This window comes from Vigna unguiculata, chromosome 6 (genome assembly GCF_037176805.1).
Source record: "Vigna unguiculata cultivar grain cowpea cultivar isolate G323 ecotype 2 chromosome 6, ASM3717680v1, whole genome shotgun sequence".
Lineage (NCBI taxonomy): Eukaryota > Viridiplantae > Streptophyta > Magnoliopsida > Fabales > Fabaceae > Vigna > Vigna unguiculata.
The window spans coordinates 33,803,927-33,876,015 of record NC_140797.1 but is presented as its reverse complement, the minus strand read 5'-3'; the positions used below and the strand labels follow the sequence as shown (position 1 = coordinate 33,876,015).

At 29.3% G+C, this 72,089-nt stretch overlaps 4 protein-coding genes and 1 non-coding gene across 12 annotated transcripts; 4 read left to right on the top strand and 1 right to left on the bottom strand.

Moving 5' to 3' along the window:
- Positions 1-20,729: 20,729 nt before the first annotated feature.
- On the top strand, positions 20,730-24,966 carry LOC114189242 (heterogeneous nuclear ribonucleoprotein 1-like). 5 transcript variants are annotated; one of them, XR_003605585.2, is made up of 7 exons: positions 20,730-21,014; positions 21,129-21,250; positions 21,549-21,770; positions 22,033-23,230; positions 23,522-23,594; positions 24,323-24,401; positions 24,498-24,966. XR_003605585.2 is itself a non-coding variant. In XM_028077962.2 (5 exons), the coding sequence occupies exons 3-5, from the start codon at positions 21,549-21,551 to the stop codon at positions 24,334-24,336; spliced, it is 1,434 nt and encodes a 477-aa protein (XP_027933763.1). In that variant the 5' UTR covers positions 20,730-21,014; positions 21,129-21,250; the 3' UTR covers positions 24,337-24,966. The 5 variants fall into 5 exon arrangements, 2 of the variants coding, with proteins under 2 accessions (XP_027933763.1, XP_027933764.1); XR_003605583.2 differs by lacking the exon at positions 23,522-23,594; XR_003605584.2 differs by having other exon boundaries at positions 24,323-24,966.
- A 6,042-nt stretch (positions 24,967-31,008) lies between these two features.
- Positions 31,009-36,670, top strand: LOC114189241 (tornado 1). 4 transcript variants are annotated; one of them, XM_085674417.1, is made up of 4 exons: positions 31,009-31,146; positions 31,263-33,252; positions 33,527-34,767; positions 35,087-36,670. In XM_085674417.1, the coding sequence occupies exons 2-4, from the start codon at positions 31,749-31,751 to the stop codon at positions 36,473-36,475; spliced, it is 4,134 nt and encodes a 1,377-aa protein (XP_085530543.1). In that variant the 5' UTR covers positions 31,009-31,146; positions 31,263-31,748; the 3' UTR covers positions 36,476-36,670. The 4 variants fall into 4 exon arrangements, with proteins under 4 accessions (XP_085530543.1, XP_027933762.1, XP_027933761.1 ...); XM_028077961.2 differs by lacking the exon at positions 31,009-31,146 and having other exon boundaries at positions 31,173-31,857; positions 31,948-33,252; XM_085674418.1 differs by lacking the exon at positions 31,009-31,146 and having other exon boundaries at positions 31,896-32,015; positions 32,222-33,252.
- A 941-nt stretch (positions 36,671-37,611) lies between these two features.
- Positions 37,612-40,127, bottom strand: LOC114187877 (uncharacterized). Its single transcript, XM_028076266.2, has 2 exons — positions 39,871-40,127; positions 37,612-39,132 (listed from the first exon to the last, which is right to left on the bottom strand). Exon 2 carries the CDS (start codon positions 39,104-39,106, stop codon positions 37,820-37,822), a length of 1,287 nt encoding a protein of 428 aa, XP_027932067.1. The 5' UTR covers positions 39,107-39,132; positions 39,871-40,127; the 3' UTR covers positions 37,612-37,819.
- A 14,335-nt stretch (positions 40,128-54,462) lies between these two features.
- Positions 54,463-60,567, top strand: LOC114186849 (kinesin-like protein KIN-12F). Its single transcript, XM_028074893.2, has 16 exons — positions 54,463-54,789; positions 54,918-55,052; positions 55,248-55,331; positions 55,449-55,574; positions 55,762-55,821; positions 55,932-55,985; positions 56,101-56,193; positions 56,370-56,465; positions 56,603-56,751; positions 57,242-57,391; positions 57,492-57,618; positions 57,705-58,535; positions 58,625-58,723; positions 58,799-58,870; positions 58,970-59,755; positions 60,008-60,567. Exons 1-16 carry the CDS (start codon positions 54,553-54,555, stop codon positions 60,257-60,259), a joined length of 3,351 nt encoding a protein of 1,116 aa, XP_027930694.1. The 5' UTR covers positions 54,463-54,552; the 3' UTR covers positions 60,260-60,567.
- Positions 60,568-69,442: 8,875 nt separating this feature from the next.
- Positions 69,443-69,514, top strand: TRNAW-CCA (transfer RNA tryptophan (anticodon CCA)). Its single transcript has one exon. It is a non-coding gene; the product is annotated as a tRNA-Trp (tRNA).
- The last annotated feature ends 2,575 nt before the right edge of the window (positions 69,515-72,089 follow it).

The window sequence follows — 72,089 nt, the reverse complement described above, 5'->3', positions numbered from 1 at the left end:
GCATATCATGGTGTACAAAAATTTATCCTTGAGGTTCTCACCAGTAAAGTTAAGAGATCTTTGTTGCAACATATGTGTCAATACTTAATATTGAAATCAAACAATGATTCACATATCACATATCATTTCAGATACATGACCACAAAGAATAATGATAAGTTCATTACAACCTAAACCGCATATCACAATATATAAAAACTCCTCCTTCATCTCCTTTTAATACATGCACATTTCATCACATCTCATCAATCAGATTCGTACATATTTCTTTATCGCAATTTATTTTCAAATATCGTCATTCACACTACATACAAAAATATTCAATCTAAAATATACATATTCAAAAGAACAATATCATGAAAAATTAATAATTTTAACATTTAAAGCATTTAAAAATATCTTTTTTTTAATTTTTAGAAAATTATTTGGTGTAGCCAGAAACCTTGCTTGCCTAGCCAAAGGGCCTACTTATCCAGCGAGCTTACATACTTGTCTAGTAAGCAACCTCTAGAAGTTCTTAAGAAATCAGTTCGTCCAATAAAAAAATGGTCTTAAGAATTTATTCGATAAGTGACCAAATTTTGAAATAAATGAAGTATATAGAAAAGAAAAATTAGAGAGAAAGGAAAGAAATTAGGGAAAGACGGTAGAAGAAAGAAAATGGAGATGTGAGAGACCATGTATTGGTTTTGATTATGATAATTTGCTCCAATATTCAATTAATTTTTTTGTAACAAATTTTGAATAAACTTTCGAAAATAGGATAATTAAACATGATTTTGTAGCTTATAGATTGTTTGGTATTAAGCTAGATTGCTTCTTTCAGAAAGTTTACGTCTACAAGGAACTGCATTTGCTTATTCTGGGAGCAAAATGGATCTATAAAGGGTCTTATCATATATTGGTAGCATAATAATCTAGGGCATGCAATTTTGGTCATTAAATTCCTTTTGGTTTTTTGGTTGATTTTGGAAAGTTCGAATAGAAACTCGAACCAATACATTATTACTTGATAGATGACACATATAAATATAAAAGCTGAAAGCTCAACTTCATCAATTTGTGATTAATCAATAAAACCTTCATCATTAATTTAAACATTATATTTTGGATTTAAGTATCTATATTTTTAGTAAAAACTAAAATGGTGGCTAGTTCTTAAATTATAAATATATTACGAAATTATCAGTTAAAGTAATTTATAAATGTAAATGAACATGTTTGAAAGATATGTTTATTAGAAATATGTTTTATTGATAAAATATATTTTAAGGTATTTCTAATTTTAGAATATACCTAATTAATTTTAAGCTCTTAAATTGTTTTATTTAGAGATAAAATATTTAGTTTACTTTCAGTTGTTATATATTTCTTCATGCTGTATAATTTTTATTAATCATATATTATACTTTCCAATATTTTTATTCAATTTTAAAATAACTTAAAAATAGCATACTTTTATATAAACATAAGATATTTAAAATAGAGTTATAATACACCATATATGTAAGTATAATTCTGAAATACTAAAATAAATATGGTAAATAATATAATAGCTAAAATAAATGATGTAATATAAAAGTATTTGAATAAACAAATAACAATAAACTTAATTTCAATCATTTCAATGTATATTTAGTAATAGATTAAAATAAAAAATTTAATCATATAAAAAATAAAGTAGTGAGGCAATAAAAAAATCAAATAAAAAAATTATATCGCAGAAAAGAGTACATTTTTTTAATAAATTATTTAAAAATAGAATAAGAATAAATATAATGAGATTAGAAGTTAATATTTAATAAAATATACCATGTCTATTAGTGTTTAAAATTATGAAAAACTTGTCTGATAAATACTAGTAATAAAATCACACAAGTTTTATGTGTAAGATTAATTTTAAGAGAAACTTTAAATAGATAAATATTTGAAAAATTATAAATAAAAAGTTAGATATATCATTTTTTTTATTTTAAAATTGTATCTCTTGAAATCTTTTTAAATTCAGATAAAATTATGATTACAATTGTTCTTTTAGAATGTAAGGATTTTTTCAGATAATTTAGACTTTAAGCAGTAAATTATTTCTTATTATGATTTCAATTTTTCTCTTTAGGTTGTTACTGGATGTTGTTGATTTAGAAATTGATAGGGATGAAATAATTAGGTTACCAATGACCATTAGGAATTTGATTGATACCCATCAATCTCTTTTACTGATCATTTATATTAGTAAATTATTCTTCATTCTGATCAGTATTTATAAATTCCAATTTTATTTTAAAATTTTACACTAATATATTACATTAAAAATAATACTTTTATGGTTAAATTAGGTCTTTTGTCCCATTTTCATAGAAAGATATCAATTTGTTTGTGTTTTTTTTTATTTGTCTTAATTTGTTTCCTATTTTGAAAAATTTAATGTAATCATGTTCTTAATGTTAAAGAAGTATCACATGTGTGAGAACCTCATTATCCATTCCCCTATACTCTCTTTCTCTCTGCCACCAGTGTCACATAACAATACACTCCACCCTCACTCTATAATTTTCCCTCTTTGTTTTCATGGCCTTCTCTCTAAAATAGAAAGCTTGAACTTCCATTCTGACCATCCTCCATTTTTGTTACAACAATTGAACATGGAACCAGAACATAAATCCCTCCCCTAGTTGAATCTTCTTCTCCTCCAAGTAAGTAAATTCGGTTTCCTCAATTTTCTTCAAATTTTGGAATTTCTCGAGCTCCATTCTTACCAAATCGAATTAGGGTCCTATCCTCACTCTGAGTTATTGCATTTAAGTTCCTTAGGTTGCGTAATTGAGGTGTCCCCTTGTTGAAAGAGTCCTTGCTAGTGGTAATTGCAAAGGTAAGGGAAGTTAATTATCTTTCTTCTAATTTCAGTCCGTGAACCATGTTTGATGAGTTTGATCGAAGCATTGTGTGCTAAATTGATGTTTGAAATGCATGTTTGATTGCTTGATTGAGTTTTCCATGAATTCTGGGTAAATGCATGCGAGAACAGATTGGGAATCTGGTATTTTCACCCAAGCGAGTGGCTCTCGCCTGAGCGAAAACACCAGAAAACCCACCCCTGTTCCTGCGCGAAGCCTCGCCTAGGCGAGTTGAGGTCGCTTGAGCGAGAGACACTCTCGTCTAAGCGAACCAACTTAGCCTGAGCGAGGGTTCGCCCAGATTTTTATTTTTGCCACTGTTAGAGCCTCGCTCAGGTGAGACTGACTCGCCTAAGCGAGATGGCCTCTCGCCTGGGCTAGATCGTCTAGCTTGAGTGAGAACCACTACAGTGGGGTGTTTGATGTTCTGATTTAAGGGATTAATTTATATGTTTAAATGCGATTTTGTGCAAATAGTCTCTTATATGCTTCGAATGTTGTGTTAATATTTTGTGTGGTGAAATTGGAAGAATATGAATTAAGAGAGGTTGTGGTTGAAATAGAATTTCAAGGGAAATTTAGATGAGTTTGTTAGTGTGTGTAAGGACGTGAGGAATGTAAGACCCGTGAAAATTAATTAATTAAATAATTAATAAATTAATAAATGCGGGAGAAAGGGGACTTTAATGACATTAAATGTTAATTGGTGGTATGATGTGGAAAAGTACTACCTCAAGTGGTTGAGAGTACTTGATTGTGTGTAAGAGGACTTGGGTTCGATTGTATGTGGTGGTTATTATTGAATAACTTGTTATTAGGGACACTGTTTCCTCATTCTCAATTTAGTTGGTCCATGTATTTTTACTTTGTTTCAATCTAGTCACAATTTTAAAAATATTTTTAACAAAATTATGATTATTTAAATTTATATTAAATAAAATAAAATAATTGTATTAATATTTTACTACATCATACTTCAATATTGTTTTTTATTTGAATTTATATTTCAAATAATTGTATATTTTAAAATGTGTAAAGTAATTTATATACAAATGTTTGACTTGGTTTAAATATAACAATTATATAAATTCAAATATAAAATTTGAAAATAATTTTAAACAATTTTATAACAATTTAAAATAAATAAATTTAATTTAAAAATAATTTTAAATAAAATTGAATGTGAAATACAAATTTAAATAGTTTCGTTAAAAATATATAATAGAAATATCAATTTGAATAAAAATATCATATTTAATACAAATATTTGTATAATATTTATTTAAGTATTAATTTTTGTTTCAATTTGGAGGGAAAGAATTGCAAAAATTTTAAAAGATTGGGACTAAATTGAAACCAGATAAAAATACAAAAAACAAATTGAGACTAAGCAATGGTACATGATGTGCAGTGGCGGAACATAACTGTGACAGGGGGTCTTCCCCAACGATTTTTTATATATTACAAAAATATTTATATATTATTATTTTATTTATATTAATTTAGTTTGAAAAAGATTTTTTAAAATTTAAAAGTCATGTTTTCTCTCTCTATTATAATTTCTTATACTTCTTTATTTGATTTTTCTCTTCCGTGCCTCCATCTCTTTCTCTATCTTATTTTCATCTCAATTTTCACCATCAATTCCTTATTATTTTCAAAATCTAATTGCACTATAGCAAAATTGAGGAGTTAAGAAACATTTTGGACCGAACAATTTATTCTTTTGAGTAAGTTCATTTTTTACCCTTTTTTTTAAGCAATATGTTTTTCTCTTGTATGTAGCTTTTTTATGCTCTAGGCATATCTCTATCGGTTAGAGATCATAAAATCATGCTCTAATTATTGATCAAACTCTTCTTTGTGTAGATAGAGATATTTTAGACTTTGAAGTTATGTAAGGAAAAAGCAAGATTAAGAATCTACTCTAAGGTAAGGGAAGCTAATCATTTAGAAGTTATTAGTTTTATTAAAATATTGAGTCTTGTATTTAAGATTTAATTTGGAGTATTCATAATTTTATCTTTTTGTAAATAGGTGAAATGTGACAAATTTATATTAGAAAAATTATGGTAAAGAGTAAAAGAATTGATTCTTTTTTTCAAGAGGAAGGGTTGTGATGAAGATGAAAGAAATTCATTTACGTCATCTAAAATTGAGAAACTTCATGAGAATCCAAAAATGAAAAACAACTTTCTAAGGTTCCTAAAATTACATATAATGAATTTGAAAATGTTTTAGAACGTGGCATGGGGAATCGTACTCAAATTTGGCAATACCCACCAAATCAAATTGATGTGGTACGAAGAGCTTATCTAAAATGGGGTTCATATCAAATGCATCTAGAAAATTATCCGTTGTCTGGTAAAGATGATCATCCAAGAAGATTTTAGTATACATGGTTTAGCTTATTTCTTTTATGGTTAGAATATTCGTTGTTAAAAAAAAGTTGCATATTACTTATCGTGCTATCTTTCTAGTAAAAAACCAAACGGACGACCTAGCTCATATCTTTTCATTGTTACAAGTAATTGAGTTGATTTTCATAGAAATGAATATATCAACTAGCTTCAGTTCTGATTCAATTATTGAAGATTTGGAGTCATTGAAAGAACATAAAGGAATACTCTGACTAAAGGTAACTTTAATTTTTTTTAATATATTATTGTTGATGATAAAATTTATGTTACTCTTTCATATATATTATTATCATATTGTTTTGGATTCTATTACTATGAGTTATTGTTTTGAATAGAGAAAATGATGTAAAAAAATGATTTTTTTTAATTAAAAAAAATAATTTATACATAACAAATATAATTTGACTCTCTTAAAACTTTTTGGTTCAAATTCCGTCACTGATGACTTGATAGTGACACGTGACACTAATGTTGTCACATCATACTATCACTATAACGTAGCACAAACTAAGTTTGAGACATGAAAATTTTTTATTTTTTAAAAATAAAAAATAAAAAACCTATAAATAAGTAAATAAAATAAAAATATGAACTGACATACTTTATTAACATTGTTAAACATTGTTATTACAGTACAATGAAAATGACATTATTACATAAAAAATTTTAAAATAAAAATTAAATTTAAATAAATAAAAAGTAAAGACATAATTTAACCTCGTATAAATGTGTTTTAGAAGTATTTTTAATATATAAATATGATAATTAATATTCTTTCAATTGACATAAACTAAATCAAATAAAGTATATTTTTTTCAGTTCCATTTATTTTACCAAAGTCATTAATTGCATTGTGACGGTGTTGTAAAGTAACAGATGCCCAGCTCAATTTTGTTATGATGTGTGTAACGTGTTCAAAATGTATTGCGTGGTTCAGATTTTCGATATATTCAGTTTTTGTCTATCTCGATACCTTAGTGCATTATTAAGTACTTGTTTTCATTATTTCAACTTAGTTATCTCTTTGTTAATGGAATCTTATTTATGTAATGGAAAAATATTCCAGTTATCAATCGATTTGAATAACTAAAAATTGTTGGTTATTATTTGGAGAAAGATATTTATTTATAAAATAAAAAAATATGATTATTAAAATAATTATTATTATGAATACAAGTTATGATTAATAGTTAAATTTATTTTTAATTAATTAAAATTTAATCTAAAAATTAGTTCGATTGATAATAAAAATTTTGGTAATTAATACTGAATGATAATTTTTTTTAGTTTCTAAAACATTAAAACATTTATTAAAAAAAATTTCAGAGATCAATTATAATTTTTTATTTATAATATTAATTATTTTAACAATCAATAATTTTTATTTTGTATATTGATGTTTAAATTAATCGTAATAACTAATAATTTTTAATTATTAAATTAACTATTAATGAAATATTTTTTTAGTATCTTAATTATATTCTTTGATGTCATATTTTAATTTATACACAAATTTGATTCATTTTGATGGTCGGCATCTGGTCTTTATATCTTCAACTTTGTTAAATTAAATTTCTCGTTGTAAAATTCTTTATTAAAAAAAATAATGATGAATAAAACTGCGATGAAGTTGACAATAACCTACATAGATTTATAAAGACACAGTATAGAATGCACAAAACTTAATTTCGCACTGATTAAACAATTTCTTTTCTTTTATTTTGTTCGTTTCCTTTATCCTCTCTTAACCACATTGTATAGATTTATTTATTATCATTTCTTTATTGTAAGAACAGACTTTTTTTGAAGTTTGACATGAATGTTAAAATTTTAAACTATCTTTACGGATAAAATTTAAAATTTTAATTATATAAGTTATTTATTTTTCAAAATTTACAATTTTTAAATTTCTTTTTTTCTATTTTCTCTTTTTTTCTTTTTCTAACTTTCTGGAATTATTTTTTATTCTTGTTTTTTACTTAATAGGTAGTCATCACTCCTAGACTACTTTAATTCAACCATGTTGTAACTTTTTTCTTTAATTTAAGTATTTTATACCTTTTTCTCTTTGATTATATTTGTAAATATCATAGGATTCATAAGCTTAATGAATTGAGAATGTTTTCTCTTCCTTATCATAATATTGTTTGGTTAGTGTACTTTTGTAATTTTTCAAATAAAACAAACATGTTATATATATATATATATATATATATATATATATATATATATATATATATATATATATATATATATATATATATTAACACAAAAATCCAAATGTAACTATAAGCCATCACTTTTCATACTTACAAGAAATTTTCTTTTTATGTATAAAACTTTGTGCAACTCGAACTATTAATCATCAATATAATTTTTTAATGACAAGCACCTAGAGATGGCAAATAAACCCGTCTCCGTGAGTATTGCCCGAACCCGTCCCCGTTTTGACGGAGAATCCCCGCATTGACTGGGTATGGGTATGGGTATGGGGAATCCCCGACTTTTTCAGTTGGGTATGGGGATGGGTATGGGGATATACATATACCCGCCATAATACCCGTCCCCGTCATATCTCTATTCTCGTTTAAATTATTAAAATATTCACAATTAATCAACTCACCCCTATATATATATATATATATATATATATATATATATATATATATATATATATATTTCTTTTAATTATTTCATTTGTCATGAACCTCATTCTCATCTCCAATATATTTTTTATCTTATCATAACCTTTATGTAATTATGTTAAAATGATGTATGTTAATAAAAAAAAATTATGCCTCACATTTGAATATTTATATTACTTTTAATATTTTTATTTATTATAAATTTTCCTTTCACATGAGAATGTTTATACTCTCAATTTAAGGTAATATAAAAAAAATTCTTTACTTATTATTATTATTAATTTTTGTTTAATTTGAAGAACTCTTTTGTTTCATTAAAATAATTATCGTTATTTTTCAACCATTAGGTATATATGTTGATATTTGAAAAGTTTTCTTAGTTCTCTAAGATATTTTTCGTCTTATCATACCTTAGCTATACATTTGATTTCCTTTGTGTGATTTTTTTCGATAGTCTATCAAATTATTTCTAAAACACACATTTGTTAGTTTTTTAATATTTTTATTTATTGTTTTTATTTTCATCATGTAGAATAATATTTCGTTATATTCTATCTAATTATTTTTTATTTTATAACTCATTATTAATCATAATGTAATTTTTTCACTTTAAATTCTATTTGAAGTGGTTAAAATTATATATATATATAATGATATTTAGGAATAATATATGATAATTCACTACAAGAAAAACATGAAATGGTGACTGATTTAGTCAGTAACTCATATCAGTCACTATTTTTCGTCGTTGGTGGTAGTAGTTGATTTATTATCTGAATCAATGACTAAATTAGTGACCGATTCAATGATCGAAACGGTACTTGATTTAGTGACCAATTTAATTACTAATTTATTTGTAATTTAATGACAAATTTTTTGGTCACTAATGATATTTCTATTTAATTTTAACCACTTCAAACATAATTTAATAATTAGTTCTCTAAGGTATTTTTCATTTTATCATACCTTAATTATACATTTGATTTCTCTTGTGCGATTTCTTTCGATAGTCTCTCAAATTATTTCTAAAACACACATTTGTTAGTTTTTTAATATTTTTATTTATTGTTTATTTTCATCATGTAGAATAATATTTCGATATATTCTATCTAATTATTTGTTATTTTATAACTCACTATTAATCATACTGTAATTTTTTCCACTTTAATTGTATAAATAACTTTTATTTACTACAATATAAAAATTTAATGTAATTTCTATGAATATTTTTTGTCACTATCCAACATATAATGAAGTTCAAAAGATACAAAATCTATGTCAAAATTTTATTATTATGTTTATTATTTGTTCTTTGTGTCATTTTGATCAAGTGATGTATTATAACTTTTATTAGTGTATAAAAAAGAGATTCATTATAATTTAAAAAATTGAAGTAAACAAACATTTAAAATATATTTTAATTTGAATATTTGTTTTCCTTTTATTATTATGTTTATTATTTGTTTTTTGTGTCATTTTGATCAAGTGATATATTATAACTTTTATTAGTGTATAAAAAATAGATTCATTAGAATTTAAAAAATTGAAGTAAACAAACATTTAAAATATATTTTAATTTGAATATTTGTTTTCCTTTTATATTTTTTTGAAATATTTTTTAATTTTATCAACTAAGTCCATCAATGTTGTAGTTTGCAAATTTAATAAATGTTTTGGTTCACATGAAATTTTATTTGGTATTCTAATATAAAATGTAAACAATTATAATTTATTTTAAGGTATTTGACATCGAAGAAAATCCTCCTAATATTGAATATTTCATAATATTATGTTTTCTTTACCGTAATTTTTTTTCTTTTATAAAAATTAATATTGAAGTAGTTAGAACGCGGGTACGGATATGGGTACGAGATTATACCCGTTACCCGGTGGGGATGGGGATGGGAAAAAAGTTTGATACCCGTTGGGTTTGGGTATGGGGATGGGGATGAGTTTTTTATGCGGGAATGGGTATGGGATAGCGAAACCCGTCCCCGCCCCGCCCCGTTGCCATCCCTACAAGCACCACAAATCAAAGGTATTCTCAATTGCATCGCCCATATGCCTTGTAACAGAAAAAATATTACTTGTCTTAATGAAATTCTAGTAGTTTTAAAGTAAAACAACTCTTGTTTTTTCACTTTTTTTTTTTGCCTCCTTGAATTGAAGGTCAAATTCCTAATAGATACACGATTTGAAGTTGACTTATGAAGATGGACAAAGATTTCAGATTCCTCCACGAACATTCATTATATTAGGTTGTTGTTTATCATAAATTATTTCAAACATGTTTAATTTCATTTGTTTTGTTATATATTTTTCACCATCCATTTTATAATGGGTTAAATATGTTTTTTTTTCCTTAACTTTCAGTGAATTTTTAATTAGTCTATTTTGAAATTTTATACTAATTTAGTTTTTCATCTTTCAAAATACGTAAATTTAGTCATTTTAATCAAATTTTGTTAAGTTTATTTGATATTTCGTACGCATTTCAGGACTGTATTTGAGTTGTTTATACTGTTTGACATATTTTTACTGTCAAATATTATTATGAAACGCGCTTGAAATGTGAAATAAACTTAATAAATTTGATTGAGAGGATTAAATCCATATATTTCAAAAGATAAAAGACTAAATTAGTTCAAAATTTCAAAATAAACCGATTCTAACCTTCACTAAAAGTTAAGGATCAAACACACATGTAACACTTTTATAATCACTTAAAATTATTAAGAAGGAATATCCATAGTGTGTGGGGGTAGTCTTGTGCTTATCTTCCTTGTAGTTTCTTCTCTAATTCATGTCACTTCATTCTTATTTGTGTCTTTTATTAATGCAGCTTCAACGAATATGTATTTTCATGTATAAATAAAAAAGTTAATCATTTCACTTTATTACTAGTAAGAGACATTTTCTTTTACCGTTATAATTAGGTCTTTGACTTTGGGTGGGACCTCAAGGCATTCACCCAAAATTCAATTCTTTAAATTATTGTTATAGATTATTTGGTATGCTACTAAATTTAAAAATTTATTTTAATATTAAACTATATTTAATTTTTCAAAAATACTACTTTGTAATATTTTTACATTAATGTTGATTGATTTCATTTCTTAACTAAAGTTTGGCAAAGAAAAAAAAAGAAGAAGAAGAAAGTTTACATTGATTTTTTTTTTCGAATAGCCTGAGGCAAAGTTAATTTAGTTTATATTAACTATAATTATTTTAAGTAATGTTAATCAATATTTTTTAAGTAGTTACTTAGGCTTTATCTTTAACTTTTTTTTATCAATGTGCTTAAAATATTTTCCTAATTCGCATTGGAAAAAACAATTTAGTGTAAGTTTTGACGAAAATTTTCGAAGTTAATATTAGAAAAAACTAATACTAAATTTAGATAAAGCAAGTAACATTGTTAACGTGGATTGAAAAATAATGTCTACGTGTATATTCATAGAAAAACTACAAAAGTCATTAATTAAAAATTAAAAAATTTATCTGACATTCACCGAAAAATATTTTTTTCTCGATCATCGAGAAAAAAATCATTTTCACCAACATTGATGAAAAAGTAATTTCCCAATAAACTTACGTTAGGCATGGTATGAAGATTTTATAAAAAAGAAAATATAAGAGGATTACATTAAATTCGTAATAAAATTATATTGTTTACATAGCTAAAAAAACTTTATAAAAAAAACTCATAAATTTCTTTCACGAAAATCATGTCATACTTTATATTAGGAGAAAGACAAATTCCTTATCATATTAAAAAAAAATTTTGATTAATTAATCCTTTCACATTTCAAAATAATATTTAATTTTTAGAAATTTTTATTTTGGAGAATTTAGTATTTACGTTCTTTGGCCTACCTCGACCAAGTTTTCTTATAGTTTGTCTGAACTCGTCCCCATTTTGACGGAGAATCCTTGCATTGATTGTGTATGGAGAATCCCCAACTTATTCAATTAGGTATGGGGATGGGTATGGAGATGTACATATCCTCATCATAATACCCGTCCCCACCATTTTTATGTCTCACATTTAAATATTTCTATTCTTTTTTAATATTTTTATTTATTGTATATTTTCCTTTCACATGAGAATGTTTAATACTTTCAATTTAAGTGTTTAATATCAATTTAAGTGTTTAATAGCATAAACTTGTTATTTACTTGGTAATATAAAAAAAATATTCTTTACTTATTATTATTCATTTTTGTTTCATTTGAAGAACTCTTTTGTTTCGCTAAAACAATTTTCGTTATTTCTCAACCATTGAATATATATGTTGATATTTGAAAAGTTTTCTTAGATCTCTAAGGTATTTTTCATTTTATCATACCCTTAATTATACATTGTTTTTCTTTGTGCAATTTCTTTCAATGGTCTCTCAAATTGTTTTTAAGACACACATTTGTTAATTTTTTAATATATTTATTTGTTGATTATTTTCACCATGTAGAATACTATTTTGATATATTTTATCTAATTTTTTTTTACTTTCTAACTCATTATCAATCATACTGTAATTTTTTTTCACTATAATTGTATAAATAATTTTTATTTACTACAATATAAAAATTTAATGTAATTGCCATGAATATTTTTTTATCACCATCCAACATATATTGGAGTTCAAAAGATACAAGATTTATGTTAAAATTTTATTATTATGTTTATTATTATTTTTTGCGTCATTTTGATCAAGTGACGTATTAGAATTTTTATTAGTGTATAAAAAAGAGATTCATTAGAATTTAAAAAATTGAATTAAACAAACATTTAAAATATATTTTAATTTGAATATTTTTTTCCTTTCATAATTTTTTAAAAATAGTTTTAAATTTTATCAACTAGCTTTCATTAATGTTTGCAAATTTAATAAATGTTTTGGTTCTCATGAAATTTTATTTGGTATTTTAATATAAAATGTAAACAATTACAATTTATTTCAATATATTTGATATTGAAGAAACAAACATCCTCCAAATATTGAATATTTAATAGTATTATATTTCATTTACCGTAATTTTTTTATTATTTTATAAAAATTAATTAAAATTAATATTGAAGTAGTAAAATAACGGGTATGGGTATGGGTACGAGATTATACCCGTTGGGGATGGGGATGAGACAAAAGTTTAAAACCTGTTGGATTTGGGTATGGGGATAAGGATGAATTTTTTCTACGTCGATAGGTATGAGATAGCAAAACCCATCCCCGCCCCTCCCCGTTGCCATCCCTAGATTCATCATCCTTAGGAATGACAGCGGGGCGAAAACGGGTTTCATTATCCTATATCCATTACAAAAAAATAAAATTCATCCTCATTCCCATATGTTAGGATCGAGCGCTTACCACTAGGCTAAAAGTTATAGCTATTAGTAAGGACGCAACTCTTTTTACTTAACAGTGTAACAGCCCAAGCGCCACAATTTGATTGTGATTCAGCCCACTTGGTCTCCACCACGGGACAATTGATGCCACATGCAACACCATACACGACGGTATCAATTCCACCTATTGTGTACCCTATATCAAGGACATGTATCTGGATAATTGAGTCTAGAAGAGTATAGTGATATTTATGATTTTTTGTAATGATTGTATATATATATATATATATATATATATATATATATATATATATATATATATATATATATATATATATTATGATAATATAATTTAGTATAGTATGTTGTGAATACAAAGACATGTACCTCTTTTTAGCTAGCTTACCCTTTCAGTTGATGGTTGTTGTATTTTGTCTTTTCCTTTTGCGATGATCATCTATTTGGTGGGAGCATGTGAAGTTGCAAGTTTAAAGATACCTCTTGATATTGAGGAGTTAGTTGTCTCGACGGTGAGCGACTTTAGATCATGTTAGGTATAGTATTGTAGTAGGATCTTAGTATAGTAACTTCAGAATGTATAAGTGATATTACTATAGTCTTCACTTGTAAAACTATACTAATTTACGATATACATTGATTTATATGTCTTCTTAATATTCTAAATGAAATATTTTATTTTAATAATATTTAGCTATTAAAATATTAAAATGAGATGTTATGACATGATTTCCCTGTGTCATATAAATTATTTGCCTCTAATATCCGGTATGCATGATTTAACCAAAATAGATTTAATAATTTCCACGTACATGTTATGAATGTGATTTATAACCTTCAGAAAAAATATTATATTTAAGATATATAATTTATTTATACTCAAATTTGTTTATGAATATATGAAATTGATATATTAATTAAGATCACATTTTGATGAATGATATAAAATTGATTAACTATATAAAATATATAATTTTCATTTTCTTTATCGTAAGGTAATATAATTTGGTTTTCAACACTTCTAACTAATAACAAGATGAATAAAACCTCAATATATTTGTAAGTTAAATTCAATAAAAAATAATATCCGTTATTTTGAAAATAGATACAAATAAGTTTAGAGAAAAAATTAAATTAAATTTTGTTTACTAAAAAACATGACATTAACCCTCATAGTTGTCTGCTCTCATAAAAGAAGTTATAATTTTTTTAGTTATGTGAATAACGCATTAAATGAAATATATTTTATTTACTTTTACATACACTTATTATGATAGACAAACTCACTTTAAAAAATAAAGAATTATTGAGTTGCAATATGTAGACTGATAACTCTAATAATGATGAGTATAATAAATTTCTTAATTTGAATAAAAATTAATTACGTTTAAAGTAACACTAATTGCAACTTTTTAGTGTGTAAAATATTTTATGCAGTATTTGAATAAATATTTTATACCATTATCTAATTAAAAAACACAATTTATACAAAAAAAAAATATTTAAAGTACCTTAAAATGCGCATTTATAATAACTTTGTTCTCTTTTACAGGTAAAACATTTTACGCTATAATTCAGAGTAGGGATGGCAACGGGGCGGGGCGGGGCGAGGACGGGTTTCGCTATCCCATACCCATCCCCGCATAAAAAACTCATCCCCATTCCCATACCCAAACCCAACGGGTATCAAACTTTTTTCCCATCCCCATCCCCACCGGGTAACGGGTATAATCTCGTACCCATATCCGTACCCGCGTTCTAACTACTTCAATATTAATTTTTATAAAAGAAAAAAAATTACGGTAAAGAAAACATAATATTATGAAATATTCAATATTAGGAGGATTTTCTTCGATGTCAAATACCTTAAAATAAATTATAATTGTTTACATTTTATATTAGAATACCAAATAAAATTTCATGTGAACCAAAACATTTATTAAATTTGCAAACTACAACATTGATGGACTTAGTTGATAAAATTAAAAAATATTTCAAAAAAATATAAAAGGAAAACAAATATTCAAATTAAAATATATTTTAAATGTTTGTTTACTTCAATTTTTTAAATTCTAATGAATCTATTTTTTATACACTAATAAAAGTTATAATATATCACTTGATCAAAATGACACAAAGAACAAATAATAAACATAATAATAAAAGGAAAACAAATATTCAAATTAAAATATATTTTAAATGTTTGTTTACTTCAATTTTTTAAATTATAATGAATCTCTTTTTTATACACTAATAAAAGTTATAATACATCACTTGATCAAAATGACACAAAGAACAAATAATAAACATAATAATAAAATTTTGACATAGATTTTGTATCTTTTGAACTTCATTATATGTTGGATAGTGACAAAAAATATTCATAGAAATTACATTAAATTTTTATATTGTAGTAAATAAAAGTTATTTATACAATTAAAGTGGAAAAAATTACAGTATGATTAATAGTGAGTTATAAAATAACAAATAATTAGATAGAATATATCGAAATATTATTCTACATGATGAAAATAAACAATAAATAAAAATATTAAAAAACTAACAAATGTGTGTTTTAGAAATAATTTGAGAGACTATCGAAAGAAATCGCACAAGAGAAATCAAATGTATAATTAAGGTATGATAAAATGAAAAATACCTTAGAGAACTAATTATTAAATTATGTTTGAAGTGGTTAAAATTAAATAGAAATATCATTAGTGACCAAAAAATTTGTCATTAAATTACAAATAAATTAGTAATTAAATTGGTCACTAAATCAAGTACCGTTTCGATCATTGAATCGGTCACTAATTTAGTCATTGATTCAGATAATAAATCAACTACTACCACCAACGACGAAAAATAGTGACTGATATGGGTTACTGACTAAATCAGTCACCATTTCATGTTTTTCTTGTAGTGAATTATCATATATTATTCCTAAATATCATTATATATATATATATATATATATATATATATATAATTTTAACCACTTCAAATAGAATTTAAAGTGAAAAAATTACATTATGATTAATAATGAGTTATAAAATAAAAAATAATTAGATAGAATATAACGAAATATTATTCTACATGATGAAAATAAAAACAATAAATAAAAATATTAAAAAACTAACAAATGTGTGTTTTAGAAATAATTTGATAGACTATCGAAAAAAATCACACAAAGGAAATCAAATGTATAGCTAAGGTATGATAAGACGAAAAATATTTTAGAGAACTAAGAAAACTTTTCAAATATCAACATATATACCTAATGGTTGAAAAATAACGATAATTATTTTAATGAAACAAAAGAGTTCTTCAAATTAAACAAAAATTAATAATAATAATAAGTAAAGAATTTTTTTTATATTACCTTAAATTGAGAGTATAAACATTCTCTTGTGAAAGGAAAATTTATAATAAATAAAAATATTAAAAGTAATATAAATATTCAAATGTGAGGTATAATTTTTTTTTATTAACATACATCATTTTAACATAATTACATAAAGGTTATGATAAGATAAAAAATATATTGGAGATGAGAATGAGGTTCATGACAAATGAAATAATTAAAAGAAATATATATATATATATATATATATATATATATATATATATATATATAGGGGTGAGTTGATTAATTGTGAATATTTTAATAATTTAAACGAGAATAGAGATATGACGGGGACGAGTATTATGGCGGGTATATGTATATCCCCATACCCATCCCCATACCCAACTGAAAAAGTCGGGGATTCCCCATACCCATACCCATACCCAGTCAATGCGGGGATTCTCCGTCAAAACGGGGACGGGTTCGGACAATACCCACGGAGACGGGTTTATTTGCCATCTCTAATTCAGAGTAATCTGTACAGGTATATACTCCATATACTCTAATTTTTCAACTCATTATTTTAATTTCTTTCAATCATTTCATTTATTTTTTTCTACATATGTATTTGGAGGAAATATTAAAGAGATTTTCAATACATTAATGTAAAAGACAAAATTTAAATAATGTCACAATATGCACGAAATGACATCATCTCATTACATATATGTAAGTTAGGTCAGCACATTAAAATAAGATAAAAAAATAATTAAGTAGTAATGAAGGGACATGTCATTAGATTAAAATACTTTAAGTAAGGCTTTACATCTTTAGTCTAGGCTTAATCGGGAAAGATTCATATTTAAATTAATTATAAAATTATATTTAAAAAATGTCTCAAAATTTATTTTATTATAAAATGATATTTTGAGAGTGATAATGTTTAAAAATAATGAGACTTAATTATTTTAATATTAAAAAATTGTAGTATAAATAGAATTGTTATAAAAGAATTTCGTTATTTTTAAAACACATCATCTTTCTTATTTCTCTCTAATTGAAGAATCGATAACGTATGATTGATCTTCTCGCCGAGACCTTCAAATTGGATCGATCAATTCCTTCGTTTGCGTAACTTAAGTTTCTGTCTTCTTTTTGATCTATTTCCATTTTCTGTTGCATGTAAACCCTCTTCAACTTGCTTGCGTATTTTTAATCATTAGTACGAGTCTATGCTGATCAATTATCATAACGATATGTCATGATTATTCTTTTGATGTTTTTTTGTGTGTAGATAGAGCATCATGTGAAGTTAGATACATTTAACGTTTATAAAGCTGTTTAGTAAGGGAAGCTAATTGCACTATTTTAAGTTATATACATGTTTGAAATTACTCGTTACATTGTTGTACTATGAATCGCTGACATGATTGAGTTGTATGATGAATTTTATCTGTTGAATTGGGGGACAAATCCTCAAATTTACATGAATTGAGTTATAACTGAGTGGTGGTATGATATGCGATATGTGAAATTATGGTATGTGGTTGAATTTTGTTTGTCTAGAATTGTTGATGTTTGTATTGCAAATAAGATCAATTAATATGAATGGTTGTGATAGACTTGAGTTCGATCTGTGCTTGCTTGGTATCTGTGAAGGTCCAGAGAAAGTTTAGAAATTTCCTTGGAACTGCAGAATTATGTAAAGATCCGATTTTACAAAATTATGCAGACTTGTTGAACGAGTATTTACTCGCTAGATAAGTATTAAGACATGATTCACTGATTTTTAATTCGTTAGGCAAAGAAATACTCACTAGGTGAAGAAACTCATTCATATATATATATATATATATATTAGTTTTATCAAAATTAATAATTTAAAGTTTTTTATGCGTAATATTCAATTATGCGTAATATTCAATTATTCACAAGTAAAATACAATTTTAGTTTTAAAATAATGATATTAAAAGTCTTATCTAAGGTGTTTTGTTATTAATTAATATTGCAACTTTACTTGAATTATATAATAAATGAAGGTTTTTTTTTTTCATTTCTCACTTAAGAGTTTAATAGATATGTCATGTTAGTGTAAATTTTATATACTTTTATAATAATTGTATTGTGTGATGGAAGAGATTAAGTTTTACAAGGTGAAAATACATTTGTGCTAAGTGGAACCCACATCCATGTTGACATGTGATGTGTTTTTTTTCTTTCAAATTTTAAAACGTAATTCATTTTATATAAAACTAAAATTAATATAAATATTAATTTTAACTTATCAAAATAAAATAACATAATAAAAACTACACAAAAGGTAAATGATGCGATATTATTTTGTGTGTTTGTTATTGTTCCTTAATCGTATCATGAGAAATTCGAACTCTATTTTTATGAATAAAATAAATTCATCTAAAAATGGTAAAAGTGCATTTTAGAATATATATTTGCAGGCACATTTTTTTAGTTAATTGAAGTTTTTCAAAATTACATAAAAAATTTTGGTAGTTGCATTTAGTAAAATAATTTGACTTAAATATGTTTTAGCCTCTCATTTTCAAACGTGGCAAACAATGTTCTATTTGAACATCTGCGGTGCTTATACCTAGAGTAACAAGTATTTGCTACATGTTGATTTTTACTTTTTTGAATAAAAATTGTTTTCTTTTGAAATGCAGCACCATTTTTTAACGTTTTAATGTTTTAATTAAAACGAAACATTTTAAGCAAATCAAATCAACGATGAAATCGAAAGCTTGTACTGAAATATTTTTAGAAACATTTTCCTAGATAATTGAAGTTTTCGAAAATTACATAAAAAATTTTGGACTCCCCATTTAGTAAAAAAATTAAATAAATGCAAAATATAAACTAAGTTCATATGATTAAATAAAAACAAATATTATAAGAAATATAACAAAATAATAATAATTATTATTAGTCAAAAAGCATGTCATATATATATATATATTCCTTTTCTTTTACAAAAAAAAATATAATTATTATTATTGTAGGTAATTTTTATTTTATAGATAATTTGTTATCATAATAGTTATTTTTGTTTAAAAAATAGTTCAATTTTATAAAATATGAAATTGAAAAAGAATAATTAAATATAAAAGAAATTACCTAAAAACTAAATTGATAAAATAATTATTTTGATTTTAAAAAAATACGATAAAATTAGAAACCAAATACGTAGGATATAGTATAAATTATTATTTCAGATTCTTAATCAATAGTGAATTATAAGTAAACTTAATATTGACAAAAATATATGTTGAATACTTTCGACATCAATGTATATATCAAATATATCATTTTAAACTTGTGAAACATTAGTGTATGTTTAAGAATAAAATATCTCACACTAAACATAATTTAATGATACTTTAAAATCTAATCATGATCAAAATCTATTTTCATAATTTCCAACTTTATAAAATAAACATTACTACATTGAGAAAAATTATAAAAACAAAATATTAATCACGTTTACTATTCAAGATAAGCTAACATATCCCTGTTTTATAACTCTTTATTTAAGTATTTTTTTCATGGTTTTCAATAAATATTATGTACAAAAAAGAGTTTTCTTCCCTATTTTTTTTGTATCGACAAAATGTTAGTTCTTCTTTCCTATTATAGTTTCAATACGAATGTTGTTGCATTTGAATTTCTTTAAATGCATCATTAACATTTTTTCCTGGAAAAATATTCGATCTTAGTCAAATATGGTATTTCAAGAGATATTACCATCAAATATTTTTTTTTTTAAAGTAACGGTTTACAATTAAATGAAAAAAAAAATCTTCAAACTCTTAATACATGTATATATTAACTTTAACCGCTTATATTATTTATTCTTCTCTTAATTATAAAAATAGTTATAAAGAATAGAACTTCTCTGAGAAGTAAAAAAAAAAAAAAAAAAAACTTCTCTTGATTTATAAAAACGGATTTAATCATTATTCATCACACTTTTCAAATAATAATAATAAAAAATAAAAAATAAAACATCTGCTGTCATCTCTTGGCTCCTCCAAATTTTCTTGCACCAGAGGATTTGCAGTCTCTCTCTCTATTTATATATAATGTCTCTTCACATCTTAGCTACAAATTCCTTTTCCTTTCATCTAGATTAAGGAAGTGGAATAACCAAGAACAAGAGATTTAAAAAAAGAAAAAGAAAAAAATAAAAAAAAGCAAGAGAGAGAGAGAGAATAGATAGAGGATGATGATGAGCACATCCTCTGTTTCCATTCCCAGTTTTCTTCCATCCTCTTCCTCCCATTGAAGCATTTTTCACATGCCTATCATTTTTCCACCGTCATCAACGCATGGTAAATTTTTCTCATCTGGGTCGCTCCAACTTTCACCGATCTCTGTAAAGTTTTTGAATTTCCTTTTCTGATCCAGTTACTTGTTCTTTTTCCTTGATGGGGCGGTGAGATTAGATTTTCTGGTTCGGGTTTTGATTGATGCTCGGAAGATCCGATGCTCCTAGATCGAATTTGACAAAACCCACTTCGTCTCTGATCGAAGCAACAACTGGGTTCTGTCTGAATTTTGAGATAAGGTGAATCTATTCTTCTCATCTGCATTTCTGATCGGTTTTTGCTTTGGTGGAAAGGTTGGATTTATCTGTTAATATGGAAAATTGTGCGTTTAGATTGGTTCCTTGGCTTGAATTTAGGCCATCATTGAGTGATTTGGATATGAATTATTGAATTGTGGGTTTTTGTTCTTTGGTGTGGCTTTTGAGATGAGAATTTTGACTCAGAATGTGTCTTTGTTTTAAATTTTGTTCAATCGCAAAATTGGAAATTTGGAATCAGTGATTGATTGTTAACTAGTCATGGTTGGTGTTGGAACAGATGGAATCGGATCTTGGCAAGCTCTTCATTGGGGGAATATCTTGGGACACTGATGAGGAACGGCTTAAGGAATATTTTGGGAAATATGGGGAGGTGATAGAGGCTGTGATCATGAGGGATCGCGTAACAGGTCGTGCTCGTGGCTTTGGTTTTGTTGTCTTTGCTGATCCTTCTGTTGCAGAAAGAGTAATCATGGATAAACACATAATTGATGGGCGAACAGTGAGTGTTGTTTCTTTGTAGATGTACTTGGCATTGTGTCAATACGTTGTGTTTAGCTGTGCTGCTAAATTTGGGTTCATAAAGGAGATCATTGCCTCCTATGCTTTCATTTTTGACTTCATTGATGATTAAAAAATCATTTTTGCACTCATCTGTGTTCTCTTTTGTATGCACATTGGATCAAACTTGACCCTTTTTAGTTTATAAGTCAATAAAGTGAAAATGACAATTTTGATCTCTGTAATGTTATCTTGAATTTCAGGTTGAAGCAAAGAAAGCTGTTCCTAGGGATGATCAACTTAATAGGCAGTCTGGCAGTGCACATGCTTCTCCTGGTCCTGGACGCACTAAAAAAATCTTTGTTGGAGGTTTACCATCAACCATCACTGAAAGTGATTTTAAGAAGTATTTTGATCAGTTTGGTACAATTACAGATGTTGTAGTTATGTATGATCATAATACCCAGAGGCCAAGAGGGTTTGGCTTCATTACCTATGATTCTGAGGAAGCTGTGGATAGAGTTCTCTATAAAACTTTTCATGAACTCAATGGTAAGATGGTTGAAGTCAAGAGGGCAGTTCCCAAAGAGCTTTCTCCGGGTCCCAGCCGTAGCCCATTGATAGGATATAACTATGGTTTGAATAGGGCCAGTAACTACTTAAACAGTTATGCTCAGGGTTATAGTATGAGTCCAATAGGAGGATATGGAGTGAGGATGGATGGTAGGTTTAGTCCTCTTACCGGTGGTAGAAGTGGATTTACTCCCTTTGGCAATACTGGTTATGGAATGGGAGTGAATTTGGATTCAGGATTGAGCCCAACCTTTGGAGGGACTTCCAATTATGGGAGCAATCTAGGATATGGTCGACTATTGAATCCTTTCTACAGTGGCAACTCTGGGAGATATACCACTCCTATAGGCTATAGTGGGGTTAATGGAAGAAGCGATACTGTTATGAACTCACCATCTCGTAATTTATGGGGAAATGGGGGCCTTAATAATGCCAATAATCCTGTCAGCCCCAACCCTTTCTTAGGATCTGGAAGTGGAGCTTTTGGTGTTTCCATTGGAAATAGTGGCACAGGCTGGGGTCCATCCATTCCAGCCCAGGGTGGAGGTGCTGCTTCTGGTTATGGTACTGGGAATAATGTTTATGAAGGTGGAGATAGCAGCTTTGGTCTAGGTGGAGCAGGGTATGGAAGAAACAGCAGTTCAGGTGTGACTCCAGCCTCTGCATTTAATGTGTCAACCGGTGGTTATGAAGGATCATACGGGGACTTGTACCGTACTGGCAGTGGTTCGGTTTACAACGACTCTGCTTGGCGTTCTGCTGTGTCTGAGATTGATGGTTCTGGTTCATTTGGTTATGGTCTTGGTGGTATAGCTTCAGATGATCCAGTAAAGAATTCTGAGGGTTATATTGGAAACTACAATGTTACTAGTAGACAACCTAATAGAGGTAAGACTTTAAGCTACAGTCTTGTCTCCAAAAGAAAATCAGATATTGTTTATAATTTTGGCTTTTGTTTTCCAATTATGTGTTTCTATACTTCAGAAGATGAAATTTTTCTCAAGGAGTTTGGAAATGAAATTTTCTTATACGCCCGTCTTTAATTAAGCTCAAGACAAATGGATTTTTAACTGTGATAGAGATATCACGGTCGCTTTGTTAGTGTCTTCTTTTAGTTATGCTGAATACTTCTTGGTTTCTGACTTTTGCTATGCATGTCTTCTAATTTTATATCTTCAGATTCATGAGCGTTCTCACAAGTGTTTACTGCAATCCAAGTAGAATTATTCCTTGCAACTTCCTGTACTTATGTGTAGGTTTCGTTATCATTTTCATTTAAATTTGATTCTATTTGTAAGTTATATTGGATCAATTTTCAATAAGCACTTGTAGTAAAAGAAGAAAATAGAATCAAACTTCTTTCAAAAGTTAAAAAGTCAACTTATGCATCCTAACTTTTGGGGAATTTAGTTAAGAGCACCCATAAACTTTTTCTTCTCCTCTAAAGTACATAATGAGAAATTTATCCAAAGTAGACAATTAAATCCAAAATTTCTTACCTAGTGCTTAATAAGATGTTTATCCAATCCGGATATTAACTTGGAAGATGCTTAAATGTGAATAAAGACCACACTCAAACCTTCTATAAAAGTCAAAATCCGTAAACTAATTTTAACTTCGAAAACGAATTTCATTTTACTTTCTTATTTTCTTTTTCTTCAAGTATTTGTTGAGATGTTTTTCCAAACTAGACCATTATCTTAAAGATGCTTATATGTGGACAGACCACACTAAGTTGAATGTTGATGGTTTTATTGTCATGAAATAGGCACAGGAAAGATTGCATTTCTGTGTTGCTTATTCTGTTGAAGTAGTTCAATTTATAATGATAATAGAAGACCAAAAACTCAAACCTTTCTACTCATTTACATTCATTCTCATCTAGAATCAGCACACATTTATTATTATGAAGAACAAATTTGTCCATTATTATTGTTAAATTTAGCAGCAGGTTCTTACATATACATGATGTATTTTCAGGAATCGCTGCCTAGGAGATATGATAGTTGGATTTGTCATGGTAGCAGTAGATGAAGGAAAACTGGTTAAAGTTAATGAGGTATTGTGAATTCATACATCTCCATCACCTAAGAGATACAGCTCATAAGGAAACGTCATATATAGCTAACGGTGTTCTTTCTTCTTTCATTTGAAGTATACATATTCAAAGACAAAGCAGTTTACAAGTGATTTTGTGTAAGGCTTGTTTTTCTTTTTTCTTTTTCATCCTTGTTTTGGTCCTCTTTTTCATCTTTCAAGACTTAGGTTCCTTTCTTGGAATTGGATTGAGGTGTAAAATGAGATTTGCGGGATATACTGAGGAAAGATTTGTTCCATGATAGTGTAATAGTACATCTCCAGAGAGGCACGTTGTGGTTAGTCGGTTTAATGATAGAGTATTAATTTTTGAATTTCTTCTTTCTTTTGCCACTGTAATGCCTGGCATGCAAAAGTGTTGGTTCAATGGTTCTTGTCACCATCTTTTTTTCCCCCTCCTTTTTTCTTATGGTATATGTAACTCTGATCAAATTGTAAGTGAGGTTTGATTTATCAAGTGTGAAACATGAGTGGGATACCTATGTAGGATCCCCATCAAATAATCAAGTTTCTGAACAGTTTCATTAGTCTTTGTTACACTTTTGTTATACAACTTTGCATTTGGTCTATTATTGAAGTGCTCCTGATTTTCAAGACTGGTCAATTCCTGTGCATGATGTGCTGGTGTGGCTACTGTTTGATGAAAATAACATAACCCAAGTTGAATTGCTTGGAACAGAGTTTATTGGTTGCATTGCATGCAACTAGTGGGTATGCATCACCCAATATAGAAACTTTTATGCTTATATAATTGCTTATTTTTGTGTAGCTTATGCTTATCAGTATCAACTTTTATGGCTATTTACCATTCTGCTTGTTCCTTTCATGGGATTCCATCCTAATAACAATTCATATTTGGATCTTCAATTCAAACTTGCGTGTGGCCACGCTTTTATCTTATCCTCATAAATGGATTAGGATTTGTCTTAAAGCTTTTATCTTCAATTCAATTTTGGACATCATAATCACAACTTACACATAATCTTACTTTTTGTGGAGTTGAAGTCTACGGAAAATGATATTAGTTTAGGTTTGGTTTCTTGTTCTTGATTAAATACGCACAAATAGTTCTGTTCTAAAAAGCCCAAGTCAAGCTTTATTCTTGTCTTTAAAAGTGGTCATCAAAACTTATTCTTTAGGTCTGTTTTAGGGTTCATAATTTTCCCAAAAGAAGAATGAGCGAAATTTTAGGTGATAATAATTTTTTTTTTGTTTTTTTGGGATTGGTTGAAATAAAAAAACAAACATTTTATTCAACGGAGATCAAAGTAACAAGTTAATGCAACATGGTTGTTTTATCTAAAAAACTCTGAAATGAAGTGTATAATAATTATTTCCAAAAAAGGCAGTTTTTTCTTTTAATATATTTTCTGTACAATAAATGCATCTGATTAGTTTTCTCCTTTTTCAACCTCGATAGCCTTTTCTTGATAAATAAATAACGTAATAGTGTTATGATATATGATAATTCAATTTGTGTTATGAATTTGCGTTTAATATATATATATATATATATATATATATATATATAAATGATATTTTAAGATACTTTAATAATATTTATCAATGAATTTAATATATAAATTAATAATATTTTTATGATAATAATAATTTATAAATTTTTATGTTGAATATATTTAATATATTTAATTTTAATTTAGATTAATAAAAGAAGAATTATATATTTTACACATTTTTTAAAAGATTTAGATATTTTTTCGATATACATATATTATATATCGTGTTTTATTATTTTTAAAACGAACGTATCGGTGTACGAGATATCATGGTATCCGATATACTTATATCATAGTAATAGTCTAATAGTATATCATTGTATAACATCTCCTTTAAAATCCAACTACATCCTAATTAAATTCTAAAACTAAAACCCTAATTAAAATCTGACTCATTCTGCGGATGAGATTTTTTTTCCTATATCGTGGTAGTCTGCAAATGTAACAAATTTGAAATCGGAGATGGCAAATCGCCCAGAAAAAGAAATCATTTGTAACTTCAAAGGTTGACTTGTTAGGTTTAAAAACAAAGGTTTATTACAAGAAAGTTGAAAAGCAGATAAAGTTGAAATAACTTTTTTTATTTAAATTTTGGCTTTATTTATTCGTTCTTAAGTGTGGTCCACAATGTTGATTAGAACTAATTCTGGGTTTTATTCGAATTATGGTACAAGTATATAATAATTGTATAATGTTTATGGCACAAACTTAAGAATTCAATTGGGATGGGACCATATCAATATGACACGTGGAGATAACATATAGATACCAGAATTAATTAATTAAATAAAAATGAACTTCACTCACTACTTGTATTTGTGGTATCAATCTTTTGCTCAATCAAATTGCAGATTGAGATGCCTTTGATTGTGACTCTTTGAAAAACACATAAAATCATCTTTTAATTCTAACACATGTTTTAATGTCAAATTATGTTATTGTAACTAATTTAGACGAAAAAAAGGCTCAATTCAATTAATTTTTTTCCTGCTTTTTCTTGTATGTTTCATTTTGTTCTAAAATATCTATATTTTTATTTTTTATTTTATTTATGAGTGTTTATAGACCTTTTTTGTTTTAAAAAAATGGCTGGTTCGTCCTTTGATCGTATTTTTAGTTGTTTTAGTAATAATATTCCTGAATGTTTGATGATTTTTATCTATTTTTATTTATCGTTTCGATCACAAATAATTATAAAAGGTATGAGAATCCATTTTATCTATAAATGAATTTGATTCTGATTATGAAATGACAGTTAAATGTTATTAATATTGAAATTTTTAAGTTTGTATATTGATACGTTGGATTGATTTTGGATAAAGAAATTATAACAAGAAATATTATTTGCAGAATTATATGATGATGGAATTTAAATATTCAAGTAGAAAGAGATTTGGAAATGTGAGTAGAATTTATGTAAATTTTTGGAATAGATATTATATATGTGATTTATTTTGATTTGATTAAGTATTGAATAATAGCAAAATATATTTTTATTGTTTTATTTTTCTTTTTTAATATTGTATTTGAATGTTATGAGTGTAGGTTATATTACAAATAAGTAAGATGGACGGAGTGTAAACTTCTACAACTTAATTTTGATATGTAATTTATTTTGTGCATATTAAATAATACATTTGATTGAGTTATGAGGATGTTCATCCACGAACAATTTTTGAAATTAATATTGTGATCGTAATTATCCAAATTAGCATATATTATACTATCAATTTGTTCGACACATGATTAATATCAGTGAGTAGTATGATGAAATATGTATATATTTAATATATTTATAGTTCTCCAAAAATTTGTTTCAAATATTTTTCAAAAAATAGTAATAATTATTACGTCCATAGGAGATATTATCAAAATTTAATAATATATCTATAAATATTCTACTATATAACATTTTAAGAGTTTTGTAGTTTCATTTCTATTCCCTCTACCACCTAGATGATATTATGCTCACATATAACATATGTATATGTGAAAATCATAAACAAAACGATAAGTCAGTGAAAATTAACAAATATTATGTATGTCAATTTCATTGAATGTACATAATAATTTTTTAAATAAGTTATATGTCTTGTCACTTATCACACTCTTCCCATCTAGATCCTAAATATGGTTAATCAATCACATTTGCATCATGAATATAATTCATCATCTAATTTGAAGTCAATAATTAATGGCAAGAAATCTATTATGTATCATAATATATCTTGAAGTCTTAATCATCACAATACAACCTTCATGGCTCGATGGTCATGGACAAATCACAATACTTAGATCGTATAATTCAAAATATTATTTTTTGTATTTTGAAATATAAAATTTTATATTTCATAGCATTCTAAAATATTAATTTTGTATTTTAACCGTACATTTACATTCTGAAACTAAAAACAAAAACCCTAAACTAAAAGATAAATTTGGAATTTTCAAACCCATACGGGGTACAGGATAAAATTATGGAGGTGTAGAAAGAAGCAACCCTATAATTGCCGTGCCAAAAATAGAACCGCAACAAAATCGAGAGGGTTGCAACATAATTCAAAGAACCAACAGCAATATAAAAGGTTACAAATGAGTCATTTCTTCCTGCACCAGATATTTTTCTTTCTTCTGCACTCTTATAAATTCAAAATTTTTACTTTACCTTTAAATTTTTTTTACTTTGCCTCTCAAATTGATTGAACAACATATAAGTAAAAGTAACTTTTGAATCGTGTAATATGTAAGCTCTTTTAACTTTTGATTGTGTAGTCACGAAGTATCTTCTACAATATATAATTCAAAAGTTTTTTGGATTATACGATCCAAAAACATTTATATAAAAGATAACTTTTAAATAATATAATTTGAAACAGTTTCTTTTTAAAGTTCATCCGGCTGTGTAACTTCTTTATGTTGGAGGAGACCTTGATTCTCCAAATTTTTTTAAATATATAAATATATATTTTTTATATATTTGAAATACTCAAATTTTTATTCACATATAAAAAATTAATATTTTTTCATGACAATGATGAAAAAGGAATGATGGCAGTAAGAGGGTTTTTTAACACCCTATAAAAATAAAGATGGAAACTATAGAAGTAAAAATAAATTACCATACAAATGTAGGAGACGCGAAACTAGATCACAAACGTCACGAATGGAATCGCAAATGGGTCTCGAATTGGGTAAAATAGAACTACAATTATTCTCAGTTTTGATACAAAGTTTCAGTACCATATTAATATTAAGTATTTGGGGTGTAGAGACCTAATGTATAGTTAAATAATTTTCAAGTCTTTTAAATCTTCTTTGTTGCACCTGTAAAATTAGTTGTGATGATAAAGTTAAAATAATTTATTGTTAAATAATAAATATTATAATTAATACGAAATAAAAGTCTCGATAACTATACTTTTGATTGCATTTATAGTTTTTTTTATGGACTTATAATTAGGATCACAGTTTAATCATGGTGCAATAACTCTTTAATCATGATTATTAATCTGTTTATGTTGATCAACTTACTAATTAATTGTCAAGAGTATCATCCAATCGACCAGGACGATACATAATTGTATGAGTGTCTGAGTCGGTTAAACATGTGTTCTTGCAAGCAAATAACACTGAAAACCTTTTTCGAAACAGTCTTCTCAATCAACTTTTTAAAATTTAATTATATAGTTAAATATTAAAACAAATAAATTTATTTTTTAAAAATGAATATTTACGATAAAGTATACATTAATATAAAATTGATTTCTTCAAAAATAATTTTAGTTTCATAAATCCAAACAAAAAATATATTTATAAAATCAAATTTTAAACTATTTTTTCAGTAAATCACCTTATTTTCTTCAATTTATTTAAAAAAAAATTGCAACAAAAGTAGTGACAATAAATAATAAATTTAATATGTTAGTTTAACGGATTAGGCTTGTAAGATATACGAAATAATGAGCCCAAGTCATGCACATTACACCAGTATTTACAAAGAAGGCCTTTTTCTTCCGGCACCCCTATAATTATTAATGCACCCTATAATTTTTAAAAAGACCCTTCTGTCTTTCATAATGGCAACTTTCTGATTACATGACATGGAAATCTTTTAAAATAAGCTTTCTAGAATCTTTAAAATAGGAATTTAAGAAAAAAAAAAAACTCAGGATCAGATTTTTGGAATATAACTTTAGAACAAATTTTATAGAAAATATGAAATGTAGTCTAGAATAAGTTTTATAGAACAATATTCCCCCAGAATCAGTTTTTTTGTAACATATATAAGGTGCTTTTCAAAATACGCTTTCTAGAATATACAAGATGTATTCTGAAACATGATTTCCAAATAAGATTTCTAAAAACGGCTTTTCAGAATAGAGATAGTTTTGGAAATGAGTTTTCTGAAACAAATTTCATAAGTCGTCCTCTCAAATGAGTGTATGATAAAGAAGCATGTAACTACAAAAATATTATTAAATAACAACTAACTTTAAAGATAAAAAACAATAATGCTTAATCAAATGAAACAACTTGTTTCCATTCAACATCTCAACCGTTAAATAAAATATAAAAATATCCAACGGTAATGAATAAGGATCCACCGGTGCACTACTTTTCTAAGACATCATGCTACTCATTCCCACCACTCTCATTGTCATCAACTTAAATTTGTTTTATTAACTTAGTTTTTTGTATTTAGGACAAAAGTCACGAAATTTCTGATAAAGTTTTTACAACTATAACACAAACAATTAGTTCTTGCGGTCCACCATCACAAAAACAATTTCTCACACAAAGGCACATTACTCCACAAATATCCGTTGATAACATAACCAAAATAGTTCATTTTTGTTTTTTTTTTCCTCACTGCATGATTACCAACTTTGAATTACTGATTACTTTACATTTATGAAAGCCCCAATGGATAATCCAAAAGCAAGTTTAATGTAAAAAAAGGTAAACACAGGATTTCTTAACCGTTAGGACCCTTGAAAAGAGCTTAACTTGCCCTCTAACCTCATAGGATTCTGTATTTATTCTAATGGGAATGAGCAAGAAAGGAAGAAAAAGATCAAATTTACACTTTGTCTAAAAGGTCAAAAAGCAGATACCCCACAAATTATCAATGGGTCCTACATTCACTCAGGGCAGAGTCATGGCAGATTTCAATCAACAGAAACCTTTTAGGTAAAGTTCTCATCTTTTTGGTAAAGTTCTCATTTTTTTCATGTTGGGATGACAAATTATGTTAAGGGTGTGACTTATTCGCTAACATGACCATGTTTTTGTACAAACACGCTTAGAGAGGCTTTTCACATTGGCAATGTTGAAATCTTGAGTGGGATGTGATGCGCCATGGTACAAAGGAAATAACCAGCAGATACGTGAAGAATTAATTCCAGTGGGAACATTTTTAGCTAAAGCAACACCATCAAGACAAGTTAAGAATCAGTTTTCTACAAGCATTCTTGCACAAGGAGTCTTTTCCATATATATATATATATATATATATATATATATATATATATTATTTTCTAGAGTAAACAAAAAAATTGAATATTTTCCAAATAAAAAATTGGTCAGATCATAGTCCTAAACTGTCTGATACCTTTTCCTCTTGGTTAAAATTTATTGAAAACGTATTTGATCTAAAGAATGTGTTATAGTATTGTGCTGTTGTATAATATTGTGAAATGTATGTACATTGTCTTCCAAAGAAGCGTTTGAGATTACTGTAGATGTTCTGGTAAGGGCACAGGTTCATTAAACTTTGAAGAGTTTCTGAAGTGATGGCAACAAACCAGATCCTAAGAGAACTACAATGGGCTCAGCAAGCCATCAAATCAGAGGGCCTGAATCTGCACAGTATTTCCTTCTACCTCTCTCAACCAACTTCAGGTTGTTATCAAGAAACAGACAACTCCATAAGCATAAACATTTCCAAGGAAAACCTTTCATTCTTTTCCCCTCTCTTGACAACTCTTGCAGCACCTGGGAGACACAACTCCTCCTTGAGAAACTTGGAGTTCCACAGAGTTGAATGGGACTCACAACAGGTAAGACATCTTGGCACCTTGCTAGGGAATAACCAAAATGTACAGCATTTGGTTTTTAGAAGGAACAGGTTCAATGGAAAAAGCCTATCAGACCTTTCTGACATTGTGAAGGCAAATAAAGTGATCAAAGAGATCATGCTTTCAGAATCAGGCATAGGGTCTGTTGGAGCTGCACTTATTGCTTCTGCTCTTATGGTGAATGACAGTTTGGAGGAGCTTCAGATATGGGAAGACTCAATAGGTTCAAGAGGTGCTGAGGAGCTTTCGAAGATGATTGAAGTTAACTCAACTCTTAAACTGTTGACAATTTTTGACTCAAATGCCATCACAGCTACACCTCTTATTTCTGCAGTTTTGGCAAGGAACAGAAGAATGGAAGTTCATGTTTGGAGTGGGGAGAATAGGGAAAAGAGTTCCAAGGTGGTTGAGTTTGAACCGGAGAACAGCACACTTAGAATTTACAAGCTTAACCTCTCAGGGACTTGTAGAGTTACCTGCTCTTTAGGCATGAACTTCACTGTGAAGTCCCTTGACATGACAGGAGTAAGGCTAAAATCGCGGTGTGCCAAGGAGTTTAGGTTGGTTTTGGAACAAAACCAGACCCTCAAAGAGGTAAATTTGTCTAGAACATGCCTTAAAGATAAGGGCATTGTGTATATTGCAGCAGGCCTCTTCAAGAACAAAACTCTGCAAACCTTACACCTGAGTGGAAATTGGTTCAGTGGAATGGGTGTGGAGCATCTATTATGCCCTTTGAGTAGATTTTCAGCACTTCAAAGGCAAGCCAACATTACTTTGACGTGTATTACTTTTGGAGGAGAAAGAACAAGAATAGGAAGGGATGGTCTAGCTGCTGTTATACAGTTTCTTACAACAAATGAAACAGTGAGGAAGTTGGGAATTCACGATGATGAGAGTTTGAGATCAGATGACTTTGTTAAAATCTTCAAGAGTTTGGAGAAGAATGCTAGCTTGAAATGCTTGTCTCTTCAAGGATGCAAACGTGTGGAGGGAGAGCTACTGCTGCAGACAATTATGGAGACACTGCAGATAAATCCTTGGATTGAAGATATTGATCTCTCCAGAACACCTTTACAAAACTCTGAAAAGACTCAGCGGATTTATCAGAGATTAGGCCAGAATGAGAAGACTGAACCAGATATGGATTCTGTCAAGGATATGCCTCTAACAGAACCCAAGAGTTGCAGAGTTTTCTTTTGTGGCCAAGAATGTGCAGGTAAGGTTTAGTATAACTTTTCATCTTTAAATAGTTATATGCATAGTAAAACTGTATAATTCTAGATACTAAAAGATTAATTTATTAAAAGTGAAAATCATTTCATATATATGAATGTTAAAACTATTGATTAATTTCATGGCACAGCATCTCAAAACTATCTAAGAAAAATAAGTTCATGCAACCAATTTAAAATGCATTCTTTTCATATCAGCATAAGCTAATAACGAGTGAACTTGATGCGTAGTTGATAGTTTAAATTCATACTTTTCAGGCAAAACCTCACTTTGTCATTCAATATCACAAAATTTCTCTGCTTCGGCGCTTCCCTACTTGGATCAAGTCAGAACAATAGTGAACCCAGTGGAGCAGGCTGTCAAATCAATAGGAATGAAGATAAAAACTTTCAAGGATGAGGATACAAGGATTTCAATATGGAATCTTGCTGGTCATCACGAGTTCTTATCTCTCCATGATCTTATGTTCCCAGGGCATGGGAGTGCATCATTTTTCATCATCATATCAAGTTTATTCCGGAAACCAAGTAACAAAGAACCAAAAAGCTCAACAGAAATTGAGGAGGACCTGCAGTATTGGCTCAGGTTCATAGTTTCCAACTCTAAAAGAGCAATACAACAATGCATGCTACCAAGTGTTGCTGTTGTTCTCACACACTCTGACAAAATCAACCAACCATCACAAAATTTGCAGCTCACAGTAGAGTCAATTCAGAGACTTAGAGACAAGTTTCAAGGCTTTGTTGATTTTTACCCAACTGTATTCACAGTTGATGCAAGATCATCAGCATCAGTCAGTAAACTCACTCAGCATATCCGAAAGACGAGCAAGACAATTCTCCAAAGAGTGCCACGGGTTTATCAACTTTGCAATGATCTGATACAGATTTTATCAGACTGGAGATCTGAGAACTACAACAAGCCAGCCATGAAGTGGAAGGAATTTGGTGAGCTATGCCAAGTGAAAGTTCCACCTTTGAGGATTCGATCAAGACATGACAACAAAGAGAAGGTAGAGATGAAGAGAAGAGCTATTGCTACCTGTCTTCATCACATTGGTGAAGTGATTTATTTTGATGAGTTGGATTTTCTAATTTTAGATTTTGAGTGGTTCTGTGGTGAAGTCCTTGGTCAGCTCATAAAGTTGAATGTTAAGAAGCAACACTCTGAAAACAATGGATTTATTAGCAGGATGGAATTAGAAAAAATCTTAAGAGGAAGTTTGCAGAGCCCTATTCCTGGTATGGGTTCAAAGGTGTTTGAGAATTTAGACGCCAGCGACCTTGTGAGGATGATGCTAAAACTTGAACTTTGTTATGAGGAAGATCCATCAGATCCAAATTCTCTGCTATTGATTCCTTCTATTCTTGAAGAAGGCAGAGGAAAGCCTCAGAGGTGGCAGCTAAGCATGCCAGACTGCGTTTACGCAGGACGTCATCTTGAGTGTGATGATTCAAGCCACATGTTCCTAACTCCAGGTTTCTTCCCTCGTTTGCAGGCAAGAGTTGCTCTACCACACTTCTTTTCCTATGTTAAACTGTTTCCAATTGTTTCTTGCAACTTTTTCTTTTTTTGAAACTATTCCATTCACTTAATATATCTAGTGTAGTTTACTTTCTGATGGTGGATGATCTCACTCGAATGGGTTCATAGAATGCAAAAGCGTATAAAAATTAGTTTGGAAAGACATAGATATATGGAAACTATTTACTGTGACTTCAAACTGCTTATTTTTTTTTAATCTTCACTCCCAAATCTCTAAAGCTACAAAAACTAGGATTTTGGATTCTCTTGATTTCTCTCCTTTGGTGTTGCAGGTGCACCTTCACAACAGAATAAAGGCTGTTAAGGATCAGCATGGTGCAACTTACAGTCTTGAGAAGTACCTTATTTCAATCAGCATTAATGGAATCTACATAAGAGTAGAACTTGGAGGAGAATTGGGTTACTATATTGATGTCCTTGCATGCTCCACCAAAAACTTGACAGAAACTTTAAGAGTCATTCATCAGATTGTAATCCCCGCAATCCAAAGTGTTTGCCAAGGGATCACCTTGACTGAGAATGTCTTAAGACCTGAATGTGTGAGAAAACTGACACCTCCTAGATACAGAAAAACTCAATTTGCTCCTCTGCAGCAACTGAAACAAGCACTACTTTCACTTCCAGCAGAAAGCATGTATGACTATCAACACACATGGAGTGCAGTCCTAGACTCTGGTAAACCTATTCTCCAAGATGGATTTGATTTTGCACGAGACCTTTTATCTGATGATGACTTCCGGGAAGTTCTGCATCGACGGTATAACGACCTTTACAATCTTGCACAAGAGCTGCAAGTTCCACCTGAAAATAATAACCCTGAAGAGCAAGGTCAATCTATAACCTTAAGAGATGAAGCTGCAAGGGTTGAACCAACCTTTGGTGGCATTGCAAAAGGGGTTGAAGAAGTTCTGCAAAGACTCAAGATTATTGAGCAAGAAATCAGAGACTTGAAGCAGGAAATCCAGGGGCTGAGATATTATGAACATAGACTTCTCCTTGAGCTTCATCGCAAAGTAAACCACCTTGCAACCTTTAATGTGCAGGTTGAGGAGAGGAAAGTCCCCAACATGATATATTTTGTAAGGACAGAAAACTACACAAGGAGACTGGTCACCACCATGCTTTCTGGCATGAATGCTCTCCGGCTTCACATGTTATGCGAGTTCCGGGGACAAATGCATGTTGTTGAAGATCAGATGGGGTGTGAAATCATGCAAGTTGATAATGCTGCTGTGAAGTCTTTGGCTCCATACATGAAGAAGTTCATGACATTGGTAACTTTGGCTCTTAAAATAGGAGCTCATCTTGCTGCTGGAATGGGGCAAATGATACCTGACTTGGGTAAGGAGGTGGCTCACTTGGCTGGCTCTTCAGTTCTCTGTGGTGCAGCTGGGGCAAGTGCAGCTGGAGTTTTAGGTGCTGCCGCTATGGGTCGTCGAAACAGGTCCATGGAAGGTTCAAGCGACATTCAACAAGACTTAAGAGCAGCACAACAATGGGTGGTTGATTTCTTAAGGGAGAGGAAGTGTTCCTCAGGGAAGGATATTGCAGAAAAGTTTGGACTGTGGCGAGTCAGGTACAGAGACAACGGTCAAATTGCATGGATATGCAGGAGGCACATATATGCAAGATCTGCAGAGATAATTGAAGTACCAATTTGAAACAGTTGAAATCCTTATGTAACTAACACTAGGAAATTAGAACCTCAGCTTCCAAGTTTCTTCTCTTCATTGTTTTTGTGTGTTTAAACTTCCATTATAAATATGGCATGTAATGATGTTCTCCTCTACATTTAATGTGGCATATTTGTTGATCTTGTAAATTTTAATTTCTGAATGATATAAGCTCATTCATCACCCTTGCTTATATGTTTCTTAAGTAACATGTTATTCATACTGAGTATGAACCTATCTGGCCATTTTTAGTAGACTTTTTTTCTTCCAACCACATATTTTCTGTCGAAAGTCCTAATTACTACCATTGCTAATATATTTGATTGCAAGGGCGTACTTCGATGCAGATATTTATCCAGTGTAAACGAAATAAAATGTTTAATTGGTCTTTTGATGTTTGTTTTTATTTAAAAATATCTTCGATTTTTTTCAATCTCAATTTGATCTTGATTTTTTAAAAAATAATATAATTTAATTTTTTTTATTAAATTTTTTGAAATGAATTAAGTATTTTTCATCAAATTAAAGTTTTTAATAAAGATTGTTTGCTTTGTTGATATAATTTAGTTATGATAAAAAATTATTAATCCGTTCCAAAAAATTTAACAAAATGATCAAAATTACATCAATTTTTCAAAATTCAAGATCAAATTGAAACTAAAAATAAATTGAAAGACAAACTTGATATTTTTAAACAAAAACAAAGATAAAAAAAAGAATAAAAGCAAATAATTGATCCTAACTAAAAATAATTATTAGAGTTCTCATAGGAATAAACAAATAAGCAAATTTATAAGACAATTTAAAATACTTTTACACTATTAGAGTGCTTGAATGAATAAACATGACCGTTCAGCAGAAGTTGTTGAACTAGGAAAGCGAAATACGGATCAAAAAAGTTAAAGATCCAAGATACTGCATATGTGAGCTTTTTCATGAGAAATGGAAGACAGTAAAGTCATGTAGATCTTGCTTCATCTACACTTTGCTTTCACCATGTGACAGTGGGACCAAATTATTACTATTGCTTACTGATTATACACATGATTAGTATGTGGTGAGATGAAATCCGGTTTCACAATTATTGTCATTCAAAACAAAAGAACGATGACAAAGGAAGAAGGTAACACAAGAGTTCATGTAGCAGTTAAGATAGCAACAAGCTTGTGAGAGTACAAAGTTATATTCCCTGTAACCTACAACAACATGTGATGAAATACAGAAGGGGAAACCACACAGAATAGTACATTATTTCACTTCACTACTAACATCAGTTTTCTTCTAAAATCTACAGTGACTGCCCGAATCCCCTTGAACAAGGGAAGCAAAAGATCAGAAGAAAGCTCTGCTACCATAAAACACACGGGAATTGTTGCTCTTTGATGGCTGTAATTTTTGCTCAGTGGTTGAATTTCCTGAACTAGTTGGTTCACTTTCGAAGTCCATAGGGAGTTTCATTTTTGCAAGTGACTCAGTAAATTGCTGCATGCTTTTCATGTACATGTCCACTATATCCTGCTGCACCACCTTTGGCTCAGGCTCAATGTTCACAGTCACAACAGGCTTAGGGAATGAGTCACTAGGAACCCCACTTGAGGAATCACTGTCACCATCTTTGGCTTCCACATTTTTGTCCTCTTTGGTGCCTGAAACCTGCTCCTGAATGGGAGACTTCGAAGCAGCAGCATCAGATGATTCTGAGCTTGCAGGCACAGAAGGGGAAGAAACCCCATTTGTTGACACACTGCTGGGTGGGGAATCAACCTTAGGTGGCTGAACAGACTCACCACTGCATGCTGAGAAGCTTTCCACAAGACGAACACCGGCTTCGCAACTGCGATTTTCGGCATCAGAAGTAGCCAAGCTATCAGAGCACTGAGTCTCCTCACATGGAATGCCAAAGTACTCTGAAACCATCAAGTGGTCTTCATTCACAATCTTCGGATCCGGGAACTCAATTTTGTCAAATTCCCGGGCCAGAGATTCGGATGTTTCCGAATCCTGCACAGGGGCATCTGTGGCCACCTTGCTTGGCATTGCAGAAATTGCCATAACATCAGGTGAAGCACCATTGTAAGACAGTGTCAACTGAACAAAACCTGAAGGAGAATGGAATAGATCGGTTGAAGAAAGAGAGAACTCTTTCTCCAGTTTCCCATTCTGGACTAGAACTTCAGACAAAGGCACCAAAGCAAAACCAAGCAGCTGGTCTTCAAGATAATTCTTCACCCTGCTAAGCATCCATATCTCACACTTGAGAGAAGCATCAACAGTTCTAACATTGACTTGAAGATTCTCATTGAACACAGGGTTCCTTCCTCCTCCATTGATGGTTTTGGTAGACACAGTGTTCTCAGGATTACTGGTCAGGCAAATCCTAGCGTAAACATCTTGCTTGTGGTATATGCAGATGTTCTGAATGTCCCTGGCCTGATGTATGTAAACATCAAGCACTCCAAGATACTCCTCTACATTTGACATGACAACTTCCTTCCCATTCACTTCAATGTCCTTGGACAAGGGACTAGAGTTTCCCGAGAAAACTTCAGACTTGTGCTTCTCACCCTCACCCAAAACTGAGCTTCTGAAGGGTGAAACAACAGATTGTGGGGAATCCATGATGATATATAGAAGTAACCAGGAACCTGGCAGACAACAAAGCTACAAGAAAGTCAATTCACCCCACCAAGAAAGAAGACACAAATGATACTTAGAAGATAAATCCCACAGCAAGAAACTTGTGCTAAACAACTTAGTACTAGCAGAAGAACACAAAACTCTCTAATCCAGAACCTAGCTCAACAAAACACAAACACGGACAAACAACCCAAAAAACCTAGGCAGAAGCAGATCCAAAAATAGAAACAAACTTCACTGCACGTAAACCAACATAAGAAGGAATAAAAGAACAAATGAAAGGCAACACTCTACCCCAAAACGTGAGAGAGAAGAAGGAAGCCTGGACTTGAAAACTTGGGTTCACTCAAAAGGCAACTGGTAATTAACAAACCAGAAATGGAAGTTCCCAAAATTGAAACTTTCGGGTGAAGCACTCACAGACCCAGAATAGGCCAAGCTTAAAAACTAACAAGAGGAATAAAGGGCAGCTCCAAGTTTCATCGTATTCCAATAAAGCAACCAACTTTATCTGTTTTCTTGCACACAAACACTACCAGCGGAATCCTAGGGAGGGCACGGTGACCCAGGACACGTCAGTCACAGAATTCTAAAACCACCCCTTTAAAAATTCTCCTTCAAATCACACAACAGCACTAAAAAACAAACTACAATTCAGAGAGAGAGAGAGAGGGGAATGGAAAGTGCATAAACAAATAAAGAAAGACGGATGCAGATACAGAAGATGATGAGGTTTTATATTTTACCTGGTTTGGCTTGGGTGGAAAGTCAAAGTAAGAGAAATCTAGGGGTGTGGCTCCAAATGAATTCCAATCCACAATCAAAGGATGACCCAGTTCGTGAATCGAGGTGGTGATTTAGAAAGAACAAAAAAGCTGTGAACTTTGGTGTGTTGTAGAAAGGAAAGTGATGTTGGTGACTGCTTGTAAGAATGAGAAATGTGTTTCGGGTGCCTGTGGGAGTTTATGGATCCGTGTAGGGAACATGGTCGCAGAATAGTGTGTATGTGGAAGAGTATATATGGCACAACACAGACGCACATAGACAAAATTGCATTTTTTTTAGTACAAAAAAAAAATATCCAACCATGTTTTTAGTTTACAACTATGATGCTTAGTTCTGTAAAATCAATGAAACTACTATGCTTGATTACAAACTTCGTCTAAATTGCAGATTCTAAAAATTTGTAACAATTCACTCATAATTAAACTGATTAAGTTAGATTTTCTTACAGAATTTCAGTTACATTAATTTATAGATAGAATATATTTACTTGTAATATAAATATGTTTAGTAAAAAAATTTCATATGTATTTAATAATGATAATAGTAAAATATATGAAGGAGAGTAAAGGGATGGAGTATGGGACACACCGACCCACGCGATGGCCCCATGATGAGCAGAGAGACCAATGAGAGAGGGTTTGAGTGGGTTTTTGCAAGTGGGACATCATCCTATGCTTTTAGTGCATATCATGTTACTATTCTTTCCATACACATCAATGAACAACAACAACTATTATTTATTTATTTTTTATATAAATATATATTCCAACTTTCTACTAATTCTCTCATTTATTCTATTCTACCATTTAAGGAATAAGGACCCACTCTATTTTTCAACTCTTTCCAACACCGTATGTTTCTGGTTTTATTCAATAAAAACCCTTTAATATTGAATTGATTACGAAGAGAGGAAAAAGACATTCTTTCATAAAATATAGGTGATAAATGGTTATATGAAATATTATGTATATTTTTTTTTCTTTTTTTTCTGTGTATAATTAATATTTCGTTTTTTTTCTTTATCTTAGGCGGCCATAAACCAAATAAATAGCAACAAGTTTACATACATATTTATTAGACTTTTTCACTGAGAAAAATCGTTTATTATTATTATTACATCATGCACATACGTGTTTCTCTATAATATGAAACTTATATATGTAAACAATATTTGAGTTACATTGAAATGAAGGGATATCGGCGACATTAATAAGAAATACAACTTTAATCTAATTACTGTTAATTAGTGTTTATTCATTTTTTTATCTTTTTAATAATAAAGTTAAGTGAAGGCTAATCACCTACAAATTGAACTGTGTATTTAAAATTACCAATACATTATTGAAGAATTTTGATTCCAATGAATCAAACAAATTTATATAAGAGATCAAGATATTATATTTAATTTAAAACTTTAATACAATAGGAGGTTGGCAATGCAGGTTGGTCCGGTCTGTTTAGGCTCAACCTGCATTTGGCCTGCATTTGGTCTGCACAGTGCAGGTTGACCCGTTCCGCCCCGCATTTTAAATACGGGCTGAAATGTTTGGCCCGTCCCGTATAATTGTAGGCCCACGGGCCTGTGGACTAGCCCACTTTTATTTTTTATTTTATTTTTTTTAAATTCTTGTGATAAAATTTTCAATGTTTAAAAAATTAGGAAACTTTAAGAAGTTCACAAAATTAAGCAAAGAATTTGGGAGAGTTTGATGATAAATCGATAATTTAACATTTTTATCATGTTCGTACTATGACATACACAATCTATTCTTTAAATTTTAGCACTGTAAAAAATACATAATACTTGTATTTTTTAGTCATATAAAAATTTGAAACGTTAATACAAGAGTCCATAAAAAAAGTAACTGATATACACAAATGCAATTTTTTTATTTTTTATTATTTCTTTTATTTATGTGGGCTTGTGGGCCAGTCAGCGTGGGCTGTAGTCCAATGCGGACCAGGCCAATGCGGGTCTGCAGTTCACTATCCTGGCCCACCCCGCATTATTTTTGCAGGCATGCGGACCGGCCCGACGGGCCAGACCCATATTGTCATCCCTAATATTATTCATCTTACTCATTTCTAACCAAATTGAGACTTCCAACTTACCTTGAAATCCTAACAATCTCCCTTCTCAAGTGACTTTCTTCCACATTGACCACATATAGAAGACTAAGACAAGTGTGTTGTAACTATGATTTGTATATCCGAACATTGGAGATGATTAAATATTAGATTGATCAACATATTATTGAAGAGTTTCAACACTAATAAGTCTTGAACAAACCTATATAAGAGACCAATACATCACCTTCAACCTAAACTCTTAATGTAATAGGCTTGTGAGATCTTTACTTATATATTGTTCATCTTAATGTGAGAGTTAAACTTACCTTGAAATTTTAACAATTTCCCTATCAAGTGTGATTTTCTTCCACATTGGAAGAATACCTCACCTGCATAAGAAACTAGGACAAGTATATTATAATAATGAGTGTGAGCCTCTTCCACATTAGAACACCTCACCCATATAAGAAACTAGGAGAAATATGTTATAATGATGAGTGTAAGTCTGTTCCACATTGGAACACCTCCCCGACAAAAATTATAGGACATTCTACATATATATCATCCATCTTACTTATTTGTAATCAACACGAGTCTCTTCTCATACATGTTTGAGTCATTACCAAGATGAATAATCTAACTCTAATACCACTGTTAGTTTTTCGTATAGAGGGCTTAAGGGACTGATGGTTTGTTATCGACCTCGTAGTAGACACTAATGTTATGTTTCGATCCTAACTTCGATGATTGAATTGTTGTCAATTACTATGCATATGAAATATTATCCGTTTTGAAGTGTGTGTTTCGTCACAATTTGATTCACATGTCTCAAATTCTAAGTAATGTAAAATTATTGGACGAGGTAGAAACAATAATATAATTAATAATGATAAAATATTAGGAAAAGTTCACACACTACTAAGATTTTTTGTTGGTAAAAGGAAAAAAAAATTGAAGTCGCACTCAATTAACATAGTAACTGTAATGGAATAAAAGGTATATATATATATATATATATATATATATATATATATATATATATATATATATATATATATATATATATGATCATGACTATTACTTTGCAATGTATAACAATTATAAACTCTTAATAGATCATCGTAAAAAGTGTCTAATTGAATAGTCATTTTAATTAAAATAGTTCCCACAAAATAATGATTTAAATTCCTACCAAAAGAAATGTTTATATCAAATATTGTAACTTACCATAACTAAAACTAAAAGTGCTTCTACATGAGAATTGTTGTGAAGAAAAAATTATATGAAGAATGGTAGAAAGGAATGGCAAATTGGAAAAAGAGAAAAAAAACAGAAATGATTAGATGGAGAAAAATAGTGTAGAAGTAAAGAGATTTTGAACATGAGTGTAAAAAATCCTGCACTTATTATTATAACAATAACTTTTGCACTTTAATTCTAGAAGTTTTCCCTTCTCATTCATGCATGGGGCCCAAAGCACCTTGTTCTTCCTCCCAAGGAATGGTGCATATAGTCTGCACCATAAATTGCTGCACAGATAAAATGATAAGATTAATTATGGTGGGGTCTTGTGTTTTTTCTTTCAAGAAATGAAGATGACCACAGTTTGAACATTGAATCAGTGTTTGAAATGTTTGAAATATTGCATCCATGGTAGGGTTGAAGATTCCTTCAATGCTCTACTGCTGCTGCTCCTCCTAAATCATGGTTGCAACAATCCGTTGAGAACAGTTATTTTGACTCAAAACATATACATGCTCACCAACTATTTGATCCAATGTTTTGAATGTATTTCGTGTACCAGTGAAGAAAATACATAAAATGTACGTGGATTGCAGTTAAAAAAAATTAAGTTTGGTTTAATGAAAATGAAAATTTTATTCAATGAAAAAATTTTATGATTTTGTTTTGAAAGTAACTTTTCATTGAAGTTCAATAAAATAGAACAAAAATTTATTAAATGAGACTTTCAATATAAAGTAAACTTAGGTTATTAAATGAGACTTTCAATATAAAGTAAACTTAGGTTTGAGCTTTCAAATTGAAAATTAAACACACACTAAATTTATCTGAATTAACATTTTATTTTAAAATTTAAAATTTAAAATTTAAATTTGAATTTAACATGACCTATTTTAATTTCAATTTGATATACCCAAAATTTGCATGTTCTATCTAACTATTCACAAGAGAAAAATACTTGTTTTATTAATTTTTAACATTTAATTATTATTTATTGACAACAAAAAGAATACAAAATAAATAAGAATATTTTAATAAAAAAAAAAACAATTCAAAGGAATTCTTATGAAAAGACAATGTGAATTTCTCAGAAAGGTTTTTACACATAAGGATGGAAGTAGTATTTTATTGTATCTAACTCTTTCAAAGTAACAAATAATAGAAAGTAAAATAAAGAAAGTGTGCATTAGTATTGATTTTTAAATCCCTATTATACATGTATGAAGTGCATATGTATAATAGTTTGATGTATTTTTGTGCCTTTGATCTCGTAGAGAAAAGATTCCGAAATTTGCGTGTGAAGACTTCAAACAAAAAGTAGAGGAATGAATGAACATGAGTCACCCCATAACCTTACCATTAGATTTGAAGCTCTTGAGAAATTATGATTTGGGTGCCAAGTGATTGATTCAGACTTAAAATGTTGCACTCTTTCAATTTGTGAAGATTGACTGTCATATATATACAAAATCACTTTTTTTTTAAGAATTGAATTAAAATATGAACCCAAACTTTAAGATGAAATGATTATGATATACAAATAAAATATAACGTAAATGGATCATTTTAATTCAATAACACAAAATTAAAGGTAAAACATGTTTTTTTTTTTGTTTTTAAACTATTTTAAAAAATTGTTTCATAATTAAATTAAATTACGTACTTATTTTACTTTTGTAAGTAAAATATTTTACTTATTTTAAAACATTTTTTAGTAAGTAAAGGATTTTTAAAAATTATTTAGCTGAAACGTTTGTTTGTTATCTTAAAAACATTTTATATATTTTTTGTTGAGGAGGATTTTAACGTTATTTTGCAGAGATAAAATATGTCTTAGAAATTTAAGTGTAAGTTTAAGTCACATCAATTAATTATTTTAAAGTTTTGGAGTTTTGGACCGAAAGTTATATTCATCTTTAAATTATATGGATTAAGATTAGGTCTTATTGATTTATTTTATCTCATAAAACTTATCTTTAAAGACTCATCAATAAATATATAATTTAATTTAAGAATGAAACACAAATTTTTAAAATAATTTAAAAAGACAAAGTATTTAACTTTAGAACTAATTGTTTAAAATGAAGATCCTATTGTCCAATCTTATATTTTTAATTGAGGTGAGATCTCCGACTAAAATATTTTATATGAATTAACTGGTTTTATTAATAATTGATTTAAAATTTCTAAATATAATATTTTATATAATATGATTCTTAGTAAATAATACTGAATAAGTGAGATGTAAATTATTAAAAGAAAAAGATTGAAAGGGCTATTAGACCGTTGCTAACGTGCATTTACCTATTATTCTTCTTATGGTGTGAATGAATTAAAAAAATGTGAAGCAGTAGAATTTGTTTGTTTGTGAAAAGCAAAGAAAGAAGAAAAAAAAGAAGGTAAAAATGATTATTTAATAAGAAGGCAATGACGTAGGGGATGATTGCAAATGTAACTAAAGAGAGTTGGCATAATTGAAAGGATGAATGAAAATGGTTTGAAAAAATGGCCCTTTTCATCACTTTCATGGGGTTTTCTTAAATGCCTCTCTTTGACTTCAAAATCCCGTGCTTGACATGCAACTTACCTACTCCCTCATTACTCATTCTTCTTCTTCTAAATTTTTCCAACATTCTTCTCCTTTTCCTTTTAGCAACCACAACGATCCCACTTAGAAAAATAAATTAATTTAGTGCTAAGGCTGCCCAAAATTTTCTTCTATTACACTTAAAACAAATGATGGATAACAATGATTTTTCATTGCAAATATTTTACTAATTTTGATAAGAATTTAACTGTTAGTCTAAATTTTATAAAATATAAAAATTTATAAATTTATTATCTTAAGATTTCAGATTAAAAATGTTCTTAATAATTAGATTTCATTACTATTTTGTCATTCCAATAAAGATCGATGGTTATCAATAGCTATCAAATTTCACCTTTTTTTTGCCATTTTATTATGTTTGATTTTGGTGTTATAAAGTTTGTTGAGAATATTTCTTGATATTATTTTTATTTAAATTCTTTTTAGAAAAAAAATATTTTTACAGGAATATAAAAATATATTTATTTATTACTTTAATTTAATAAATTAAAATCAGAACATTATAAATATATTTGATATTTTTTCACATTATTTTCTTCTATGTATAAAATATATAAATAACATATCTCATTTTTTTTCAAAACTCAATCAAAGTCTTTATGAGCTTTTCTTTCTTCTCAAATTGACAACATGACTTTGAAATGCGCTTCCATTGTTAATATGTATAGAGCATAAGATATTTATATATATGTTTTATGGAAAGGAAAATAAATAAATAAAAGAGAAAACACAAATTTATGAGAAATAAATAAAGACAGAAAAATTGTAAATACAAGTAGAAAATAAAGTAGTCTTGTTAAAGAAAAACACAAATAAACACATACTTATGAATACAAGTAAATTAATATATATATATATATATATATATATATATATATATATATATATATATATATATATATACTGATTATAAGATTCATTCACTTTTTATTTCTTTTTCTTTTTTTTATCAACTATTTTGATTTTATTTCATCTCTTATTTCTTCATCTTTCTCTTCAAAATAAGTGTCGACAAATAGATGTCTACCAATCATTTTTATTTAACCTAGTTGTGTCTCTTTTCATGATTTAATGAGAAACTATTGAATAAAAGATCTTTGCAAAAGGTATAATCATGAGAAAAATGTTAAATAATGATTTTCTTTTCAGAATGAATTAATACCAATGGTCCCTATAGCCACTTTTTTTAAATTATATTATTCACTGGCATTTAATGTTGGCAGATTCTGTTTGAAATTTTCTTCCATTATGTACTGAATTACTATCTAAGTGGTACATAGGAAGTGTGGTCCCTCAGTGAATTCAAGTAATTCCTTATTTTAATCTACTTTTTTTTTCCTTCCTTATCGTAACTTTCTTTTTCTTTGTACTGTATTTCTTTTCCTTCTACTTTCTTTTATTTTAAATTTTTGGATAAATGAGTAAGAGTGATTTTTTATCTATCAATATTTTATTTTGAAGAAGTTTCTATTTAATATAAAATAGTTATGTTCATAATATTTTGATAGCATATATGAATAATATGAATAATGTGATAACCTAGAGACTGATCTTTTAAAAGGAGAAAATTATGATATTTTAACAATAAAATGTATAAGCTATAAATATAACTTTAATAACTAGTTAATTTTTATAAAACTATTATCTTTCTTTACCCTCTCTAGTTTTTTAGTTTAATTTTCATCTACATGAAGAGCTTTATACAACTGTCCATTTAAAGATTAAACGAAATAAGTTTTGTTTAGTATCTTTTTAGATTTTGAGTACTTGGGTTACATGTGGCTCTAGATTGTTCTTCGTGAATCTTTGTTGCTTTGTGATCATAATGATGTGCTTAGAACTATAATCGAGATTTTGATTATTTGTCAAGGTGATCCTATGCGGTTTAGAGTTCTAGGGAGCTCCTGTTAAGAAAAAGGACTTGTGTCTGAGACAATGAAAGCTAGCCTTTTCATGTAATTAAAGTGTTGTTCAAAGAGTTGAAATAGACGATTCTATGAATTGATGACATGAATTTACCATGTTTGAAAGTTTGTTTTAAACTGGAGTTGTTTGAGATAATTGTGGATGTGTTAAATGATTAAAGTGGTTGAGAAAATGTGTAACTTGATGTGCTGTGATTTCTCTACATTTTTATGCTTAAAGGGATTTTTTTCTAAATGGAATGATTTGAATTAGAAGATGGAGTTTTAGTATAAAAAGTGTGGAATCATTTAAACAAAACAATTTGAGCATCTTAATGTAGAAAAATCATATTTTTGTGTTTATCCTTGTAAAACTTAAGTTGTAGTGTTAATAGGAACTTCTCTACGAGACCTTTGACTGACTAAATTTGGCACTTCTTGAGCTAAGAGATTGATATATTAAAACATTGTGAAATTTATTAAGTAGGAAATAACAGAACAAGTGTCAAAATGCTTAATTAAAATTCAAAGTTGTAGTTTTCGCTTTTGGTATGTCGTCAGGCACCATTGCAACGTTGTTATGCGCCACTTAAACAATGACCACAAACTGGGGGTGTTGGGCACCACTTTTGGACCTCTGGGTGCTCCCAAATTAGTGAGTTCCAAGAGGTCATACGTCGGGCACCACTTTTCCAATGACAAGCGCCACCTTGTTTTACTAGTATAAGTTATCTCGGAAAAAAGTGGGATTCTCGCTTCGTTAATCATTGGATGTAGATGAAATTTTGACAAGTCCTAGAGATATGAATCTTTAGTTTGACTGTTGAGATTTTTTATTTGAGGTCTGCGGTTAGAGAAATGTTGTTCACCATTTTGATGTACTTAATAGAAAATAAATGATATAACTTTTAATGTTTCCTTTAAGTTAAATGATATTTGGTGAGTTTGGAGGGAAGTTAGATATCTTTATTGAATGTTTAGCCTTGAATAAATTGTTGTGTGATATAGCAAGTATATGAATGAATGATAATAATGTAGATTGCTGAACGTGATATTATGATGATGGAAATGGTGATATATAGTGATTTCCCAAGGAGGGAATCCTATCATGTGTGATTCACTAGGGTGTGTCTTGAGGTAAGGAATGTTTCATTATGTGAAGCTATCCTGAACTCAACTAATCATTTATACTCATGGGAAGAAGATTAGGTGGTGAGAGTGACAGAAGGTCTTATCATAAGGATGACCCAAGGATCTTATGACCGTGACAAGGACTAACCTTGCGTGTAGTAGCTCAGTATGGAGCAATGTATTACCACCACAAGTGCATGACTTCACGAGTTTGACTTAAGTGCATGTATCCGTATGAACTGAGTCTAGAAGAATCTGATTGTATGTATGATATTGTGTGATGACGATAATTATATATAATGTGCAAATTAAATCTTAGTATATTGTGTTTACCTATATCTCTTTTTTAGCTAGCTTACCCTTCTTTACTTTATTGGTTCTGTTGTGTGTTGTATCTTCTTTTATTGTGTCTTGATCCAAGCTCTCTATAAGAAGTTATGAGCATTTGAAAATTTTTTACTAAATTTTTGTATCTCAAAATTTATCAGTATTCTATCAAATGATGTAAGGACTCTACAATCAAATATATACAAAAAGAAATTACCATAAAAAATTGGATCAAAAAGAAATTTTTATCTATTTTAATGATTTTTACAAAATCGAGTAAGAAGAAAAAAAAAATACAACAAAATATTAGTTTTCTAGGTGTAAGTAATTTGGTGAAAATAAAAACTACACCAACAAACAAATTCAGTGGAAACATTTATACATTGTCGTGACTAAAATCCAAAACACAACCACAATTTCATTTTTTATATTATAATGAAGATATAGAGTGTATACCTCAATAACTCACGTAGACCTATAAAAAATTCAATCTAATAGGAGGAAAGCGCTCACCACTCCAAACACCTGCAACCATTGATTCATACCATTAAAACAAAATTCAAAACATCCACTAATATGCACGCAATACTATCAGAGAAGTTAATAGTAATTTTATTGGAATAAATCTATAAAAAACATATGTGTAATACTGTCTCTGATTTTTATGTTGAAAATTTTCAATATTCAAACTAGGGAAGATAGGGTAGTTTCATTTATAGACTTAATATGACAAGTTCCATATGTTAATTAGTTTAAAGTGAATACTGATGGTGCAACTAGAGGTTGTTTTGATTTGTCTTCCCGAATATGTGGGGATTTTTTCAGATTTTTTAGAGATACAAAATTCTATTTATGCTGAGTAATTGAGTGTCATTTATGCTTTGAAGCATGCTTGGAGGGAGAGCTTTCAAAGGTTTTGGTTGAAAAATGATTCTTCTTTACTTTGTCATGTACTTTTGTGATCCCTTGGAGTTTAAAAGGGATATGATGTCGATGCTTCTTGTATTTTTGTACGTCTATGTAGTTCAAATTGTCTCATATTTAGCTAATTTAACTTTCACTCACAAAGAACAATATAAGTGGTTTGCCTTCTTCATGTATTTATTTAGATTTTTTTTTCATATGGTTTGCCTATGCCTCGTGAAGTATAAATTTTATTACGGGTTTGATACAGTCTCCATACTTTGTATTCTTTTTTTTTCTTTTAGTACATTTTCATGTGATGACAAAGATAGATGGACTTTGAGGTGTGAACATCATTGAGATGTCAAAGTTCATAATGATATCTAAATGACCTTATCTTAAAACCACTATTGAAAAAAAAAAACAAAAAAATATGAGAAATTGCATTGAAATCGCAATAAGAAAGAAAACTAAAAACCCTAATTTCAATAATTTTACATCGGATTATTTGAAATTTGATGTAAAATTTAATATTTAACTCAAGATAAATGTCAAGACAATTTGATGTAAAAAAAAGTTCACTTATTTAAAAAAAAATAAAATATTACTGTATATTATTTTCGTCATGTATTCGAGGTATATAATAGTAATAAGTATTCTAATGCCTCGTATTTATTTTATTTTTGCTTACCCAAAAACACAATAGTAAAGTTTAAAGAAAATGTTGAAATAAAAAACGAATAAAATAGTTCAATTACGTTATAAATACATTTCACCAAGAACAAACTTGATAAAGAGCTTCAGAAGTGATCTCGATAAGAATCCAAAAAGAGAGCAAAAAGAGGGAACATCAATTTTAAATCTTAATTTCTTTTTAAAAATATTTTCAAATAAAATATATTCTATCCTTCAATCAAACCTATTTTAACTTCATTTTTTATTCTAATAAAAAAAATTACACAGAATAAACATGGTAGAATCAAACCTTTATTTTATTCTAAGCAATTACAAACTCTTCATCCCTATTTACTTCGCATGCAAAAGTAGTTTTAGAAAGAGGTTAGCAGAAAAAGAAAAGGTTCTATATTGAACAAATATTTAACAGATGATAAATGATAGATTTATGAATAACTCTTTTTTTTTTCACAAAATAATAATTGAAAACAAACAAGTGATATCTTTTTGATGAACCAATTTGTATATTTAGAATATGAAAAGTATAGAATAATTGCATGTGATGTGAATGATACAGAAGTTCTTGGGGCCTAATGATGGAGAAATGAGGTTGTTGGAAGCATAGACTAGAAAACAACCCTTTTCTAACCCTCCACTTCATCATGTTCCCATCAAAAATGGTAGCTGCACACTAATCATGCTTATAAATCAAAAGTATCCATTTTCTTTATTAATGAAAGTTAATTAGTCTGTGTGGTGGAAAAGGACCAATGTATTGAAACTGCTAAGTTATGGTGTTTTCTTAATTAGCATGCATTCATGTATTTCTGGAATAGTGTCAGTGACAACACACTTAGACTATAAAACGTATTCATAATCTTTTCAGGATTTGTTAATCACACGTCACCTCTTAAGTATGTGTCTTTCATCAAATAGGTTGTTTTAATCATAATAAAATTATACATGTTTTCATTGTTGGATTTTTTTTTATACGTTAATGAATCATATGTAAATAATGTAAGAAGTATTTGTAAGTTTTTTTCCTTTATAAATGTTACTTAACTTTTTCTTTTTTATGTAATGTGAAATTTTTAACTCAAACTTTTAATATTATTTTGTTGAGATAAATGACTATTAGTTCATACTTTAAGTGATTATTAAACATAATGGATTGATAAAGTATGAAAAAAATATTCAAGAATATAATTGTAAAATACAAAAAAAAAAAATCTTGAATAGTTTAATTTTTTAGATAATGAGTGTTTTCTAATTGATTTGACCGTGTTCTCTTAAGTCCTTTGAAGTTTGATGTAATTTAAATTCTTTTATTGTTTGTGAGACAAACAGAATCAGGTAAGACAAACTATTTCGAATTTAATTATTGTTGAATTGATTAAGCATGTTTTTACTCATTAAATTTTAATTTAAAATTAAAATTTGTTACCATCAAAGTTTTAATATATTTTATTCTCAAACTTTAAAAATAAATGAACGTAATAATTTGTAATCATTCAAATATTTTGATTTTTAAATTTTAAAAATAAAGAAATATAATCGTTCTAACTCTTTTGATATACTCTTTTAATATGTCAAACGGGTTATGCTAAACATTAACTTGTTTACATCAATTTATACATTTTTGTTTTGATGTATACTGAAAAACGTATTTGACACGTTAAAATTATTTGTAATCATTCAAATATTTTAGTTTTTAAATTTTAAAAATAAATGAATATTATCGTTCTAACTCTTTTGATATGTTAAACGTGTCATGCTAATATTAAGTTATTTATATTAATCAACATATTTTCGCTTTGATGTATATTGAAAAATGCATTTGACACGTTAAAATTTTTTAACATAATTAAACTAAAAATTATATTTATTTATTTTTAAAGTTCGAGATTTAAAATATATCAAATTTTGAATAAAGATACGTCAAAGTTCAGGATTAAAAAGATAGTTAATTCTTGTTGAATATTAGATATTACAACAACTGTTATGTGGTATTGGATTGATTTTGATTAATGAAAATATTACAAAAAGAATTAAATCTATACAAGTAAAAGGAAATTTGGAAATATAAATAAGATTTATATAAACTTTTAGAAATCAAATTATAAAAGGTTTAATTGTGTTCTGATTTCATAATAAATTTTAAAATTTTTCATTGAGTTTCTATCAAATTTTATTGGTCTATTGAGTTCTTATAATTTATTTTTTTTTAATTAAGCCTATGTTGTTAGATTTTACTAACAGCATGATTATATGATGTGACAATTATCTTACACACTTATCTACTTAAATAATGTCGCTAAATGATATATTTATTACAACATATTCTAACGAAGAGGATCTCTTTTCAAGATTGGTTATATTTAACTAAAATTATTGTTAAAGCAAATTAAAATAATTAAACCTTATAAAAGTTTCTTGAACAACTTTTATGCTTTGTCATAATTCACTTCATTTTTCATACATTAATAAATTCCTGTCATTGTTATTATTACTATTGTGATAAAATTATAATAAAATAATCATTTTGGTTCTGAATAAGTAATAATTAATTTCGGAAACGGAAGTCAAGTCATTCTCTCCCACCACCGCCCTCAACGACTACTTATTTTGAATATAGTTTCCAAATGGACAATTTTGTCCCTCATTGTGTCACCATCTTGGAGGAGCGTTTTCTTAAATAGATTTGTTTTATACAATATTGAAACATTGATAAATATATTCTACATGTTGATATATGATTATTAAATGATAATGAAAATAATAATTTTCTATATTTGTTAACTTTTTTTATGAACTTATAAAAATTTGAAGTTGTTGACAAAAGAAACAAATTGGATTGGAGCAAAAACAAATGATTAGTGTGTTAGTTTGGTTTTTCTATTGCAAAATGCTTATCTGATATTTAATTCAAAATAAGAACATCAATACATAATGAAATGAAATAAAAAAATGTGACTAACATAAAGTTGTGAGGTCCTAACAAATGTATGAGCAACATGGTTAGTTTATTTATTGATAAACCTAATAACCACTTAATTTTAAACATTGACCTAACTTTCTCTGTATATTTCCTACATTCTTATTTATATATATATATATATATATATATATATATATATATATATATATATATATATATATATATATATATATAATTATTATTATTATTATTATTATTATTTTTATCTTGATCTTTCAAGTAACACGTCGCATTGTGTATTGTAATTTGATTTAAAATCATGCATTTTCAAAATGGAGACGAATATTCAAAATATATTAAAAGTAAGAATGCATGTCAGTTATTTTCTGACAAAAATATGTATGTATAAAATCTAATTTAATGTATTCTCAATAATTTTTAATAAACTAATTTACAATGCGTATGAATAATTTAAATTATTACAAAACTAAACAACATAACTGGATGTATTTGTCTTCGAAAAAAGAAATAAAGAGAAAGAAAATAATACTGTCTGAAAAATGTTAGATTAATAATGTAAATCATATCTTTAACCTTTACTTAACACGACCATTCTATTTTAACCTTATATTTTTATTTAAAAGCAATCATTTCTCCATAAACAAAAAAAGGACAATTTAGGGATTTCAGTTTGCAATATTCATAACGGTCATCTTTCTTTCCTCTTTGAGTTATTCCAATTCAAACACTCTTCATCTTCCCTTCACTCTCCATCCAACATTTGAATCTAAACTCTCTCTCTTTCTCTCTCCCTCTCCTGAATTTTTCATTCTTGAAAAAAAAAATGAGGCAAAAGTTCAACAACACAGATTCTAGTGGGTTCTTGGGAAGCATTTCTTCTAATTTTCTCAGATCAATCTCTTCTTCTAATCGCAAACCCAGTTCTTCTTCCTTTAAAAAACACAAATTCCTCAATTCCGACGTTGAAAACACCCCCCCTGCCCATCCAAACATTTCCCTCAATCACCATCAACAATTGAAGCCCCAAGACCCTTTTTCCCACAACAACCCACATGTGAAGGCAAGTTCAAAAAATTTGCATCCTTTTGGGTCACATTTCAACTTTCAAGATGTAATCTTTAGCATCAGAAACTATTGTGTAAACAAATATTGTTTTTTGCTAATTATATGTTGTGTATTTTGGAGCAGGTTGTTGTGAGAATTAAGCCTGAAAATATCAATGGAAAAGAGGAAGATTGGGAAATTAAGGTTTCTCCTAAAGCCCTGTGTATTGGGGACATAAAGTTCATGTTTGATGAAGTTTTTGATGTCAATTCCAATCAGGTAGGAACTTAACATCATTGTGTGATTGGGATTCTTGTTTTAAATCTTAAAAAAAGTAATTTGAAATTACATCAGTTTGCTGTAATAATGAGGGAATGGAGAATTGGCCTTTATCTATTCCATGTTCTTGCTGCCTGGTTTGCTTTTAGGGGAAGATCAATCTTGAATTTGATTTATGAGTTGTTGTATGTTCAGGAAGATGTTTTTCAGTCAGTGGGTGTTCCCTTGGTTAGAAACGCCTTAGCTGGTTACAACACTACAATTCTGTCATTTGGCCAGGTACATACGGTTGCTTGCTAGGTTTTAAACTTTCTTAGTGACAAAACGAGTGTCACTTTTTGATGCAATAGTGAGGATTCTTTTTCCTTTCTCACATGTGTTGTGCTTCTTTACTAGTCTGGGAGTGGAAAGACTTACACAATGTGGGGTCCCCCAAGTGCCATGGTTGATGAGTCCTCGTGTTCTAGTCAATTGGGAGTTGTTCCTCGAATCTTCAGAATGTTACTTTCTGAGCTAGAGAGAGTATGCTCTATCTTCTACTTAAATTGCCAATTTTTTGCATATATATGTATATGTGTGTGTCTATCTATCTATCTATATATATATATATATATATATATATATATATATATATATATATATATATATATATATATATATATATTTCTTCTTTTAAATTTGAATGATTGAGTTTGGATTACAATATTAGGAGAGGCTTACTTCTAATGAGCAGCAGTTCAACTATCAATGTCGTTGTTCATTTCTTGAGGTAAATCAGAGCTTAAGTTTCCTTTATAAAGATTCCCAAAACAGCAATGAGTTGGTCGCTTAGTGTTGGTAATGTGTTCCTTCCTTTTATTTGGTTGTGTTTTAAAACAGATATACAACGAACGAATTGGCAATTTACTCGATCCTATCCAGAAGAACCTTGAGGTAGGCATATATGCTTCCGTCATTTTGATACAATTTTTCATGAATGTATTGCTTCTCGTTTCTTCTGTTTCTAGTTGCTGCTACATACTTGCTACCTTGATAAAAATTATTGCAGATGAAGGATGATTCAAGAAATGCTCCTTATATTGAAAATCTGATTGAGGAATACGTCACTAACTATGAAGATGTGGCAGAAATTTTGATTAAGGTAGGGAATCATGAAGGTCTACATGTTGAAATCTATATGCAATTTATGAGAAGCTGAAAGCTTTGTTTTTGTTAGCTTATACTTTTGCTCTAACTATTGTATGCATTTGTTCATTAATGGCATGGGTTCTGTTTTAATCTTTATCGGTTAAGTTCATTCTTTTATGCATGCTACAGGGCCTTTCAAGGAGGAAAAAAGGAGCCCCCAACTTAAATTCTAATAGCTCTGGATCACACATAATTTTCACATTTGTCATTGAATCTTTTTGCAAGGTACTGTGAAATTTTGTAATTCTACCTAACATTACCATCAGTTTTGTATGATTATTACTAAGGTTGAAGGCAGACTTATATTGTTAATTTTCTTCATTAGTTTTTTCGATTATGATTTTCATAAAATGATGTTGCAGGGAACCACAAAGGGCTTATTCAGTAGCTCAAAAGTTAGCAGAATCAGCCTTATTGATCTCGCTGGAGTGGACAGCCATGAAGTTGGGGATGTAGGTAGCCAATGTACAAGGGAAAACAGACATGTTGAGAAATCATTATCTCAGCTCGAGTAAGATCCCGTAACAAAATTACTTCTTAGGGTGTGTTTGGGTTAATAACTTAATTAAGTACTTTTTTTGAAGAAGTGCTTATCATGCAAGTGCTTATGTATGAGTTGTTTCTATGTAAAAAAAAAACAGGGTTAAACAAGTTTATTATAAGTTGTAGGTTGTTTTGTAACCTACTTGGAGACCTTATAATTGAAATAAGGTGAAGATGAGTTATTGACATACCTTATAATTGAACTAAGGTGAAAATAAATTATGGACATGTCATACGTTATTTTCATAAGTTTTTCCCAATACTTGGAAAAAGGCTCATGTCATAAGATAAGCCTAAGTAAGTTGCTAACAAGTTCTCTTCCACGCAGACCTTAGTTTTTTCTTATCGTAATTTCTATAGTCTGATTCGAAATGGAGAAAGAACACTTTGCTTTTATTGCTATTTAATGACTATGATTGCTTTCTATTTGTAACCACTGTTATATTTCTTTGTTGTAGGCAATTAGTGGATGCTCTGAGTAAGAAATCTCAGTCTGGGAAAAATGGTGACATTCCACACAGCGAGTCCTGCATAACACGATTACTGCAAGAACCACTTGGTGGAAATGCGAAACTCTCAGTAATATGTTTCATCTCCCCTAATAACAAGTATTAACCTAGACTGAAGACCATAATTTGTTCATATATAGAGTGTAGTGGGACGGTATTTTTGAGTTCTAGAAATAAAGATTGAACTTGTTGGTTGTAGGAGTAATGGTAAAACCCTGCGCACACTCAGATTTGGTGAGCAAGCAAGATCGATCAGAAATGAGCCAGTTATCAATGTAATAAAGGAGGCTGATGTTGATTTGAGCAATAACATCAAACACTTAAAGGTATATTTCTGTACTCATTTAGGTAGTTGTTACTGAAAGATCAAACTAATGCAAATCTTTGAATTACAATGTGTTATATGGTTCAGGAAGAACTTATTAGAGCAAAGTACGATGTGTACAGCTCAGTTGGGAGTAAAGACGGATACTTCCAAGGACCAAATGCACGGGAAAGCCTGAATCAGATGAGAGTCAGCTTAAACCGTTCTCTTCTCCTATCCAACATAGATCGTGATACTGGTGAGCGTGTAAATGTCAGCAAGGATGACATACAGCAATTACGCCAGCAAATTGATGAATTGGATAGCTCATCTGAAGGAAATCCAAAGGATATGTCTGTCAATGAAAATTGTGTCCAGTTTTATTCTGTTGAGGAAAATTGTGATGCAGACACCACCAGCGTTGATGAAATTGAAAAGGATGAGGTATGCTGCGGAAAAACACTGAGCATTTCAGTCAATTCATGTAATCAATTTCCAGTACTTGCTGGACCACAGTTGTCCGAATCTCCAAAATTCAGCAAAACTCAAAGGAAAAGTTTGGCTATTTCTTCAAGTTATCTTGGAAGTTGGAACAATGTGGCAGAGAGTTCAACTTTCAGCAACAATGTGTTGGAAAAACCATTTAAACAGGGCGAGCACGTGCAATCCTCAGTACAGTCCAGCAAGGTTGAGTCCTTGGCAGCAAGCCTTCAGAAGGGACTACAGATGATTGACTATCATCAGCATAATTCAGCATTGAACAAATCTTCATCGTCCTTCTCCTTTGAGCACTTAACTTTGACACCTTCTCTAGACATTGACAAGGCTGAATCTTGTGACCAAACAATACCACATAAAGCTTCCAGTGATGAAGTAGCTTCTTTCCTTTGTGCATCTTGCCGGACCAAAATATCTTGTCAGGATTCCAGTTTGGTCCAAGTATGTTTTGTCTTAATTTTATCAAGTATCTTTTTTAAATACCTTCTTTCTATGTCTTGACCTCATTTATCCATTTTTTGACAATTTAGGTAGCATTTGGAGAATGTCATGGCAAAAACATCACAAAAGAGGAGCTCGAGAATGTTTGTAAGGAGCAAGCAGCTAGAATTGAGCAACTAAATCAGTTGGTATTAATATCCTCCTATTTTCCTTTATGAACTGTGGTTTTGATTTTAATTTAATGGCATGTCGCATATTACCAGGTGGAGAAATTGAAAGGAGAGAGAGAACTGAACTCCATTACTATGTATAACTCGATGAAAGATGACGAAAAGGTCAGTTGAATGGATTAGAATTTACGGTTTATAATTATAAAGTTTATCCAGTTGATAATTAGTTTTCTTTTGTTCCGGTCCGGTTGATATCATTTGCAGCTTCTAAGGGAATTTTCCTCAAATGGTCATTTGCCATGCATTATAGAAGAAAAATGTGAAATTAAAGAAGTTCAGGAAGAGTTAGCCGAAAAGAACTTCACTTTTGATTCAACTGAGAAGGAGTCACTTCTTAAGGAAATTCAGAATCTAAGGAGCAAGCTGCAATTATGTAGTGATGCACCAGTTAAAAAATCTACTGACAAACTAAGGTCTTCTTTGATGTCAAGATCCATACAACTGCAAAAGAGCGGGGTATTTTCTTATGATAATGGCAACGAAGAGCTAGAGAATGAAAGACAGAGATGGACAGAAATGGAAAGTGAGTGGATCTGTCTTACTGATGAACTTAGAGCTGATCTTGATTCATACCGCCAACGTACTGAGAGGTTGGAGATGGAACTAACGTCAGAGAAGAAGTGCACAGCCGAGATAGATGATGCCCTAAAGAGAGCAGTTATGGGACACGCTAGAATGGTGGAACACTATGCTGACCTACAAGAAAAATACGATGATTTGGTTATGAAACACGATGCCATAATGGAAGGGATAGCAGAAGTGAAGAAGGCAGCAGCGAAAGCCTCGAAAAAAGGTCACGCCCGCTTTGCCAAATCTCTTTCCGCTGAGCTTTCTGCATTGAGGGTGGAAAGAGAAAGGGAATCAAAATTGTTGAAAAAGGAGAACCAGAGCTTGAAGACTCAACTTCGAGATACTGCTGAAGCTGTTCAGGCTGCAGGAGAGCTACTTGTTAGACTAAGAGAAGCTGAACATGCAGCAGCTTTTGCAGAGGTACAATTCTATCTCATTATGGGTTCGAGAATCAACGCATCATATTTTAGGGAGTTAATTCTGAAGTTCTTTTGGGATGGTGTTTTTTTTTTTACTTTTAGCTCACTAATTACCAAATTAACACGGAAAGAGAAAAGGAATTACATTTCTGTCAATCTATTTTTGTTAAAAGAGAAAACACAGAATGTTCTTTGTGAAGATTCAGTATATGTTCTGTCTTACCATAATTTTAATTCATTTCTTGAAATACAGGAGAACTTTGCAAATGTGCAAGAAGACAATGAAAATTTGAAGATGCAAATTGAAAAGCTGAAAAGAAAACACAAGACAGAGATTAATACCATGAAGCAGTACATTACAGAGAGCAAATTACCTGAGTCTGCACTGCAACCACTGTATAATAGAGAGGACTCTGATGTGGCACACAATGCAGCCTCCTCTTACACATACGATGATCAGGCTTGGAGAGCTGAATTTGGAGCAATATATCAGGATCATTACTAACTTACCTGTTGTTAGTATTAGTATTATTAGCATTTGAAAAAAAGGAATCAGATCAAACTCCAAGTATTTTTTTGTCTGGCATTAAGATCCTACTTGGATCAAAGGACATTCCTAAATGCCACCATTCTTTTTGTGTATTCCAAGAAATTCTTTGTTTTTGTTCCAAGCTGTGATCATCCAACCCTTGTCGTGGAACTGCGATTCTTTTGTATCTGCTTGTATTGATCTTATAATAGGTAAAATCGTTGTACCCTAGATTTTTCATTCTAAACAAATCGCCTAATAGTTTTCTCATTTCAGTTCTTTTATTCCCAGAAATTCTAATTCTCCAAGTTGCCAAAGCTTTTCACAAAACGAATGCATATACGCATCTTGTTATTATAGTTTATGCATCTTACCTGATTTATCCATTGTATTTGTTGTAACACTACCATGTAAGTAAACATTGTTGGCTGTTTGTGAAAGTAAACAATGTCAACAAAGTTTTCTAATCTTCTGAAAGTGAACCAAAAACTTTTTCATAGTTGAGAAGCCAGAGGAATAATTTGTATCTTATAACTTTTTTCAGTGCAAAATCTTTAACAGTGTCAATGAATGACTTGGGTTAGTTTGTTGTTGTATGATAATGTAAAACTACTTAAAATTGTTTTACACCATGAAAGCATAGCCACTTTCTTTCTAAATTTCTTCCACACGATTAGATGGTATGACTTGAAGAGCAAACGCAGTCAACATCTGACGAACCTTAAATTTCTTGTTGTCCCTTCTAATGCAACCTGAATTTGTGGAGCAAATGGATCGCATTGGTAAAAACCGGCACTGGAGCATCGATTATGGCTAAATTTAACCCCCGGTACGTATCTACCATTATAAGATCTTCACCACTATGATCTTGTGTTAATATTTTATGCTCTGAATTGGTAGCTCTTGACCTGAACTCGTGAATTACGTTTTTTAGTTTAGATGTTCATGAGCGTCGTCACGATGAACATTTTAAACGTGTGATAAGGAAGAAGTTTCTAGTATTTCATTATGATTATAGCTTACACTCACTTCTGTACAATCGTGAATTTTAGGAAAGCTGTAACCGAAGATTCCCTCAATACTTGTCTCTCCTGCGACCCTTGAAACGGTGGATCTGGATTTGGTGCGTCAAAGTGCAAGGCCCGTTATTTTATCATGATGTTTTGTAATCTTGATTCTATCTTTTCCAAACTGTGTATCTAAATTGTAGTTTGAGGGTGAAAAATCCTACCTGCAACTTGATGTTATATGTAATTGAAGTTCATTTCTTTGGTGGTTCTAATTAATGCGTTTATAAATCCCTTTCGTTTGTGGTGAAAGAGATGGTTTTCTTTTCGAAGACAGTTTCCTGTAAACAAATTAGAGGAGATTAAGGATAGCCACCACTTGTAATGATTTAATTGTAAGTATTGAATTAAAACACCACTCACGTTCTGGGTCAAGGGTGTTTGGATTGGTAGGTCTGGTCATGTTGATGATAAATTTCACCTTGAATAATACAGACGAGTTGTCAAGGATGATGACATTGAAATTTCAACACCTTCACCAAAAACACATTTTTATCCTAAAAAACAATTAATGTACAAAACTAAAAAGAAATCATAATTTATTTACTTTCCTTCACAACTCTAGATACCCTTACACCAATGAAACTTATAAAATAAATAAAAAAAATATTCTTTCATCAAAATATCATTCCTCAAAAACATCCTTTAAAACCCTATACCCCAAATTAATTATCAATTTCTCAAATATATCGAGATATTTGAAATAAAAACTCATTTAGCTTAAAAAGATAATAATTAAACAAAAAATAACCATAATTTATCCCAGCTTATCGTACATACGTATAAACAAGAAGGTAAGAAAGAGAGCAAATATGTCAGTTTCCCTACCTATTACTTTTCACTTCTTTCTCTCTCTTTTTTTTTTTTTTTCCTTCAAAACTCAACTTTTAAAACTTCCTCCCTCTTTCCTTGACCGACACCATTTTTATTAAAATTCTTTCCCTAAACATAATTCTTCCTTATATTTATAAACCTAATATCTTTTAAGAAAAATAAAATATTTTATTCTTACTTATTAATATCTAAACAATAATATATATATATATATATAAAAGAATATCTCATAATATATAAAAATAAATATATTTTAAATCATAATTATATAAATATAACAATAATATCTTTTGAATTAAATAGTTAAAACCAATAAATGATAAAAGAAACATATTTATTTGACTTATGAAAAAAAAAATCCATCAAACTCAAATAAATATTATTAAATTCTAACACTCCGTTCAAATACTCCAACTTTAGAACTGCAATGTTATGTTGTTGTTTGCAATTTTAATTGTATACTTGTCAGAACATTTAAAATAAAGGAAAATGATATGATGTGATGTGATGTTGAAGTGGTGAGTTAAAAATGGATAAAAAAAATGGGTTAAAATTGTTATGAATTAATGAATTAATGATTGTCCATTGATTTGATACATTTACTCATATGATTCATTATTCTTTATGTAAATATTTGTATTGACTACGTTGCACTAGTGCATTTAAGAGTTTCTACAACGTAATATATGCCTCAGTTCCTGCGCACCCGCTGCATATAAACACGCGATGGCATTTTTGTAATTAAAGTCAACTTTTATACTTCGGTTGCTATTTTAACCGAGGCATATAGCTTAAAATATTTTGACAATTCCCGCTTTTCCAGAATTTGAAAATTTTTACATCTTTTTTATGCCTCGGTTCTTTTATAACCGAGGTAGTAGATGATTTATGCATCGGTCCTCTTGCCAACAGAGGCATATGAGCAAGCCAATATGCCTCGGTTTCGAATTAACCGAGGCAATATCGTTTCGTAGGGTTAAAAAAACCCAAATCTTTTCACACCGAAGCAACACACATTCTGCACTTCTTCTTCTTCTTTGAGCGCCGCACACCTGGTCCACTCTTCCATTGCGTGCCAGCCCTTCGTGTCGCCTGCACCGCCACTGCAGAGGAGGTTTCCGGCGCCACTGTATCTTCTTCTTCTTCGACCAACCATCATCGTTATTCCGTTGCGACGTTCGTTCCGCCTGCACCGTCGAGGGGCCGCTGCGCTACCACTGCACCGTCGAGGAGTCGCTGCATCTTCGAGCAACCATCACCAACGTCCATTGCACAGTTCCGTTCAGTCCGCCTGCACTGCCGCTGCACCGCAATGTCGAGGAGGTTGTTCCGATGCCGCTACCGCTAGCATTGCCTTTGTTTAATCTCGTTCCTTTGTATGTTTATTTTTACGTTTTGGGTTGTTTTTGGATTCGTCTTGATTTAATTTTCTGCATTGTTTGTGTTTTCTTATATTTTCAATCTTGAATTTAAGATTATTAAGATATATGGTAGAAATTGGGTTTGTAGTTTGATGGAGATTGAGTTTGTAAATAATTTTTTGCTTATGCACCGTTTCTACGAATTATGCAGGTGCGGGTACTGTGAGAAATGAGTGTGTGTGTGTGTGTGTGTGTGTTGGGTTTTAGTGAGGTGTGAATGTTGGGTCGTGGGTGCAGTGAGATGAGAGTGTGAGTGGTGCGTGAATGGTACGGGTTCTGTGAGAGGGTGTGTGATTGTGAGAGAAGAGGAGTGTGTGATGGGTGGGTTATGTGAATGAGAAAAAGAGATAGAGTGTAGTGTGCGTGAATGAGAAAAAGAGAGTGGTGCAGTGAGGTCCTGGGAGAGAGAAGAGAAAGAGTGTAGAAGTTAATAGTGTGTGATTTATGAGTGAGGTGAGAGAGTGCTACGTGAAACAGAAAAAATGTGTGCGGTGTGGGTCCCATGCATGTGAGAGAAAAGAAAGTGAGTGAGGTGTGGGTTTTATAACGATTTTTTTTTAATGATTAATATGCCTCGATTGAATCAGAACCGAGGCCGTAAGATTCAAATATGCCTCGGGTTAATAACCGAGGCATAAACTAGTGTCTTTTTACCTCGGCAGTATATGCCTCGGGTGTGCACCCGGAATCAAAAGTTAAAAATAATCGCTGTCGTTTTGCATTTCTGCACTGGTGTTGATTTGTTTCCTTTATGGAATACATGTTGTATCTATAAATAGGAATCTTCCTATCAATAATAAGAACACATATGTGAATTGCTCCTTATTCTCTCATTCTCATTCTCTGTTCTCTATCGTCTCTTCTCTTCCCTATTATCTATTATATGTTATTCTCTCTGTTATTCGCTTTATTTCATAACACGTTATCAGCATGATGCTCCAACCAATTGAGGACCAGTGGAAGTTTTTTTTCTTTCTAACGATAGTGCTCTGCGTGTCTCAATCCAGGCTCTTTCTAATCCTTTCTCAATTTATAAGTTTACCTTATATTCTTCCTCTTGTGATAAGAATTATTTGACTTTATCAATTTTCATCTCCGTCTTATTATTTTTATTTTTATTATGACAATGATTATTATTATTTGATGATTATTATTATTATTATTAATATTATTATTTTATGTGTTAGTTTTAAACACGCGAAACGTTGCAAAATTTGGATTTGTGACCCTTGATATTGCAAGGAAGAATTCCTTATATTGGATTTTAAATGTTGAAATACATTTAGATGCAATGGATATTGGGATACCATTGAATAAAGAAATAAAGCATCTAAGCAACTAATTTGTTCATGCGACAAAAATATTGTGAAAAAGGATTCACAAATATTATGAATTTATTTCATGCCTATGTATGGTTGGCTGGACAAAGCAATAAAGCTTTTGATGAAAAATCATGAGATTCGCCTAATCTGCTCCATTCCCAGAAGTGAATGCAGCAATCAATATTATGAATTTATTTCATGCCTTTGTATAGCTAAACAAAGCAATGAGCTTTTGATAGAAAATCATGAAACTTGTCCAAATTGGTTCTGCTCCATTCCCAGAAGTGAATGCAGCAAAATTTGATTTATATTTTCATGATCGTGATCGTGATCTTGATTATGGACATGGTTATAAAGAATATTTCAAAGACACATTTTGTCACCAGAAGTGGCACAATAATGTGAAAAAAAAAGGAAAAGGAAAATGTGAAAATATTGACAAAAAGATGAAAGTATATATTATCATTACGGTGGTAAAGGCCATTTGAGTTGTACTTATTGTACACCAAAGCATCTTACAAATAATGAGAAGAACATAAAAACACACTTTGCTTATGAAGATTGTGATTCTGATTATGGCCATATGGATGCTACTCATCTTGATATTGTTATTTTCTTTGCTAAAGTAAATGGAAGCATTGATCACCTCATTGATTATGAGAGTGTTAAAAAAAAATTCATATTGATATTTACGTTTATATGAAAAATGAATGTTTGCACTAGTACCAAAAGATATGTGTCTTATTGATAGTGCAACAACTTATACAATTTTCAAGAGTAATAAATTTTTCTCTTGTTTGATAATGTGATACATCGATGTTAGTATTATTTATAGTACTACAAATATATTTGAAGACTTTAGAAGAGCTATTATACTTCTACCAAGAAGTTGAGTAGAAACTTATTAAGTTTCAATGATATTTGTCTAAATGAATATTAAATTGAGACAAACAATGAAAAAAATATGAAATATCTTTATATCTCTATGATTGAGTTGAAAAAGAAAGTGTATTAGACAAATTATCAACATTCTCTTATAGTTTGTACTACAAGTTTATTAGTACAATAGAAATGCATGTCATGGTAAACCAGAAGTTTACAAATCAAAATGATTGCCTTGTTTGACATGATAAGTTATTATGATGCGAAAAAAAAAGGTTGAAAAACTCATGAGGACACGTTTGAAGCGTGGTAGACCTATTGGTTCCAAAGATAAAAACTCTTAAATGAGAAAAGGAGCTAATATGCAAAATGACCTAATCGAAAAGGTTGAAATCCCAAAAAGATTCATTTGACATAATTAATGGATCGGTTCCAGAAGAACCTCAGGTACCTGAAATGGTTGAAAATGATGAGATCCCAATAAATTATGTCATGAATCATATAATATGGAACAAAAATAAAGTTAACATTGACGAAACTTTTACTTATAACATAGCAAAGAATGCTATGAATGACAATGATGATCAATAAGCAATGATCATTGAAGATTGTTGGCAAAGAAAAGATTGGCCAAAATGAAAATATGCAAAGAAGCATAATTATATTTGTTTGCTAAAGGAAAGGTTTTTGAACATATAGTTTGCACACCTGAAGTTATGAAACCCGTTGGGTACATATGGATTTTTGTGCAAAAATCAAATTAAAAATGATGAAATTGTTAGATACAAAACATAATTGGTTGCTCAAGGTTGTTCACAAAACCTTGTATTGATTAGTGAAAAAACATGTTCACTAGTATTGGATGCAACAACATTGCAATATTCGATTATCCTAGTTACACAACAAGGTTTGCATTTACATCTAATGGATGATGTTACAACCTATTCGTACGATTCTTTTGAGAATCATATTTATATGAAAATCCCTGAAGGATTTTATTTGCCCAACAAGACAAATTCTAAAGAGGGTTATTCAATAAAATTAAACATGCTCTTTTATTGATTAAAGAAATCAAGACGTGTGTGACATAGCCGTCTTTTGAGTACTTATTAAAAGAAGATATAAAAATGATCCTATTTATTCTTGTATTTATATGAAAAGATCCAAATAATAAATTTGCCATAATTATTGTTTATGTATATGGCATAAACATCGTTGGAATTCCTAATGAGCTCACAAAGGCAATTGATTACTCAAAGAAATAATTTGAGATGAATGATCTTTGAAGGGCAAAGTCTTATTTGAAATTAGAAATTGAGTATTTAAATAAAAGTGTTTTTATACGTCAAGAATCTTATATAATTAAGGTGCTTAAAATGTTCTAAATGGACAAGTCATGTCCATTATGCACTTCAATAGTTATGAGGTCGTTAGATGTTGATAAAGACTCTTCTTAGACCTCAAGAAAATGATGAAGATCTTCTTGGTCTAGAAGCACCATATCTTAGTGTCATAGAAACACTAATGTATCTTGCTAATTATACTCGATCTAATATTGCATTTGTTGTAAATTTGTTAAGCAAGATATAGTTCTTCAACTACAAGAAGAAAATGGTTTGGAGTAAAATATATACTTCGTTACTTTAAGGGTACTACGAATATGAGCTTATACCATCTAAATGATTCAGATTCAGACTAATGGGTTATGGATATGCATGTTATTTTACATATTCTTACAATGTCATAATGGTTGATCACAAACAAGATGTTTGTTCACATGTGGTAGCACAATGGTTTCATGAAGGTATATGAAACAAACCATAGTAGCAACATCGTCTAATCATACAAAATTATGAGGAAAGTTGTGAATATGTTTGGTTAAAGTTTATAATTCAACATGTGCAAGAAACTTGTGACTATCCTCGAGAAAGATGGAATCAACAACCATATATGAAGACAATAATGTATTGTTCAATTGAAAGGATGATATAGATATTCAAAAATTCATTCATGTGAAAATATGGCAGGCCATTTATGAAGTTTTTGCCAAAGAGAACTTTTGAGCAAATGATTTACAAGTTTGGACTCCGTCACCTTAATGATGTAAGTTTACATGAGAGGGAGAAATAGAATATGTGATGAACAATATTGTATTACAAAATACAGAATGTTGTACTCTTTTTCCTTCACTAGGTTTTTTTTATTCAAAGGGTTTTTCCTAGTAAGGTTTTAACGAGACACGTTCTTTTATCAATGCACACTTAAGGGGGAGTGTTATGAATTAATGAATTAATGATTGTTGTCCATTGATTTGATACATTTACTCATATGATTGATACTCATATGATTCATTACTCTTTATGTAAATATTTGTATTGACTAAGTTGATTTGTTTCTTTTATGGAATACATGTTGTATCTATAAATAAGACTATTCCTATCAATAATAAAACACATATGAATTGCTCCCTATTCTCTCATTCTCATTCTCTGTTCTCTATTATCTCTTTTCTTCCTTATTATCTATTATCTGTTATTCTCTCTGTTATTCGCTTTATTTCATAACAAAAATATGATTGTCCATTGCTTTATCTTGATTTTGGCCGATGTTTGATTTTTTTTTTCTAATTTATTGCTGCTGTAACTATTAAAGTATATTTAGCTTTATCAATGGAATGCACAATTACATCTTGATTCTTTTAGTCCCGAAAGAAAAAATTCATTCTGAAATAAAAAAATTTACTTCTCTTTTTTCATGAATCAAAGGCAGAAATGTGACTTGATATACCTCAACGCTCATTTTTGCTGTAACCATAGGAAAGTAGTGCTCCCTCAATTTCATTTCTTCTCTATATATTAAGAAAATTAACCATTTTTTTTAACTACTATCATTAATACTCTCTTTATTTTCTATCATTTATAATTGTTGCATGTTAAACAAACAAAATTATGACATCATTTTTTATGAACTCACCTGACTTATATATTTTTAGAAATACACAATATATATATATATATATATATATATATATATATATATATATATATATATATATATATACTTAGACTTACTTTCCCATCTAATTGGTTTATGGCTTATAATATAATATTCTTTTTATCAAACAAAATTATTATTATTATTATTTATTCCATTTTCACTCTCTCAAAATATTTTTTTAATCAAATACCTTAATTTTAAAAAGTACAACAATATAATTTTTATCTACTAAAACTGATATAGTTTGCTTTATAAACATTCACTACTGGATAATTATAAACTATATTTTATACATAAATTAAAATTATTCATATTTATTTATTAACTGTTGTATTGTTAATTGGATGCGAAACCGTCATATTTGGTTGCTTTTTTTTAAAAAAAAAAAAAAAAGAAGAAGGTAGATTTGATTAAAACTTATAAAGTAATGAAAGCAAATTATATAAAATAAATATATAATAAAACTAATTTAGTTTTGTCATTGATAAAAAGGATGTCGAATCAAATTTCTTATGAAGTGATATATTTTAGCAAGAGAAGACTAATATTCAACCAAATTGTTATTTGATTTTCACCAAATCATTCTAAATTGCAGCTGAACTTACAAATACTTGCAAGTATGAATAAATGAAATATGGATCCGTGGCGCAATGGTAGCGCGTCTGACTCCAGATCAGAAGGTTGCGTGTTCGATTCACGTCGGGTTCAATTTTCAATGTGTTTTTTCTAGTCATTAATAAATCAGTTAGTTTCACATTCTATTGGTCATTATAAGTAGCAACTCTTAAAACTATGGAACAAGATTAATTTCTATTTGGTTATTTCACGTGCATTTAAATATAAGTTAGTTTCAATAAAAATTATAGGCTCCTGAAATTCAAAATATTTTGTATTCTACAAAAAATAAAATTATAGAACAGAAAAAATAGTCTCGGAAAGTTCATTATGTCATGCTGGTTAGTTCAAATTTGAGTGCATTAACATTATCAATGCTAGGTAGTTTTTATCTTAACTTTAAATTCAGAAAGGTAATTTTTAAGGTTCATTTTGCATCATGTGAATGTATTGTGATTGTTGTATCCTAGTTCTTGTTAGAGCATATATATATATATATATATATATATATATATATATATATATATATATATATATATTATTAAAGTGTAGTGCAAATTCTAGAACTATATTAAAAATTTTAGGATAAAAATATTAAAATATAATGCAAATTTTAGAATAATGTAAAAAAAATGTAATATAGAGTTAAAATCCATAACATTCTACATAGATAAAAATTTAGAACATTCTATACATATTGGCCAAATTTGGCCAAGTCAACTTCGATCGAATTTTGACATAGTCAGTCTTGGCCAAAATTTGGTCATACTTAGACAAGTCTGTTTTGAAGTTTTTTCAAATTTGGTTGAGTCAATCCTGACAGAAATTTGACTAGTCGATCCCAAATCAAATTTGGCCCCGTGCTGAATGCCAACACGAGTTTGTTCCAACCAAATGTTGAGACAGATCGAATTAGGTTGATGGTTGAGACGAGTCAGCCCAAACCGAATGTTGCTTACATTATGTACTATATTTAAATGTATTTCATACACTAAAAGTAACTCTTCAAATTTTATAAGATATGTATATTTGTTTTTCTAAACTTGTGCTTGAAATTTGAATTCATTCCTATCCTAAACTTGATACAATTTGGTCCCAAATTTAGAAATTAATATATATGATCATAATCCAATTGTGTTATATTTTGTTGTTGTGTCAAACAACATTTCAGGCTAGTGTTTACATTGTTTACTCAGTTTGACACTTTACGGTTCAAGTGTTAACTTATAATGTTGCTTAACAAGTAAAAAAAATTTAACATTGTTGGGTTAAGAGGTATATCTATTTATTCTTAAAGTGTGGAGCCAAATTGTCACTAACACAAAAAAAAAAAAAAAACTTTTTACGTCTGTTATTTTGGATTGTTCACGTGTATTGAAGGTCCAAAGTAATACATTAAAAAGAGAATACATATTTTTGTAAATGCGTGTTAGAAAATGTTTGAGCAGGTTGTGTTGACTGCTGTAAGAAAGAACAGGCTAATCCAATTGGAAAGGAATTTAGATTTTTTACTGAGTTTTTTTGTGTGTTGTTTTTTTACTGTGCCTTCATAATATACTGATTATTACTAATTTTGATATTTTAAAATATATTAAAAAGATATTTAAAATACCAATACAATGTATTTTTAATACTAAGTAAATGACAACACAAAAAAAATCAGTACAAAATCTGGATTCATTGGAAAGATGGTTCGACTTATTTGACATTCAATAATTCATTTTTGTTGGTTGTATTAACTGCAATATTGTGTAATATAAAATTTACAATAAGAGAATGGCAACTAGACGGGTTTTCCAGTCTCATGTTCGTTCCAAAGACAAAATTCATTCTAGTTTTTTTTGTTTCATTCTTGCTTTCACTGGGTAACGAATAACGAATATGTACTTGATATGTACCCGCACTCACTTTTTTACTGTTGCAATATCAATCAATTAATCTTTATAAAATAATAAAAAATTACGTCAAATTAAACATAATATTATCAGATATTCAATATTAAAATAAAGGTATTTTCATTTCTTTAATATCAAATATTCATAAAATAATTACAATTGTATACATTACAATTTAGAGTACCAAATAAAATTCAATAAGAACCAAAATATTTATTAAATTTGCAAACGTATAGATACCTCGTTGATAATACGAAACAATATTTTCAAAAAATAAAAAAAAAATATTCAAATTAAAAAATATTTTAAATGTCTTTTTAATTCAATTTTTTAAATTCTTATGAAATCTACTTTTTTATACACTAATAAAAAATATAATACACCACAGAGAACCAACATTAAAGCAATAATAATTGAATTTTAACAGATATGTCATCTTTTGAACTTCAAAATACGATAGAGGGTGATAAAAAAAATTTATGACAATTAAATTAAATTTTATATTATAGTAGATAAAATTTATTTATAAAATTATAGTAATAAAATAATACTTATGATAATGAGGTAGAAAAAAATTATGTAAAAATATTAAACAACATTCTACATGATAAAAATAAATAAAGAATAAAAATATTAAAAACAAATATCAAATGTTTGTCTTAGAAACAATTTGATAGATCATTGAAGAAAATCACATAAAGAAAAATAGATGAATAATTAAGGGTATCATTAGATAAAAATACCTTAAGCATTTAAGAAAAAATTTCAAATAT

Coding starts and splice junctions, on each gene's coding strand:
- LOC114189242 (XM_028077962.2), top strand. CDS start 21,549: ATGGAATCGGATCTTGGCAAGCTCTTCATTGGGGGAATATCTTGGGAC. Junction 21,771..22,032: donor ACATAATTGATGGGCGAACA/GTGAGTGTTGTT, acceptor CTTGAATTTCAG/GTTGAAGCAAAGAAAGCTGT.
- LOC114189241 (XM_085674417.1), top strand. CDS start 31,749: ATGGCAACAAACCAGATCCTAAGAGAACTACAATGGGCTCAGCAAGCC. Junction 33,253..33,526: donor TTGTGGCCAAGAATGTGCAG/GTAAGGTTTAGT, acceptor CATACTTTTCAG/GCAAAACCTCACTTTGTCAT. Junction 34,768..35,086: donor GTTTCTTCCCTCGTTTGCAG/GCAAGAGTTGCT, acceptor TTGGTGTTGCAG/GTGCACCTTCACAACAGAAT.
- LOC114187877 (XM_028076266.2), bottom strand. CDS start 39,106: ATGGATTCCCCACAATCTGTTGTTTCACCCTTCAGAAGCTCAGTTTTG.
- LOC114186849 (XM_028074893.2), top strand. CDS start 54,553: ATGAGGCAAAAGTTCAACAACACAGATTCTAGTGGGTTCTTGGGAAGC. Junction 55,332..55,448: donor CAATTCTGTCATTTGGCCAG/GTACATACGGTT, acceptor CTTCTTTACTAG/TCTGGGAGTGGAAAGACTTA. Junction 57,619..57,704: donor ATAACATCAAACACTTAAAG/GTATATTTCTGT, acceptor TATATGGTTCAG/GAAGAACTTATTAGAGCAAA.